At 40.3% G+C, this 72,089-nt stretch overlaps 2 protein-coding genes across 3 annotated transcripts in view; one reads left to right on the top strand and one right to left on the bottom strand.

The window, feature by feature from the left end:
* Positions 1 to 16,129, top strand: part of LOC111147712 (solute carrier family 35 member A5) — a 21,017-nt gene extending 4,888 nt beyond the window's left edge. For both annotated transcript variants that reach the window (XM_022503944.1, XM_022503941.1), the window contains exons 3-7: positions 837 to 935; positions 2,262 to 2,392; positions 4,965 to 5,032; positions 12,556 to 13,336; positions 14,633 to 16,129. In XM_022503944.1, the coding sequence (XP_022359652.1) occupies positions 837 to 935; positions 2,262 to 2,392; positions 4,965 to 5,032; positions 12,556 to 13,336; positions 14,633 to 14,701 (1,148 nt within the window). In that variant the 3' untranslated portion in view covers positions 14,702 to 16,129. The remainder of the gene's footprint in view (positions 1 to 836; positions 936 to 2,261; positions 2,393 to 4,964; positions 5,033 to 12,555; positions 13,337 to 14,632) is intronic.
* Positions 16,130 to 27,398: 11,269 nt separating this feature from the next.
* Positions 27,399 to 60,357, bottom strand: LOC111148359 (coiled-coil domain containing 80). Its single transcript, XM_022504859.1, has 8 exons — positions 59,775 to 60,357; positions 57,441 to 59,347; positions 49,782 to 49,938; positions 40,119 to 40,255; positions 38,327 to 38,475; positions 31,483 to 31,586; positions 28,919 to 28,999; positions 27,399 to 27,902 (listed from the first exon to the last, which is right to left on the bottom strand). The coding sequence occupies exons 2-8, from the start codon at positions 59,334 to 59,336 to the stop codon at positions 27,556 to 27,558; spliced, it is 2,871 nt and encodes a 956-aa protein (XP_022360567.1). The 5' UTR covers positions 59,337 to 59,347; positions 59,775 to 60,357; the 3' UTR covers positions 27,399 to 27,555.
* Between the last annotated feature and the right edge of the window lie 11,732 nt (positions 60,358 to 72,089).

Below are 72,089 nucleotides of genomic sequence, written 5' to 3'. Positions count from 1 at the left end.
GGGGGGAAAATTCAGTCCTTAAAATAGGACCTAATAAGGTTTATGTTTTTCCTTGGCAAAATTGTACAGCAAGTTGTTTGTCAGCATTTGGAATAGACAGAGGTAACAGCTAAGACCAAGGCATACTGACCTAACCTCATTTCCTAATTAAATTGACTTAGAAGTTAAGATACATCTTCCCAACTCATCAGTGGGTTTGGATTATGTCAGATATTTCCTTCCAGCCCTAGAGGTAGCCAGAGCCCTGGGCAGTTGCCTCTTGGCTCTAATAGCTTCCTTCTTTTACCCCAATGTACTGTTTATCCCAGAGTGCCAAACAAATACTGTTTTCTGTACGTGCCATGATGCGAAACAGAGGGGAATGCTGTAAGGGATTATGACAGACAGTGTACCTTGATTCTAGCAGACAACTTACACAAGAGGAACCATTGCTGGGTCCTAATTCAGCCAGATCAATCTATAGCTTTTGATGAGTCAAGCCCTGAGTGCTAATTAGCGGTCAGTTTAGAAGCCCATCTTTAATGCCGTATCCTGAAGCCACCTTTGCCGATAGCTTTAACGTCCTCCACATATTTATCAGCAACTTGGATGAAAACATCAGAAGGCTGTTTATCAGACTCAAGAATAATAAAACACTGAGTGCAGTAGGGATAGCTAATAACATTAGGTGAACGGATTGAAAAATCCAAGAGAGAACAAAGCCAACTGGATGAAGTTTAATACAACCAGTATTAAAATCCAACTTTTAAGTTTAAAAATAGCTGTAAATTATTAACTGTATATAACCATTATGTAGAACAAAATTTGTAGTTAAAAAAATGTCCGTTACATTTCAGAAAACAAGTATGATTATCTTCCAACTACCGTGAACGTGTGCTCAGAGTTGGTGAAGCTAGTTTTCTGCGTGCTTGTGTCATTCTGGGTTGTAAAGAAAGGTGAGTCTTGAAGTGGTACTCTATACTTGTTAAAAATCACAGAATCAAAACACTTCAGAACCAGAAGGAACATTTGATGTCATTTAGTCTAGCCCACTAATTTTATATATGAGGACACTAATACACAAACTTAAGTATGATTACCCATGTTTTGCAAGTGAAGAAACAGGCCCAAGGAGAAAATGTTATGCGTGGTAGGTAGGAGGGGGCAGGGCCAGGACTCCAGCCCATGTTTGCCTTGTGTCTTGGCCATCACTCTGCCTTGTTACTTGTTCCTTTGTTGGGTCACACAGTGAGTTAGTTTTTATTCAAATTCAGGGTTTTCTAAATCACTGCTGTCTGATTTGGTACATAGTGTATTGCCAAAACAGTCCCCATTTTCTACAGGGGAGGTGGTATAGTGGATTGAGTCAGAGAAACTATATTCTGGGTCAGATTATTTTAACTTCTCTGACTTCCAGTTTCATCAATTATGGAGCAGAGATACTCATCCCTTCCTCACATCTGAAGCAACTGGCCTTTTGTGGCTCTTTGTATGTATTAGGTGTTAATTCTCCACCTTAGTTCCCCAGTTCTTGAGCCTTATGACTCTGTTCTTTGATCTGCCATGACATGTGAGGTAAACATAGAATTTAAAGTATTAAAGGTCTTTTCCAGGAAGATTTCTTTTTATTCTTAAAAGTTTCAATTTGTGCAGAGTTTCTAGTTGTTGGAATACATTTCTTAATCTCATGAAATTTATGCGTTATTTACAGGGCTTATACTTAAATTGTTTTCTATTTTTGCATGCTATTTTACAGTCTCTTGTTATGATACCTTCCTAAGTTTTTGGAGATCTGGCGATGGGATCATTACTCATATGAGGATTAGTAAAATTTAATTTTCTGTACTCCCCTATTATAAGTTTTCACCTAGTATCTTTTTTTTCTGATCCCACCCTGGGGGGAAAATAATCCCAGCATAAATGCTAGATTTTTTTTTCTCTGTATTCTCACATCTTGCTCTCTCTCGACTTTAGGTCTCATAATAGTAAGAGAAACTTTAAGTATCCTGAGATGTTTCAAGTTAACAGGAATTAGGTATTCCTAAGGGTGTTGCTGATTGTCAATGATGAGGCATGGTGGTTGGTGGGTTGAAGAAAGAGAGACAATGCTGAAATCCTATATTGCCTTTCATTTCTTAAGGCTAATAGTCACTGATGAAAGCAAGTTCATAAAGCCTCTTTCAAAGAATTGTATCAGTAATCAAATACAACTTACTTTGTCTAAAAATATAGGCATTCTCATCAAAATCCTTTGTTTATTACTGTCTTTCTTTCTTTTGAAGACCATCAAAGTAGAAACTTGAGATGTGCTCCCTGGAAGGAATTCTCTAATTTCATGAAGTGGTCCATTCCTGCCTTTCTTTATTTCCTGGATAATTTGATCGTCTTCTATGTCATTTCCTACCTTCAGCCTGTAAGTAAATATGATAGAAAATAGCGTTGGAAAAATACAGAGAAATGAATCCCAGAACTAATATTTTTTATCATTTTCATTGTCAGTGTTAGTTTCTCTTTGCCCCCAGTGGTTTTCCTGAGATTGGACCCGAATCATCTGAATATGGAATTACCAGTCTGCCTGCCACATTCTCTCACTCTTAAAGATTGCTGTAGAAAGCTGTGCTGACTAGCAGGAGTTGCTCCCTGGCCAGTGAATGTGGAGCCATCTCTCTGTATGTAACCTTGGTCTGCCTGTTTGCTGAGCCATCCTGTGGTCACCAACCTCTGTTAACTTCAGCATTCACTATCTCCAAACAGATTTCCATTACTGACTCAGAAAATCGTATACTCAGAGCCCTATTCTTTCCTATACCTGCTTTAATGTACTATATGCATTGTTTGTATGATCTTTTTTTTTTTTTTCCATATTAGTCCTATCATTTAACCAACAAGTTCTTTAAGGGTAGAAAATACATTCTCCCAGCTATAAATGCTATCTACAACTAATCATACTAGGGATGTTTCTCATCTCTCTTGGCATCCTCCTTCCCAACTGAGAAATCCATTTGTAATTGGGATTAAAATTTGGTCTTCTGCTTTTACTTTTACAAACTAAGTTTGGGGCATGTGTATATTTTCCCATAATATCTTATAAAATGAAGATTTCTATTGCCATTGTTGCCAAAATGTGTTTTAAGTTTCTTTAAATAAAATATTCAGGCATTTTGATGATAAATAGGATTTTTATTGGCACTGGTTCTCTATGTAAAGCCTCTTAAATATAGCCAAATCAGTTTGAGAGTGGGACAAGGAAAGCACTAAGTAGAAAACAGGAATTTGATTCTTTTGCACAATTTAGAAGCTGTTTAGTTAGGCACCCCCCAACTACTGTGTCAGTTGCCCATCTGTGAAATAGAGTAATGTTACCATACTAACTCTTAAGGTTGGCAGGAACCTGGGCCAGGTGATCCCCTGAAATTCCTTCCAGCTGCATCATCCGTGTCATTAGCAAGTGTTTTGAATGCTAGAATGTGTTCTGTCTTACATTCTTCCAGTTTGTTTTTCAGATCTAAGAATTCTCATACCCAGCAACATAATTATTTGCATCAATGAGTACATAGTATTGTATTTTATTGAGCTTAGCTTCAAACTTACATCCCTTTTCTCTGTCCTCAATATGAAAGCAAGATTGCAGCTTCCTTGTTCTTCTAGTTTATTGCTTTGCTCTTCCTTCCTGATTGTACACAACCACAAATATTACAAAATCAGTCACATGGCATATTCTGTATATTGCTGTGCCCCAAGTCTAGTTGGAAAGAATTAAATAGAGATGCATGGAAGTTTTGGGTCAAAGAGCTCTGGTGTTTTGTTTATTCTGTGCTCTTGCATGGAAAGCAGTTTCAGAATTCATCAGGGCAGCCAGGTGCTTGGTTAGGGATCTGCACCATAACTGTAATTAATCAGACACTGCCTATTCCCTCTTACCAGCCACTTACTTTCCTCAGCAGCTCTTATTCTTCTCCTACCAGGGGTTCATAAACATTCATCTCCAGAGGACACTGAGAAATCCTTAAAACAGCGCTTCCCATAAAGAATTCAGTAGAAAAATAACAATATTGTATTTTTGCATTTGTTTTATTAGGTTTTTTAAATTAATTTTTTATTGGTTTTTATTGCATTTATTCTTATTTCTTTAATTCACCTACATGTTAGCTGTGTTTGCTGGTTATATAAGACTACTGAAAAATACTCCTTGGAGTTCAGTCTTCCTAAACTGACAGCAAGGAAAAAAGCAGAGTGAAGTAAATAAGTAAGATTTGTTTTTAAAATTCGTTAATATTGTGAGATCCAGTCATGGGGAGCAATGATGAAATTTCATACTTTCTGAGCCAAAATGTATACATGTTCAGATTAATATTCTTGTCTGTAAATATGACTGAATTCATGAGAAGAGACTTTTATGAAATCTGGCTAACACATTTCTAAGTGTTGAGAACAATGTGAATAAATGAAAGGACTGTCAAATACGAGTTTGGTATTGAATCACTGGTCCTGAGTCACTGCAGTTCAGCCGGGTGAACTGATTGAATTCTTAGAATAGTAAAGATGCTTAAAAACCTATACTTCAATTTTTTTTTACTGTATAAAAAACAGTACATGCCTTCCCTCCACCCCTGGAAATAGTGTGAAAAGTCTCTAAAGCATTTGAAGAGCTTGAAAAAGTATGCTTCGTAGGCAAGGTAGCTGTTATTTCTAGACCTGAACATTTAGAGTTTCTAAGCATTTCCAGATCTGCATATGCGGATTGTTTACAGAGGCATTTGCTGAATTTAAGCATGTTTTCAAAGCCCATACAATAATTTGGTCATATCTGCATACATTTAACAACCAATAAAAATGGAATTTAATCCTCTAGTGAAATAGCTGCCCTAATAACCCCTCAGGTTTTTGACCAAAAAGCTTTTTTTGTCAGGTGAACCAGCGAGCTGGGAGATTTCTGAGGTCACTACTTTGTTTGGATTGTAACTCTATCTTCTCCTTCTTTCTAGGCCATGGCTGTTATCTTCTCAAATTTTAGCATTATAACAACAGCTCTTCTATTCAGGATAGTGCTGAAGTAAGTAACTTGCTCTGAAAGCATATATCATACTTTAAAATGGCACAGCCTTATTTCAGATGATATACCCAGAGCACTGAGCCCTCTGAATCCCAGGGCCGGGATTTTATTCCTAACTGGCTTTGTGTTTTGGACAAATTGTTTAACCCATCCAAAAAGCAGCTCCAGTACTGCTGGCCCATCTAAATCTTTGCAACTAGATATATGAAAAGTTTTTTCTTAGCATCTCAAAAAAAAAAAAAAAAAAAAAAAGAAAAATTAACATCTTTTTTTTATTTTTAGTGCCAAAAAAAAAAATTCATGATCTTCCCCCCCCCCCCCAGAATCTCTGTACTTTACTAGGGAACCAAGAAGTTCCTAAATATTGTTAATGCATTTGTTATTTGTAGTTTCGAGAGGATGAAGAGTGGCAAATTCCTTATTAAACTGCTTGAAACGAGTACATGATTTAAGCTCTGATTGGCAGAGGATTTGCATGTGGAATCTAGTCAAAATTACAATTAATAAGAATGATAGATTTTTAAATTTTGAAAAATGCTGTCACCAGTGTTTCCTTTCTCCAGGAAGATCTTTGAATAAAATAAACATTTGTAAGTAAACAGGCTCTGCCACCAAGCAAAGGCCAGACTGTTCTAAGGTGTAATGGGATCTGGGTATTAACTCCAGTTTGTTACTTGATGATGATAAAAATAAAATTAACTTCTTGTTATATTTGTTGTGATTTTCTTTTTTATTTTGCATTCACTTCCCCTTTTAATTTCTTATTTCTCAATGTGCCATGTCATAGTATGTGCTTTCATAATTTACGTGTACAACAGGGTGAGTGGCTTAGTACATAGGCACTCAGTAAGTATTTGTTGAATCCATGGTGGGTTCAGTACATTAATCCTATGGAGTTCTTGAAAGACTTTCTATTACCCTGAGGAGAGCATTCAATTTAACAGTTCATGTGAGAGATGAGGAAAAAGAACATGAACATTACATTTCGTCCAGGTTAAAAGTTAGAGTGCACTGAAATTTGCTTTTGCATCAGGTTCTTCATTTTGTTTATGAATTGTGACAATAATTTAACTAGCAAGTTAAAGAATACTAATTCCAAAAATGTTTTGAAGTCTTTAAAATCAACATAAAAGTTACTTTATAGGATAAAAAATTGACTTCTGAGAAATTATATATAAACAGTAATCTTTATATTGATTTCTGGGTAAAATTGGAGGTGCATGTCCACAGAGGAATAAAATTGTCCCTGCCACATAATAAAAGGTTCATTATTTGATAAGGGAGTCTCACAAAGGGTCTCAAAAACACGTTTTTTATTTAAGTAAAAAATTTTTTTCCTGTGAAATGACATTTATGGGTACACATGGTATTATACTTACATAATACAATACATAGGTATTGTGTCAAAATTACATCAAGTTAAAATTGAATTTGCCAATGCAAAAATGTATAAAATATATATTGCCAGGCTTGGAATTGGCCCATAGCTCTAGTTGTGCCCTTAACTGTGTATAGTATTTTTTTTATTTTTGTTTGTTCATCTGTTTTAATTTATTCCAAAGCATGAGCTGTGGTGCAGAGGTCGAGCTGAGGGACCACTCAGAAAGGCCATATCCAGGGCTGGCCTGACGGGTTTGTAGGTGACAGGGCAAGTAGGCTTTCAGCTGGACAGTGAGAAGATAACCCAGTAAGGACTCCTTAGGGCCAAGGGCTTGTCCAAGGGCCAAGCTGAGGGCCTTTCCCCTATCTAGGCTTACCCCCACAACAACCCCAGGAGGCAGGAGTTACTGTCCCTCTTCATCAGTAGAGTCATCCCAAGCTGAGTCTCAGCCCACAGCAGAGAGCTACCAGGCATTTTACAGCATTTAGGTGGCTTTGACCAGAGGGGAGGGAGCATGTGGGGCAGCAGGGTTAGAGGCAGAGAGACCAACCCAGGGTGAACTGCCCGTGTCAGGGGTGGAGAGAGAGCTAGCATGTGGGCAGAGATGGCCCTCTTAAAAGTTTTAAGCACTTAACTATTTGTATTAAGAAAGTTAGCTCTTAGTATAACCAAATCTAATCCTAATTACACTGTAAACATAAAATGTTTGCTTTTAATACTACTAATTATAACATTATGCTGTTGCTAGTTTTAATAATAACTAATGTTATGAACTAAAGTTCCAAAAAACTTTTTCACTAATTTTACCTCTTAATATTCAGAGCAGTAATATTCTTAGACATGTATTTGCTTTGTTGTTAGTATCCCTCTGTTTTGAATTCTTCAAGGTTAATTAAGCAGACAATGAAATCACTGTGTTTGTATTACCTTTGTAGGCACTAACTTAGCTCCTGGAGGGGGTTTTAATTTGACTGATTCACAAATCAGCACTGAAGCTACTCTTAATATTGCTAAAAGAATACATCTACTACTGTCTTTATGAGAATGTCTTCCAAGCACTGTATTATTTATTACATTTTTCTTTTTTTAAATTGTGTATTATTTATTACATTTTAAGTCAATTTTGTTCTATTTTGATCTTTTTGTCATTGGTGGCATATGTTGTTTCGTTTTCCGTATTCAGTCTACTCTTTGTGTACCATTTAATGTCCTTTTGCCGTTCGTTAGTAATAAAATTTTGACCCAGGAGTAGCAGCTTGAGTCTTACTACATATTCTTAATGTGTTTGCCATAAATAACTCATTTTACATTTAGAATTTTTAAAATTTAAATTCAGTTAATTAACATATAGTGCATTATTAGTTTCAGAGGTAGAGTTCAAGTTGTATATAACACCCAGTGCTCATTATATCATGTACTCTCCTTAATGTCCATTACCCTGTTAGGCCATCCCCCCAACCCCCTACATTTAGAATATTAAAACTGTTGTCTTATACTTGACTCTAGCAGAGCCATCAAATACCTTTCTCATACAGATAAAGAGTATAAAGCTACACAGGTAGGAAAAAAAGTCCAGTGACTAATGCAAGAATTAGTTGGAAGTATTTGAAAGTGGTAAAAAGAAAAATAGCACCAATCAAATGCCTTAATGGATGTTCTAGAGAAACCCTATGTGACTGTGTACATTGGTTTTTCGAAGTGTAGCCACTGGTCCACAGTGGAAACTGGTGGCAGACGTTATGCCTCAGAGCCTTACTGGTTTGCTCTTAAGGCTTGGCAAATTTGTATTGTCTTGTTTAATTAGATTTTAGGAAATAGTAGTCTCAACCTAAACATAGAGATCTGGGGGCAAAAGATAACCAAACAAGCACTTTTATCTAAAAAATGTATATAAATTTCTCTGATATCTTCAAAAGGAAGCTGTTGAGAAAAAAACAATCAGTGAAAAACATTTTTGACACATGAGGGAGTCTTAGAAGAAAAAAAGTGCCCCCTCACTGGTACAAGCATTTATTCAAAATCATTCACTTGATAATTCTTTTTTATAATTTCCTGTTATAAATATGCCACTGGTCACTTTCTGTGTAGCTAAGAAATGTTTTATGTACAATTTTTTTTAAAGTCCTGTGAGTCTTTCCACTTAATTTTATTTTCATGTTCTGCTCTGTTTTACTACCACAAAGTATGGTAGAGATCCTCTTACCTGACGCAATTTGGACTTCATTTTTACTAGGAAAACTCAAAGTGGTGAATCATTTAAAAAAAAAAAAAACAACCCATACTTTAAACAGCTTAAGATGTGTAAATGTCCATTCACCAGTGTTTTGAAGAGCTCAGCCTTTCCTTTGAAATGTGTGGGATTTGCTGATAACTTTTTTTTGGCTTTGTTCTTGAAGCTACATTCATTATACATCATGCTTGCTTTCTGATTTTAGTTTCTTAAAGTAGAGTTCTTAAAAATACTTTTAAAGTAGATTATTATAGATTTTTGTTATTTATTTCCTAATCTTGTAATTAGCTCCTCTGTACCCAGTTTGAGTAATTTGCCTTTAATTAATCTTCCAGAGCTTTCAACTTTTCATAAAAAAGCAACCCTTTTCTTTTGCTCATAATTTGTCATTTATGTAATCATTAAATATCTAATTACAATAATGAAGTCACCTGGCAAAAACACAGTTAGGAACAGAGATTCTTTGTGAGCAAGAGTTCATTTGGAAACAGAAGCCCTCAGGTAGAGTGTCCTTCTAGCGGTAAGCATTCAGCTCTGATCAGCAATCCGAATGATTTGTTTACTGGGGCAGTGGAGAGATCAGTTAGGTGAGTTTCGGCTGTTGTATCCATGAAACTGTGAGAAGCAAACTCATGCATAGTCATTTATAAAAGCACCTATCCTCAGCTGACTTTATGGGATAATTTATTTAGCTTTATTTTCTTTGCTGAAAATCTACCATTTTCAGCCTAACCCCTTAATAACATTTACCTTCTAGAACATTACCTTGAATGAGCAATATTTTCAGTGGTACCGATTAACTTGTTTAAGGGTTTGTTTAATTAGGCTCTTTTTTTCTCAATGTCAGTGGAAAATCTATAGCTGTTGGAATTGAAAACTTCTAAAGGAATTATAGATTATATTATATAGAATTAAAATATATATTTCCCTTGATGTCCAATAATCGGTTATATAATGATTTTTATAAATTGGCATATACTTTTCATCTGTCTTTTCTGAGTCCAATCAATTTACTTTCTACCACATACTGTGTACCATCTACACCTTTAGAAATTTATGAGATTAGTACACAGTTTCTGACTTTGTGGTTTAGGGCTATGCTAGAGTCATAACTAAGTGCTAGATCTGGATATTTAAAAGTACATACATGAGAAGACATGATAGTGTGCACATGTGTGCTGCTATCTAGGCTGGTCTGTGCACATATTAGTTTCAATTAATGAAGCTCTATGGAAGCATTGGTGAAATCAGACACCTCTTCCTATATATGCACCTTGGGAATTCATTATACTTGAACATTGTACTTAAGAGGCGCATAGGTCCAAAAGGAAGACATTCAAACCATGGCTCAGATCCCTTCCTCTCCCTTCTCCTTTCCTTTCCTTCTCCTTTCTTTCCCTCCCCTCCCCTCCCCTCCCTCCCTCCCCTTCCTTCCTCTTTCTTTCTTTTTCTTTCTTTCTTTCTTTCTTTCTTTCTTTCTTTCTTTCTTTCTTTCTTTCTAAGATTTTATTTATTTGAGAGAGAGAGAAAGGGAGAGCACAGAGTGAGAGGGAGAAACAGACTCCTGCTGCACAGAGAGCCAGATGCAGGACCAGATCCCAGGGTCCCAGGACCAGATCACAACCTGAGCCTAAGGCAGCCATTTAACCGACTGAGTCACATGGGCTCTCCACCTTCCTTGCTCTTTCATAAATATGTGACCTTAGGGAAGTCTATTAACCTCTCAGAGCACTGTTTCCTTCCTTATAAGAGAAACTGACCCATAGTAGGTGTCCAGTAAATGCTCCAAAGTTCTTGTAAATTCCATTTCTTACCTGTTGCTTTACACTTGTTTGTTTATATGTCTGTATGTGTGTGTGTGTGTGTGTGTGTGCATGTGTGTTCCCTCTTCATCTAACTAATTGATCTTTAAACTTGAAGATTTTGTTCCCCTTCAGATCTCCGTATCTACCTCAACCTGAATCAGCTGCCCCTCGCCTTAGTCAACATTGTACATTCTTATTGCCTTTGTATAGTCTCCTCACTCTCCCTGGATATATTGGCAAATGCCATTTCACATGGCAAATGTCAGTTTATTTTTCATCTTTCACCTCGAGTGTTATTTTTTCTTTGAAACAATATCTGACTCCACTTACAGACTCAAGGTTTCCTTCCTTACTGTGCCCCAGTTGTTCTGTGTATCACTTGTCACACATTATGTTTTGCATTGTTTAGTTTCAAGGCTCTTCCCTTATTAAAGTGTAAATTCCTTGGAGATGGAGATCAAGTCTTATCTCCCAGGCTCATAGTAGCCTGGCACACAGTAGCTGCATATTTAAATGTCTGTTGAACTGAAAGAATCCACAAAATAGATTGACAATAAAGCATGTCTTCTTTTCTTTTTAATGTTATCTCTCTTTTTTTTATTAACATGTAATGTATTATTTGTTTCAGGGGTACACGTTTGTGATTTCAGTCTTAATTCACAGTGCTCACCATAGTACATACCCTTCCCAATGTCCATCACCCAGCCATCCCATCCCCTCACCCCCCTCCACTCCAGCAACCCTCAGTTTATTTCCTGAGTTGAGGAATCTCTTATGGTTTGTCTCCTTCTCTGGTTTCATCTAGTTTCATTTTTCCTTCCCTTCCCCTATGATTCCTCTATCTTGTTTCTCAAATTCCTCGTGTCAGTGAGATCATGTGATATTGTCTTTCTCTGATTGACTTACTTCACTTGGCATAATACCCTCTAGTTCCATCCACATCATTGCAAATGGGAAGATTCTGTGGTTTTTGATGACTGCATAGTATTCCATTGTGTGTGTGTGTGTGTGTGTGTGTGTGTGTGTGTGTGTGTACCTACATACACACCACATCTTCTTTATCCATTCATCTGTTGATGGACATCTGGGCTCTTTCCATAGTTTGGCTATTGTGGACATTGCTGCTATAAACATTGGGGAACACGTGCCCCTTCAGATCACTACATTTGTATTTTTGGGGTAAATACCCTCTAGTGCAATTGCCGGGTCATAGAGCAGCTCTATTTTTATACAAGTTTGTGGTTAGGCAAAATAAGTAAAGAAATAATTGTTAAGACTTTGTAAACTGAGACTACTAATTTTTTTTTTCCTTACTGTCCCAAATAGTAGTTTACTATAAAATTTTTTATGATTAGACCACACATCTAGGAGCAGGCTCCCTCCTTAAATCTTTTTTGGGTCATGAACACCTTTGAAATTTGACAGCTTTGAAGGGTCTTGTGTAATTGGTGTGGGCAGGGCCGAGAATTCACCTATATAGAAGATTCCTACTGCAAGGATTCACAGATTTCTAAAGCTCCAGATTGAGGAAATCAGGTTGAGGAAATCAGGTTGAGACTCTCTGCCATACTTAGTTCATAGCAAAGTAAAAAAATCATTGTTGGGGCGCCTAGGTGGCTCAGTGGGTTAAGCCTCTGCCTTCGGCTCAGGTCAGGATCTCAGGGTCCTGGGATCGAGCCCCACATCAGCCTTTCTACTCGGCGGGGAGCCTGCTTCCCTTCCTCTCTCTCTGCCTGCCTCTCTACCTACTTGTGATCTCTGTCTGACAAATAAATAAAATCTTTAAAAAAAAAAAATCATTGTTACAAAGGTCTGATCAGTTCTGGAGGTAAAAAGATTTAGTTAAATCTAAAGTTAAAAGGAAACTTAACAATGAGAAATGACTGGTATTAAGGGACAATCTATTACAAAGGTGAATAAAAATATCACACTTGAGATGCAGAGACACCAACAGGTTTCCTTTGAACTTGAATTGGGAATGCTTGCAAAAACTGGGCATAGTTTATTCTACCAAGTACTTAAGTATCTGCGTTTTCAGTAGAAACAGTCGCTGTGGGAAAGGAGTTGGGGGGGAGCAGTAGTAAAATCTCGTTTTTCCTCTGAACAGGAGGCATCTAAACTGGATACAATGGGCTTCCCTCCTGATTCTGTTCTTGTCTATTGTGTCCCTCACTGCTGGGACTGAAACTTCACAGCGTAACCTGTCAGGACATGGATTTCATCACGATGCCTTCTTCAGCCCATCCAATGCCTGCCTCCTTTTCAGAAGCGAGTGCCCCAGCACAGGCAACTGCACAGCAAAGGCATGGACTTTCCCTGAAGCTAAGTGGAACACCACAGCTATGGTTTTCAGTCACATCCATCTCGGCTTGGGCCATGTGCTTATTATAGTCCAGTGTTTTATTTCTTCAATGGCCAATATCTATAATGAAAAGATACTGAAGGAAGGGAACCAGCTGTCTGAAAGCATCTTCATACAGAACAGCAAACTCTATTTCTTTGGCATTCTTTTTAACGGACTGACGCTGGGCCTTCAGAGCAGTAACCGTGATCAGATTAAGAACTGCGGGGTCTTCTATGGCCACAATGTGTTTTCAGTTGCTCTTATTTTTGTGACTGCATTCCAGGGTCTCTCGGTGGCTTTTATTCTCAAGTTCCTGGATAACATGTTCCACGTCTTAATGGCCCAGGTCACCACTGTCATCATCACAACAGTGTCTGTCCTGGTCTTTGACTTCAGGCCCTCCCTGCAGTTTTTCTTAGAAGCACCCTCAGTTCTTCTCTCCATATTTATTTACAAAGCCAGCAAGCCTCCAGGTCTGGAGTACACACCTAGGCAAGAAAGAGTCCGGGATCTAAGCGGCAGTCTCTGGGAGCGCTCCAGTGGGGTAAGTTTGTCAGGATGCTGCCTTTTGCTTGTTCTTCCCAAATTCAGCACACGGTTATACAAGAAAAGAAATTGGTCACTTGCTCATTTTTCAAGGGATGTTTTGGATTTCTGTGACTTTTAAAAAACGTTCACTGGACTTAGGTGGGTGTGCAAGGGCTTGTGAGAATGCTGAAAGGGTCAAGAAAAAGCATAAATCACAGTCTTGAGGACTTTATGTGTTAGTTGTATCTTAGAATGTTCTAGTGCCACAGAGCTGGGACATGTGCCACAGGTTATCTTCTCCAGTCTTTCTAGGTTGGCAGATGAATAAACAGACTCAGACTAAGTGGATTATAGATAGTACCTAAAAAAACTATACTAAACCCATGAGGCCTGACTCCTAGTCCATAAGAAAAGTTGGTCTTTGACATTAGTTGCATCTTGTTAAATCTAAGTGGAACTCCTGGCTCCTTGATTTTCCCTGCATTACTCATGAACCTCAGTGTGCCAGAAGAGCAGGCCTTATCTTGTTAGGGTGATTTTCAAAAGGATCTTCATAAGTAAGAGAAAAATATCTTCTAGTATTCTTCCAGTTGCTTATAATTCTTCTAGGAAGATCTGTCAGTCATGGTATTAGCAGATTAATTGTCTTTTGGAGATTCAAGTGAGTAGTTAAGTATATGTTTAAAGGATGAAATAAACTCCTCTAACTAGCTTTAAATTTACAGTTTTTATGAACACACAAAATATTAAGTACTTCACAAAATGAACATTTTACTCTCTAGGAAAATAATCTCTTGCCTATTAGTTCGTGGTGGAGCTTTCATCAGTATAATGTCTCTGAAGTAGTGATATAACAGACTCTTAAGATATAACAGACTCTTAAGATGAAAAGATTAGAAGGGTGGGTCCCAAATGCCCTGACCTCAGCCAGAGTACAGTTTCAAAAGGCCTGTATTCTTTTCCAATGGTCCGATAACCCTGCTTGCCTTACTTTTTAGGTAAAATTTACCGATTTTAGGTAAGGGCCTAGTTCATACTTATTTCTCCAACCACTAGTTATTTCCCTTCAAGACCAGCAGAGGGTGCTCCATACTAGATTCCGGTTGTTTTGAAATTCAAGTACTGAGATGCAGGTAGATTTTTTGTGATCTCATTATGTGTCTAAAATTAGCTTTCCAAGAACATAAGTATTTATCTAATTTCATTTGACTAGATTATAGTCATAGTTTAATGAAATAAACTTCTTAGTAATCATTACAAATGCTACATTCCTAGTATTTTAAGTAATTACTGATTTCATATTTCCTTTTAGGATGGAGAAGAACTGGAAAGACTTACCAAACCAAAAAGTGATATTGAGTCAGATGAAGATACTTTCTAATTGCTATCCAAATGACTGGCAGCTCTCAAAAATCTTATTTTTGCATTTTCAGCATGTGTCATATTTATCTTTTCACTTTGATAAACAAGAACATTACTAAAGCATAATACTCTTTGCATATATCTAACCACTCCCTAAACAGTTCCATCCAAGGCTTAGAGTACCCAAAGGCTAAAATGTTCTAAGGAACTGACATGGGAGTAATAGTATGGAGACTGCATTAATGGTACTTGGTAAGTCGACAAGACACATTCCCAAGTTATTTTCCTTGTCTTCCAAGGTTCCAAAAAACTTGCAATAATCACGTTGGCTGTACCCTATAAATACACAAATAGTGATCAGTTTGCCATATATTAATAATTACGTAATTCCATTCTGCATGCTAAAGTCTTCCTGTATGTATTATTATAAATATCACCTAGGTTGTCCCTTGAATTTTGAAGCCCCGGAAATACTCACTTTGCAGTTAAAAAGCAATGTGACTCTTTCTAAAAAGTTTGGTGGAAGGACCTTACCATCTGGACCAACACTGATTTGAGAGCAGTGTAGTTTGTACCAAATGTTTTTCCAAAAAAGCAATTTTTCAGAAACAAAATGTTAGAATTTTTATTTTTAGAAATTTGTAGGAAATTTGAAGTTAGTGATTATCTTTTGATGTTTTTCTACACAAAAAAGCTTCAGTTTACATAAAAGTTGGTTCCCAATTACCACAATTCTCACTTGGATTTTAAATCACTTTAAAGAAGCCATGGTGGATTTTTTTCCTCCTTGGTTTGGCCTCATTACTCTTGGATTATTAGATTTTAGAGAACCAATGAACCATTTCATTATATTAGTTATTAATTATAACTTATATAACTTGTCATATTTAATACTGTCATACCCTATACCTAGGAATTGAGACATTGGCTTCAGAATCATAACAGACTATCAGTAAAACTGATCCCTGAGAGTTCCTTTTAAAAGGGTCACTTTGCAAACAAATGACTTTCACTGAAATGTGAATGGTATTACTCTGAAACAAGGAAACATCTTAATAAATAAAGTACACTACAGTAATAATATTGACAGTAAAAGTGCATGATATTTTTTGAGGTATTTTTGCATGCAGCTAATTAAATGTGAGGTAGATGAGTCAGGTGATAGATAATTTAAAAGTGAGAAAACAGAAGTGACTTGCCCAAGGTCATGCAGCTGGATGGTGATAAGACAAGCCTAGCTCATAGGCCCACATGTTTACAGAGCACTACACTGTAGATGTGAACTTTAAGGTGTCATTTTCATGCAGTCTGTACATCTCTTCTTTCTCCTAATTTTCATGCAATGAACATGTGATAATACTGTGAATAATCCATCTGTGATATCTGGAATAATATGGCAGGCAAGAATTGGTGGAAATGTATAAATAAAATAATTATTAAACCTGAACCTTGAGTTTTCACTGTCATATGAGGTGGGACATGGAGTTCTTTTCATTTTCATCTCAAAAAATGGAGTGAGGCAAGAAATCCAAACAACTTGTAAAACTTTTTTTTTCCATAGATCTTGACTTCTGAGAATAGCAAAACTGAGAATTCACCTTATCATAGGTATACCTCTCCATGTTGTGAACAAGGGAGATTATGTCATTATGGCTATTCATTTTAAAGGTAAGGAAATCAGGTATAGAAAGACCTCACTTTGGGGGATCTGGGTGGCTCAGTGGGTTAAGCCTCTGCATTTGACTCAGGTCATGATCTCAGGGTCCTGGGATCGAGCCCCGCATCAGGCTCTCTGCGCAGTGGGGAGTCTGCTTCCCCCCTCCGCCTGCCTCTCTGTCTACTTGTGATCTCTCTCTCTCTCTCTCTCTCTCTCCCTGTCAAATAAATAAATAAAATCTTAGAAAAAATAAAGACCTGACTTTTAGAAAATACATAAATATACCTACCTTGTGGAATAGAAAAATTACAATATCATTGACAAAGGTATTGCCTACATTAAATACATTACATTAAATAGGAGATTTTACCAGTTCACGGAGCTTGATTTTCTTTCTTACAACAACTTTATTTGTAATTACAGCTTTACTTGCATTAACAGACTGATTAATAGGATAAAGAAATGTGGAACTAAGATGTGAAGTTCCGGTATGGATGCACTGTAGTACTTTGTGGGCACTAATGGTTTAAAAGGAGAATCACGGGCGCCTGGGTGGCTCAGTGGGTTAAGCCTCTGCCTTCAGCTCAGGTCATGATCTCAGGGTCCTGGGATCGAGGCCCTCATCGGGCTCTCTGCTCAGCAGGGAGCCTGCTTCCTCCTCTCTCTCTGCCTGCCTCTCTGCCTACTTGTGATCTCTCTCTCTCTCTCTCTCTGTCAAATAAATAAAAAAAATCTTAAAAAAAAAAAAAAAAAACTTTAAAAGGAGAATCACTGGAAGGCGAGAGGTCCAGAAACCATCGTCCCAAGTGCTCTTGGCGTCAAATGTATAACTTGGGGAGAAGAGTAATTGTCACGTGGAAAAAGTAGTCTTTCCTACTCTAAAGAACCAAATTAAAGTGAAAGTAATAGGGTGACGGTTATTCTTTCCTTATAAGCAAGATGCTCCTAACAAATGATCCTTTTCAACAGTAGAAAATGTCCTGAAGAGTGGTGGGGAATAGTAGTGAGTTCTCGATTACTGAAGTTTTCAGGGAGAGATTGTACCATCAAGATGTTTTAGAAGATGTTCTTTCATTGGTATAGAAGCTGACCTAAATGATTTCTGAAGTCCCTTCCTGTTTTTCAATGCTCTTCTAAGCAGTTATGACCTACAACTGATGTGCTGAATCTGCTAGCTTCATAATTTCTGAATAGCCTTTGGTTGGACCACAAGTGTGGCCTCCAGTGACCTGGTTCCAGCTCTGTCACTGTCCCCAGGACCAAACTTAGGTCCCGCAGTGTGCCTAATCCTGAGGGGTAGCAGGACGTGGATGCTGCCTGTAGAGGGAAAGATGGCCTAGACCCAAGATCCCAAATCCTTGGCCAACTGTCCTGCTGCCATAGGTTTTCATGGTCCACAAGCAGAGGAGACTCCCAGCCAGATTCCTTTGTTTACAGCTCTAAGGCTCGCCTCTCTATCCCCATGTGGAAGTTCTGTTGCATGTTAGTCCCATTGCAGTCTAATCTAGCTGGACTTGACTGTGGAGCTGCAGGGAATTCCTGCACTTTTGCGAACAGCCCAACAGGCTTGACATGACACAATCCAGGTCCTCCTTGGCTCCTTTCCCTTTCGTGTAAGTCCTGATTTTTCCCACCAACTCTTACCACTCCACTGTGGAGAAGAGACAGAGAAAGCCAAACTCAAAGGAAAGACAGTGGCTTTCCTTCTCTAACACTTAAAGCTGACTTTACGAAACGGAATAATATATATTCCTCTTTTAAGAGGAAAAAAAAGTGTTTTTCTCACAGGTCTCAGTGCTGGCCTTTTTCTCCTTCACTGTTATTTAAACTCATCAAACATAATATGAAGTATAAGCTTCCTTGCTTATAGTTTTATATGAAAACCAAAACACATTTGCAAATTAGAATAGAAATACAGCTATAAAAGCAATTAACTTCTGATTAATTGAATATGAATTCAATTATGATTAATTCAAATATGAATATAGTGAGCATGTGTTGTTTTGCTCAAATAAAATCACAATAAATCCCTTAATAGACCTGCAGAACATTTGCCCTCACTTGCTAGTTTATGTGCTTTAAGCACCATCCTGTCTCTGCCAAGATAACTGAAACTTGCTGACATTGCTAGTAATGCATTTAATCCTGCTGGGATTTATCAGCCCATGTCCCTGACGATCCCATAAGGATGTGGTGTGGGTCAAGCTGCCAACTCCCATTGGCTTTGGTGCCCTGGAAAGATTTTTAAAACATCAGCTTTATGTGTTCCCTAAAGGCTTGGTACTTTTTGAGTCCCCTTTTCCCCCTAGAACATTCTCTACTTATTCCTCATCCTCCTCTGGGTCCTCTCTGTCACTTCTATTTTGCTAAAAAATCATTCAGATATTCAAATTTATTTGCACAGGAATTTTTGAATCATTCTCAAAGTTCTTTTAATTTCTTCTGTTACTATAATTCTATTTTCTTAATGCTGTGTATGAACGGTTTCTCTATTGTTCTTTTTAAAATAAGTTAAGCAGTTTCTGATTTTTATTTTATTGGCCTTTTGTGTTCCATTTTTCTAAGATTTGTCTTATGTTCTTTTTCCATCTTATGTACTTGAAATACATTTGTTTTCTTTCTTGTTTGTTAATGAACATATTTGTAACCAGTAGAAATGTTTCCTGGAGTCAAGCCAATCCCCAAAGACTTTAAAATATGATGGTATCATTATTTTCTAACTAATCTGTTTTGAGTCAAGGACTGTGATATTGAGGCTTTTATTCATACTTTTGTTAATTTCTGCTTTTCATACACCTGATTAGAAAATGAGATCTTATTCTTTCTGTTGTTTGCATATTTTTACTGCATAATTTGTTGTTTGGCTGGTCCTTTAATATGCAATAACTTTTTTGAGAAAATTGATACTGGTTTGATATTTTGAACCAGTCTGAAAGTCCCTTGTGATATTTGACACTTATTCTACTTAACTTTCTAATCTGTTTCATCACCAGTAATTACTTTTACATTTAAAAAAGCAAATTTAGAACATTATTTATAAATTTATCAATTTGAAAAATTAAAATACAGTCATTGACTCCTTTCACCCAGTTTTTCCTAATAAACTTGAGAATTTTATCCCAGTCTGCTATATGGTATTTTGTCTACTCTAAGACTCCTTTATGTTTTCACATTACCATCTCTGTAACTGGAATGCCTTAAGCAATGGCAGGTTAAAATAGTTACTGTCTTGTGGCCTAATGATGAAGTTGTCTTTGCTTGCATGTGCAGGCGTTTGGTGTGACTGGACAAAATTTCAGTCAACAAGTCACTTTAAAACCATTTGAAGAGAGGGGTGCCTGGGTGGCTCGGTCGGTTTAGTATCAACACTTGATTTTGACTAAGGTCATGGTCTCAGTGTTGTGAGAGCAAGCCTGGTGTAGGGCTCTGTGCTGGGTGTGGAGCTCATTAAGATTCTCTCTCTCCCTCTGCACCTCCCCCCCCCCCAAAAAAAAGCCAAACCATTTGAGGAGAGGATAAGAGTCCTGGTTGTTGTCTGAAAAATCTTCCAATGAGACCTCCTGGTAAGATCAGGAACATGCCAGGATTACGTTTTACAAAATCGGTGTCAATAGCTTGAAAGTTTTTGAAAACCCTGGAGACAGAGAAACTGAAGAAATCCTACGTCATCATCAGTTCTCTCAAGGGCCCAGAGAACTCTGGAAAACCTCAAACATCTGTAGCTCTCCGTCAGAAAGTGACTTAAAAGATTTTAAGCTCAAAATGGGAAGATGTTTTAGAAATAGCTTAATTAATTTATTTAAGTTACAGTTTCCCTTTTTATGTAACCAGAAAATGGTACATATGTTTTTAAGAGCTCTTTAAAGAAATGTAAAGTAAAAATTCTAAGTCATGAAAAGTAATATGTTTCATTGACAGTGTGTTCTCTTGTGGGGCATAAAATAGTGATTGATTCCTTTTGAAATTAAGATCATAGGCATGGTGAAATTTGGAAGTTCATTCAATTTGTTGTTTTGTACCTTTTGTTTCAACAATTAATAGTATTCCCAATTATCACAGCTAATTAAGCTTAATTTGTTCATGATTTAATTTCCTCATTCATAACTTTTTAATGCTAAGTTATCTCTCAGCTGGAAGCTGCCACGAAATAGATTTTTCTCTTCTGAAAGGCCTTTTGACTGATACACTCCCTGAGATTTTGGGTTATTTCTTTTAGCATCTAGCAATTATTTACTAACAGCACTTTTTCCAGTCACATTGCTCAAATAGGTATTACATTTTTTTATTACTTTCTATACTCATTTAACATAAATAGCATCTTGTCTGGAAAATATTTTAGTCACCCTTTTTTACTATCAGAAATCTCTTTTTTATCATTTAGTGTTGCAAGAAGTTAATGTTTCCCTGCTATTTTTATTGTGTGTGGATGTGTGTTTGTGTATTTTTTCTTCCTTTTATAGGTGAGCTCTTTTCTAAGCCTAGGTGATTGGATGCCTGTTGTATGGGTCCTTTCTTTAAGGTTTCTGTGTACTCATTTTTCAACAAAGTTTAACACTCTGAGTCAAATATTTGCCACAAAATGGCATAGTTAGAATCTCTTTTACCTGATTGCTCTTTACTGGACTCTAGGAAGCCGGGACTGTAGAAAATTACAATCAGGGAATTTTGTAGATGATACTTTCCTTCTATATTGGTTGAAACTTTTGCTTTTAGGGCTAGTTCCACAAATATGGGAGCAAAAAGTCTCCTGTCTGTGAGAAGGGGGTGTCATTTGAGTTCTGGCTTATTCCTCTGTCATAGGTGGTACATCCTACTTTGGTTAAGAAGTCAGGTTAAGCAAAGTGCCTTGAAAGTAGCACATAAATTTTCCCTACAGGTGTGAAATTTACTGCTAGAATTTTTATATCATATACTTATATATCATATAATATTTTATATATTATATTTAATACCCTTTGTACATCTAATATGCTATATAAAATGCTATATTTTGTAAATTTTTATATATACACATATATGTATACAAACCCATGCTTAAATATCTATAGACACGTGCATACATACATATACACTACACACACCACCCTGCAAAGATTTCCCAAGTTCCTTTATTTGAAAGGACTCACCAGACTCCACAGAGTACACTCACTTTTATTTAAAGGCCAAGGATAGAGTGTAGCAAGAAAAGGAGAGCGTAGACATTGGTGGTCCAAGAGAGAGCTCATGACTACGCTCTGCAGGGTTCTCATCTGTTCATACAGCCAACTCTGTCTCCACTGTCTCCTGCCTGAACTGCCAGGATCTGTGTGAGGAATCTTGACTTTGGGAAGCTCAAAGCAGGATTTTCCAGGATTTTTATGCCTCGCTGGCCATGTAATCAGCTGGATTTACTCAATCCTTAGGCCAGTTGGAAACCATCATTAAAGAAACTGACCCTAGGGATTACCAGAGTAGTTCCAGACTTTAAACAGCACATCATAAATCCCACTCCTGTAATCTTGGCCGCGGGTCAAAAACCAGACATCCTTATCTCCCCAGAGATAAAGATGAAGCATTTCTAAGCCTCTGTGTAAACCAGCTCTGTTCTCCATTTATACACCCTCACCTCCAAACCTCCTTCCTCCAATTAGGAAGCTAGGTGAGTCAGAAGGGGCACATTAGGGGCACCTGGGTGGCTCAGTGGGTTAAAGCCTCTGCTTTCAGCTCAGGTCATGATCTCAGGGTCCTGGGATCGAGCCCCGCGTCGGGCTCTCTGCTCAGCAGGGAGCCTGCCTTCCCCCTCTCTCTCTGCCTGACTCTCTGCCTACTTGTGATTTCTGTCAAATAAATTTAAAAAAAAAAAATTAAAAAAAAAAAAAAAGAAGGGGCACATTAGGAGGACACAGCCATGTCGCCTATCTTTGGCCTCTCAGACAGCTAGCTGACCCTTGCATGGGCAATGGACTACAAGTGTATTCCTTATCTTTCCTCCTGCCATGTTTCCCCAAGTTGGGTATAATAAATAGGTATGCATAACTCAAAGTTCATGCTGTAAGAGTAAAGCCATTCTCTAGTTTCAGTTTTGATGACGTTTTCTCCTATAAATTTACTACTTTTATTCATTTTGGTTATCTCGGGGAATGTGTGATGTTTACAAATGAATTAATGCTGCCATCTTCCCATGGATATCTAGAAAACTTATAAAATGCGGGAGAGGGAAGAAGTACGCAGGAGAAGCAGTGCTTGCACTATGAGTATCCAAAGCCCTTGACCATGGTGACACAGAGTCAATATAAGGCACTTGCCCACATCATGTGGAGCTTGAGAAGAAGAACAATGTATAAATTTAGGCTCCAAAAGACTGAAGAACTATCACCACTCATCTCTCCTTGGTACACTCTGCACCCCTTACCCCCCCACATGTGGACCCAATATTGGTTATTCATGCACAGTATTTTGGAATGGGGCATATGACTGTTCTCTACTAGTCTGTGAGCTTCTGTGCAGGGAAAAAAAAATTTTTTTTTTTTTTTGTTTTATAGTCCTGGTTTCTAGCAGACTACACAGAAAATAGTATAAATACAATGAATGTTTGAGTCATTATATAACTTGAGTCTAATCTACAAGCTAGTGTCTTGGATTAAGAACCAGAATGACAAGATGGTTCTTTGTATACATCAAGACTTTCGGCTGTTGGGGATCAGGTCTTGCCAAATTTGGGAGTATGCCAGCCTCTGCCTACCCTACACTACTTTGGCTCTCTAAAGAGTGCTCATCACAAAGAAGCTAAAGACAAAAAAGAGGACTGAAGGAGACAAATGGCATGACAGTGAGGTCTGCAGAGGAATTTATTCTTTCTCTAACATTTTTGAAAAGTGAGGCTTCTTCTAGGGATTGGCAATCTTCCAGAAGTGGTTTGTTCCCTGCCTCTCTCCTTCAAGGATTTCCCTTTGCATTGTAGATATTCTTGGAAAGCGCGGCACCTTTAGCCAATCAGTTATGCCTAATCAATTGTAGCCATCTCTGAGCCAGAATAGGTCATGAGAAAGTGGCTGGAAAAGGGAAAAGGGCCAGAAGAAAGGAAAAGGTTCTTATGGAAGAGATGGAAAGCCAAAGAAAATTTTGTGCAGGGTCAGTTTTAGCTACTTAAAATCACCCTATCCCTTCACCCAGCATCTTTGTCACATGTATCAACCCATAGATTAGAGGAATGGGGAGTCACTCTTTCGCTTTCTAGAAGGAACGTGCTATCATTTAAGATCTCTTCAGTCTGATCAGGGACGGCCCAGTTTGTCCAAACTTCAGGATATCAGAGAGGTGATGCCTATGGTTGCCACATTAGGAAATTGTGTTAGAGAGCAAGGTTTTGCCTTGTTGGAGAGACTCCATCAGTCTTTGCCAGCCTGAATGTCCTTGGAAGCTCCAGTCTAGCTCTATGGAGATAATGAGGGTTTCTGTGTTAGAGGTGATGAGCCCATTGGGTCCAGCTGCAGCAGAGCACCATGCTGGAAAGAAGTTATTCAATACATTTCCCCATTCCCATAGAAACCTGGAACTGGAGTCTGAACTATGATGTTGCGGAAAATTTGAAGTGACCGAGGAATCTCAAGCGGCACACGGAAATCAGGGAAAACGCAGCTTTATTATCTATCGCCGCCGGCAGGCTCAGCGGGATCCTTTCCCAAAGGCTGAGCACCCGACTGGGTTAGGGGTGAGTTTTTATGGTTACGGTGATGGGGGATGGGAACGGGATGTTTTTGCGGTCTCTCAAGGCCGAATGGCCCCTTCATGTGGAAGTATAATCGATGTGGAGAAAAAAAATAAAAAAAAATAAAAAAATTTAAAAATCTATGCAGAGGCGTCTCAGGAGAGTGGTAAATCATCCCGGGGGGCTGTTTCTTTTCTTTTCTTAATCAAACAGGACAGGCATCTGGTCTTTTTCTTCCACCTCAGCAGGAGCAATGGGGAGCAGTGGACGGGAAGGGAGGGAAGGGGCTGGGGCCCAGGAGTCTCTATCCACCTTACTGAAGTCTGGGTTCTCTATGAATTTAACATTAGTTCAATTAGAGGAAACCTCTGAGTTTAGCATCCTGCTCCCTACAGGCCAAGAAAGAGTCATAAATACCATAGAGTTAGATGATAACTTAGATATCTATTCCTACTCTCTCATTTTGTGGATGAGGAACTGAGTCCCAAAGGTAGAATGACTCACCTCAGGTCATACAGGTCAGTCTGTGGCAGAGTGAGGGCCAGCTATTTTCCCAAGTCCGGTGGCCATTTTATGACTTCCTTGAATTCCATGACAACTGACCCTTTGCCTCTCACTGTCCTAACCTTGGTTCCTGAGTTCTTAAGAACATGTCCAAAACCAAGAGAAAGTTTGGCATTGGGAGATTTGCACCAACTTTGAGAGAACTGAAGAGAAGTAGCATTTAACTGTGCTTCACTTTGTCATGACATTAAGAGTACTCATCAGGCACACCCCACTATCTGCACCCCTCAAATCACTAAGTACAGGGCCCCCAAGGTGGAAAAAGGAGGCAAGGAAAGCAATCCTGCAGGGAAAGGGGACTTAGTGGTGGCAGAAAAACAGACAGGGGTTCTTTTCAAGAGGCTTCTCTTCTTCTGAAATTTCCATACATTATTGAACACTGAGATCATCCATCAGTGCTCATTGAGCCATTATTGCCTCTGGTCTTGAGCTGTTTTTATCACCAAGGCTCTAGAAGTTGAGACGGTGTGAACTTCAATGTTAACTCTACTCCAGAAAATGAGACCAACTGGGCTCTACCGATTCCACTGTCTGGACTGCCTGCTTCTGTCTCCGCCTCTGTGGAAGAATCTCTCTGCCCTGTGATTTCTCCAGTGAAAAACAATTCCTGGAAATTCATGGAAGTGAATTGCGACAACCAGCAACTTTGGCCTCCTCAGAGTCTTCCAGATTTCCCTCACTCTCCTGGGTGTTTTCTTTCTACATACTGTAATTCCATAATAATTCTCAAAAACTATGTCTTCTTTGTTGCTGTTGTTTGGAAGGAACATTAAAAAACAAACAACGAGCAAAAAATACCCAGATTACAAATGACCTGATCTGGACCCCCGGAAGACAGAGATTCAGGTGATCTCATTCTCTAATCCTCCTGTTTAATTTTTCATTCTTTAATCCCCCCGTTTGTACTTTGTGTTATTCCAGATTACAGGATTTGAGGACATTTACCAATACCATTTTCCTCTGCATGGGTCTCAGTCCCTTTGCTGAGCTATGGCTTATCTACTGCAAGGCAAATGATGATCTGTGGCTTCTTGGCCCTACTCACAGGAGGAAAGAGAGTTCAGACACATTGCTAATTATTATTGCAGTGCCAGTGAAAATTCATCTTGGGTTATGAAAAAGTGTTGTCTTTCTTTGGTTGCGGAAGCTAGAACCTTATTCATATTATTCTATAAGTAAATTTTCTATTATCTGTTTGGTTTCCTTGGAAGATGAAACTCCCTCATTATTATATTTCCTGAACTTGAGATTCTTTGGGCCTCTTACTTAGAAATTGTCCCTATATAATTTCAGAAGCAATGGTAATGAAATCCATTTTTTTTTTTTTTTATTGGTGATTTTAAGCTATCCATCACCTTGGTATTCTAAGAGCAATTACATCATCCTGGTTCTCCCACCAGCACTCTTTGAGCAGCTGGTATAGACTGTTCTAAAAGGTGAGATGGAGAAATCTTCTCATGATGGAAGGGGGTGAAGATGGGAGCATAATTTACCCAATAAGGGAACTGTGTTCTAAAATCACTTGAACTGTCTGGACCTCAGTTGTCTATGAAACAGGTAAGAATGAATGGTCTTCATGGAGAATGAAGGGCAAAATAAGGAATTTCTCAAGTTTATTGAGCTACAAATTCCACTTTTACAAAATAATTATGTATAACAAAGTCCAGAGGACATAAAGACAAATTTGTGCAAATAGGCACAGATAAGAGCTAATGTTCACATGCGGCTTGAATGCAGTTATTAATATCTATGCTTGTTAGAGTTAATAACCAATACGAAGATGATTTGGAGAATTAATTATTAATAAGAGGAGCAAAAAAATAAGCAGCCCCATTATCGATAGAGGCTGCCACCATTAGGATGCTAAAGGCCTGGGAATCAGACTGACTGCCCAGGGCAAGTTCACAGATATTTGTTGGTAGTATTACTTGGTGTTTGTTTGTTTGTTTGTTGAAAAAAAGAAAAGTAGGAAAGAAAGAAGGGAAAGAGCGAGGGAGGAAGGGAGCATATTTTAGTTTGAATTGCCATATCCTCTTTTTCAGGGATAAAGATTGTATTTTCCTCTCCAGCTACACTTCCGTCCATTGTAACTCAGTAACATTTACCTCTGAAAACAAGAACCCTTGGATATAATCTCCTTCTTTGTAATTTTCTTTTATAAGATGCCAGTATGGTAATAGTTCTATTAATGAGTAAGTAGAGAGGTGCTAGATGTGAAGGGTCACGTTTTTCCGTGCCAGCAATTCCATGGCACCTGCCAAAATTCCGAAAGTATCATCTCCAGCTGCAGTGCCAGATTCTGGTGATGATGTAGTGATTCCTTTTCCTGGCTCTCTGATCTATCTCTGAAAGGACAATAAGATAAGAGAAACAGGGCAGGAAATGGTCATGATAGCAAAGCTGGGCGTGGTGCTTTTTCTGGCTTTGGTGGCCAATACCACTGGATTCCTATGGTATCAAGCTTTGTGAAAGAAACTCACAATATAAAACAGAGCCATCTCAATCATTTCTAGACTGACATTTCCAAAAGTGTTAAGAAGCTGTTTCCTCTGTTATATGTGTTCAGATGTTTCCTGAAAACATCTGCGCTGTGATCTTTAATTTTCTATATCAGTTTTACTTACCAATGAATACTTTTAAAAAAATAAATGAGAGGTGTAAATACTTTTATATAGAATTTCGTATTCCAAATAGTATCTATCATATAAGAGGGAATTATCCATTCAGCACCAGATCCCCTCCAGTCAGAGAACTGGAGCATTCTTTTAAACATCTTTATGATTTAAGGTTTTAATAACAACTCAGGAGTAGGCAAAAGTTTGCTATTTATTTAATTTTGAAAGAACACAGAAAGAAAAAGGCAGGGAATGTAGGCAGTGTGGAAAAATTCCTTCACATAGCTGGCCACTTGTGGCTTTAACAACTGCGGGGGAAAGTGGCTGGGGCTAAGGTTACACATTTCTGTTCAGTAAGGGTATCCATGGTGGTAACTCTCATGATGACGGTAGTCATCCTGGTAACCATCCTGGTATCCTTGGTGGTAGCTATGATAACCGTAGCCTGCGTACTCATCTTCTGGGCAGCGCATTCCCAGTGACTGCTGAATGGCCATTTCCTGTCTCCGGAGTTGCATGGAATCAATTAAATCATACACAATCACCATGGACCACATTGGGGAAGGATACCAGGATTTGACATTTCCATCTTTTCCAACAAGAAGCATGGAGAAGTACTCTGGGCTCACTTGAAAATAGTTCCGGATGTCTTTCACCAAATGGGCTGGTATGTCTTCTCGCTCCACAACAGAACTCCCTAGAACAGGGTTAGAAAAGTTGTTAGTGGATTGAACAGTCAGCCCTCAAGCAAAGATCAAAATGAGAAGAAATCACTATGAGAATAGAGAGAGGACCCATGAGTCCTTTGGTTCAGAATCCAATTAAAGAAGGTTGCTGAACTTTTTCCACTAGAAATTAAATGTCTCTGATCTACAATATTATTAGTGTCAAACTTTGGGACATGTGATGTCTTTTTTATAGGAATGTTGCAAAATATAAAACCAGTCCTTTAATTTAATTCTGGCAAGATCAACTTCTTTCAAGTGTATCACGAACAAAGATTATATTGTTGATATTTCTAAGCTTATTTCCAATTAGCTTAGTTACTTCTTTGCAAATATGGCTTTCCTTTTGATGCTTTTTTTAGAACAAAAATCTTATAACAAAAAAAATTTCTCAAAGGGGAAAATACCAATTACCTAAGATGTGGATACATGTATTTAAACTATTATGGTCAGTGAAAAGGGGGAGGGGGAGGAGGAGGTACTGAAGCTTTCCGTGCCAAGGGGTTTATGCCACTATCTCTGGTGAAGATCTTGATCTTGCAAGGAAGAACTGATTTGCTTTCTGAAAACTTGAGTCACTAGTCATCTACTTTCAGCTTCTCTGAGCCTTTCTGTACTGAGTCCATGTATTAAAAGGGGATTAGTAAGATACAATCCATGAGCTTCATAAAATTATTGTGGGAATTAAATGAGGTGGCATAGATAAAAATGCTTTGTAAATCATACAGTCCTATGCAGACAAACAGCATTATTCTAGCTAAGAAAATGGATACTTTTACTGCCACTTATGATTTTCTATTAAAAACAATATTAATGATTGCACCTTATTTCCCATTTGTGTGCACATGCACTCGTGCGCACACACGAAGTGGATGAATTCAGTGAACTGCATTCACCTTAATGGTCCCTCACTGCTTGCATACCATTTAACATAATTCAATTTAACTTAACCATAGTTCATAATGTTTTTAAAAGAACAACACTTTACCATTAATTGGGAACAGTTCTAAAACTCCCCCAACTTCCTCTCCAACCCCTAAAAGTTTCAGAATGGTTATGTGGCGCAGACCTGGAAAGAGAAAGAAAACCATAACGTTGGTAAATCATCTTTTACCTTCAAAGGCCAATAGCTGATAATTAGGAATCTCTACATTAAAAAGAACATAACTTGATTAGGCAAAATACTCCATTTTTTTCTATAAAAAGAGTCATTAAATACCTTTAAAACCTCGAGAAAGACCTAATTTCAGATTTAGGATTAATAACAGGGTCAGATGTGCTTTTTGTTTTGTTTTGTTCTGTTTGTAGATGGAAATAGAAGAATTTGCTCTTAAACTGTGGTTCTATTAAATAACAAACACAAGTGAAGCCGTGGGAACATTTAAATATCTGGGATGATCTGAGCTGATTTGAGTGCTGAAAAAAGTCATGCCTGAGGTTATAACAATTTAGGTGGATGATGTTTGCTGGGCTAATTCAACTGTCTCTTGGAGAAAAAAGCAGAACCTACCCAGTGTGATTGTTAAAGGAATATTTCCAGCTTTCTTGCACAAAAGTTTGTCAGTGTAAAGGCAGGTTCTTACCGCTTACTTAGAGGATTCAGAGAAGCACTTAAGTAAGCACAGCGTGCTTCCCACCCACAGCTAAAGTCTCAGGAAAGGAGAGAGGTCATGCCTTGGTAGCTTGTTGGAATTCTTTTGAGGATGAAGTGCACACCAAGGGATTCAGGAGAAAAAACACTGGAGGACAAGGGGGCTGTCAGTTCATCATATCAAGATTTCGTGGTGTTAGACAAAATGCCAATCTATTCGGGGTCATAACTTGGGACTAATAATACGAATATCAATGGAGTTTATTGTTCAGAGGAGAAAACTGACAGTAGCCGTGGCTTGAGGCTGTTTTAAGGAGGGGCTAAAATCCTAGCAAACGGCTATCCAAAAAAAAAAAAAAAAAAAGTTTGTGGTCTTTGCTCTTCTCCCAGAGAAGTGAAGCATTCTGTTCTCCATGTCCTTGAGTCATGTTTTCAAAAGGGAAGATCATGAATTTAATTATTCCTGGAAAATAGGACTTGTTTACATTTCCTGTATATTGCAAAAGGGTTTGCTTGCACTAATGTGATTTAGGTTCTGTATGCAGAGATTAAATGAAACATCACCTAATAACTGTTCCAAAACTGTTTTTAGACAGCTGAAGTAAGCCATGATTTTATTTACATTCTTATTGTGAAGGGCTATTAACCGCTCTAAACTTCTGCCTTACCTAGCAACATTGGTTGCTACAAATAGTTTAAAATATACTTAAAATACAAAAAAACCCCCAACCTTATATATTGATATAAAGTCGTTATTTGTTAACTTTGATAGTAGGACTATACATAAAATACTCATGAATCTTCTAGTTGTTTTTACTGTTATGAGCTTGTTGTCTGCCTCTTTTGAGTTATTATTTTATATCTTAAAACTAAAATGTATTTAAATTTACAGATACTGAGTCATAGTAAAGACCCAGGCTCTGTTAACGCTTTACAAAACTTATACCCCCATTTCTTAAAATAAATTAAGCACAGTTTTATAACTAATAAATGATTCTTCTTCCTAGTAGAAGTATCAAAATAATGCTGATTCATCTGTAATCCAGTTAGGAATGGAATTTTTAAAATCTGTGGCTTCTAGATATTCCACCCCCCCACCAATGACTGTCAAAATTCTTCCTCTGTAGAAGTACATTTTAAATGAGATTTCAGTTGTAAATTCCAGTTTTGAAACTGCCCTTAGCTCCTTGCTTCACCACTGATCTTAGTAGTAAGTTCTATGTACTATGCATTTTCCTTTGTATGCATTCCTATTCAAAATGATACTTTAGGTCACTAGGATAATAATTTTGGTAAAGAAAGCAAATGTTAGTTTTTAAAACACTGAGTAGTTCACTACAAAAAAAAAAAAAAATAATAAACTATGTTTCTCTTTGACCTACTTGTCCTAAAATAAGATTCTGTTTGACAGATCTTGCTGTATTTTCTGTCCAATTATAGATCAAAATCCTTTTTAAGGGAGTAGCAATGTAGTACAGTATGCTTCCATTAATATATTAATTCTCAAAGCCATTCCTGTTTTACAAAAGACATTTAACCTACGGAGAAGGACCCAGTGTTTGTAGCTAAGTATTACCTAAGTAAATGATGATACCTGAGTTTTATGATGTTGAAACAAGTTTAAAAGAAATAAAATAAAATAAAATAAAATAAACCACAGGGCACATAATACAGATCACTGAAAGTAAAACAGTAGGTTTTTTCAAACACTTCAGTGAAGAACCCCAGAGAGGAGAATATTGAGGAAACACAAAGCAAAACAAAAACCCAAAAAAACCCTGCATTTGATGAAGGCTCCAGTCTGAAAGCAACTTTATGCTCAATACAACTGAGTAAGTGTCTGGGAATCTCCAGTCTGGACTGAGGAATATTTGGATGATCTAAGCTTCTATGTTCCATTTTAGAATTGACCAGGAAGAGAGTGGTATGGGAAAACAGTGATGACGAGGCTTCCCACTCACCAAAATTGCAGGCCTGGCCACTGAGGGCCGAGAGCTGCTGTGAATAGGCCCAGTCTTCATCATTAGGGGCAGAGATCACCAGCAACCGCCTCCTCCATCGGAACCTGGATAAAAAAGGAGGCCGTGATTACTGCTTCAAACAATAGAGGCTAATGTAAGAAAGCAGTCACTTTGGCTGTCGGGTTTGCTTATGCCCAGAATAAAAAACACTGGCCCTTAGAAATATCTCATAGTTCCGCAAAGCCATTAAACTTCATTTCCACATTTCTTGCGTTTTTCTGTCATAACTTCATGGTCTGCCTACTGTGGCATTTGCATGAAGCATCAGGCATGAGTCTGGCCACCACACCCAGTAGGGTCACTTGGGGATACATGAGGTCCTCAGATGCCATGAAGACTGGCCAAAATGGTATGTTATATAGTAACCACAGAAAGAGGGAATCAGAAGAACTGAAGAAAACTCAAGTTCTAATAGAGTTCGCTAGTGCTTGGAGGGGGTCAAGAATCAAAGGTAGGGACAGAAATAGAGTAGAAAAAGAGAACTAAATTTAAAGTAGATGACAGTGACAGGGTGACAGTGACAGGAAGAAGGAAAATGGGGAAGTGGTTCAAAGAGTCAGGGAGGATTCCTGGAAAAACAAAGCCCTAGGTATCTTTTTCGGTAGCCAGTGGTTCATCCTTCGGCAAATGCAAGTTCTAAAAGGTAGCCTACCAACTAGAAAACCAACCTCATAGAGCCCTCCTGCAAAGTGGGATGGGGCTACACCTTGAGCCTAGGATTTCAGCATATAATACAGTAAACCTGTTTCTGCTCTGACACTGTAGGGTAGTAGAAAACTTTTGTCTTATAACCTGAGTTCATGTTTTGTCACTGCTAACTTTTTGGGTTCCCTGAGCGTGTCACTGAGTTCATCCAAGCCTCAGTTTTTCCTTATCTCTGAACCAAAAATAGCATCTACTTCAAAGAATTCATAACACCTAAGAATTAAATTAAAACCCATCAGTGTAAGTTGTCTACACGAGGGCATGGATATAGGTAGTGGCTTGATCTGTGGCCTTCTAGATGGAGGATGTTGTCTATGAAGAGACCTCAGACATTTAACTACCAAATGCCATATGATAAGTGATTTAATCCTTTGTGTATCCTTTCATAGCTCACGTTCATCTACACAGAAATCATTAGAGGTCAGTGAAGACACAGCCTATTGTCTTCATTTGATGGATGACAAAATGGGGCTTAGAGAAGTAATTGCCAAACTGGTAAATTAAACAGTGGGTAATGATGGTTTCTCTAGTCGATCACCCTCAGAGATCCTGGCGCTTGGCTGACGCAGTCAGGGTCCCTCACAGGAGATAGGAAGGAGAGGGTATGCATCCAAGGGCTAACAGTATGGAGTTGTCTCCAATTCCCCTTTCACTGGAGGGGAGGAGTTTTGCGTTCTGCCTTCTGTGCAGACAACCAGGGGATGTTAGTACCCTCACTGAGCTGGAAGCCAGTTGATTATATTCACGACTTCTCTCCCTGTGCCCATTCTAGCCTCACAGTGAACACAAGAGTTTTCAACCCCAAAGAAAATGGCCTCTTGGGGGAATAGTGGTTTGGGTGAATGAGAGAAAATGATAGTCTGATGAAACACAACCTCTCAATGGATGCCTGTATCAAGGCTTGCCAAAAACTGCTTGCTGTGACATTACATTTGCTTCCTCTGATTGTTTCTCTTCAAAGGGAAAGAAAAACTAAAATGTCCACTGAGAATAGGGAGATGAATGTATTTAGCATGGAGGAGGGGAGAGGAATGTCTGAAACTGTCCAAGACCTCCTGGGAAAGGGAACAGTGACTGCTGTCAGATCACAAACTTGGGTATCCTGTACCCTCCCTGCTTCCTTAGGAGGCATGCCAGCCCAGCACTGCCCTGCCCCCACCCAGCCCCCAGCCAGCATCCAAACCGGGCCAGCCTTCCTGGCCTCACACAGAGCTGTAGGGTATCCTCGAAGGAGCTATTTTGGGTGAGGTATATTTTGGCTTGTTTACTGGTGTGCACCACTGGATGCTGTCCTGATTAGACAGGGACAGGATCTGAGACTCCCTGTCGCAGACACAACCAGGCAAAGGTCATTTCCCCTAAGGAATGATTCTTTCTCCCACGGACCTTCACGTTAAGATATGAGGCTCCAACTTGCAACACTGAAGGAAATAACTTCCACAGGGTGTAACAAGAAATGTCAATGTGGCCCAGATCCTTATTTCGGACAAATTGTTCTCCTGTCACTTTAACGTATCAGTAAATAAAAATTCTATGAGCTGTGTGTGTGTTTGCTTCTCTTAACTGGCACTCCTAAATTAGTGTGCATTTGCCCACTCTTTGGGGCTTCTGTCTCAGAGGAACGTAATTATAGCCTGAACCAGATGAGTGTCACTGAAGACCAGACCGGCTTCAGAGTCTGGTCAGCTGAAACCAGGCTGTGTAGACTCACCAACAACTCAGCAAATGTGAAGGAAAATTCCGATTGGATATTCATTTATTTATAGAACTTCTATTTAAAAAAAAAAATTTTTTTTCCGTTCTCTCTGCCTGGTTTCAATCCTGAGGTGTTTACTAAATCTCCTCCGACCTCTCCCTTCGTGACAAAGTTTTCTAACTAGGAGCTGAATAACTGGTCCTAACACTACCAATAGCCAGCATTCGTTGATTACTCACTTTGCACTAACTTGTGGTCCATCATTACTTTTATTTTTTGTTTGTCTTATTTTTTAAAACGATTTTATTTATTCATTTGACAGATAGAAAGAGCCAGAGAGCAGAAATGGGGGAAATGGCAGAGGGACATGTAGAAGCAGGCTCCCCACGATCAGGGCATCAGATGTGGGGCTCCATCCCAGGACCCCGGGATCATGACCTGAACTAAAGCAGGTGCTTAATGGACTGAACCATCCAGATGTCCCATCCCCCATCATTACCTCTAGTATTGAATTTACCTTTCACAACAATCTTAGGAATAGGTACACTTATTATTCACATTTTGCAAATGAAAAACTAAAACCTGGAGAAGTTAGGTCATCAGCCCAAGGTCACACAGCTAATACATGGAGATACCAGGAATCTAACTCAGGAATCTACTCATGCCTCTAGGTAATAATACACAATTCTGCTTTGACTTTTAAGATCAATGATAATTATCAGCACAATGATTGCATGAGTTGCGACCACAAATCATGCACAGTTATAGGACATCCAAATTAGAATTGCATCCATTCTGAGTATCTGCAGAGGATGCCTTTTCCTGACATAGTACTGAATACATATAAGGGCTCTGACATTCGAAGGAAAATACATTTACATATCATAGTGTCCTGGTCAGTACAAAAGGTTTTAGATGAAAAATGTGCATACAAGTCTTAAAAATCAAAGATAGGCCAGATTTGGATGTGTGATCAGCCAGAATGAATGCTGCAAGATTTGTGTGTGATTGAAATTGAGATAATGTCAACCTTTCCTGTCAAGGTTTGAAACCCATGACACAGTAATTATAAAAAGACAGCCTGCCTGGAGATGGTAGGAAAAATCTCTCAGAATGTCTGTAGCTGCAGGTCTCCCGGCTGGCCCAAATCCTTGGCTATAAATAACAATAATGAACTGGGTGGTAACTGTCTGCTGTTGAGGACAGGTGACCTGAGTTTACAGGGTTGGTTCAGCAGGTAAGCATCTTTTAGTCCTGGAAAATTTAGAACTAAGAAGAGAAGGTTTTCAAAGAATCATAGTGATAATCTATATTTCTAAGAAGGATCTTGGTCTTTATACACATAATTTATGTTATTATGAAATTTTAGAGAATTTGGTTTAATAAAATGACAACCCTAAGACTATGATTAGAATGTGTAATTGAGTGATTGGCTTAGATGTGTGGTTTTTTTTTTTTTTAAGATTTTATTTATTTATTTGTCAGAGAGAGAGAGGGAGAGAGAGCAAGCACAGGCAGACAGAATGGCAGGCAGAGGCAGAGGGAGAAGCAGGCTCCCTGATGAGCAAGGAGCCCGATGTGGGACTCGATCCCAGGACGCTGGGATCATGACCTGAGCCGAAGGCAGCTGCTTAACCAACTGAGCCACCCAGGCGTCCCTAGATGTGTGGTTTTAAGTCACGTGCAGTTACTGGAATATCTGAGAAAACGTTGGATTCACTGTATTTACAAGATTACTGGATCATTTAAGTATTCAGCAAGGTTTTGTTTGTTTATGTCAAACAATTCAAAAATACATATTAAATGTAAAAATGGCTGTTTGAAATAATAAAATTGTTTAATTATGGCGTTTGTAAGCAAGATCAAACATTATTCAAAGCCCCTTAAAACTGATAGCTAAAGTTTGCTAGGTTATAAATAGAATAATACGATTTAAAAGCCTAACTTAAAAGTTTAAGAGAGAACTGTGGTCTTAAATTTATTACTTGGATATATTTGACTCTAATTGTGAAAATCAAAAGTGAACTTCTAAGAATCTTGTCTGCCAAAAGAAAGGTGGAAGGAAGGAAGGAAGGAAGGAAGGAAGGAAAGAAGCAAGGAAGGAAGGAAGGGAGGGAGGTAGGGAGGGAGGGAGGGAACAGAGAGCGGGAGGGAAGGAAGAAAGGTGGGAGGGGTGGGGGGGAAGGAAGGGGAGTGCAGGGCAAGGAAGGAAAAGGAAGAAAAACACCTCAAGGGTAACAGAAAGGTTTTCTCATCAATCCTGTAAGTCAGTGCCATCGAGCGGGATGACCCTGGACCAGAAGCTGATGTTTCAGTGCCCCCAAGACTAGACAAAGCGCCATCTGCCCAGTGGAGTGTTAGAGCCCTTTATTAGCCAAGAGACTGGCCTGAAGACTGAGTTGAACCTTAAGTCCTTATAAAGGCACGCCCCTTCCATCTTCAGTCCAGATGCTTGCACTGCCCTGAAAATTTGAATGAAGGAAGAACCTCAAGTTCCTTTCAGTTCTGAAATTCTGTGGTTTTAGGGATGTCTCCCTTTGCTTCAAACTCTGGGCTTCTGGCTCCAAGACTAAAAATAATTCACATTATATTTTCAAAAGGAGTATCAGATAAGAATGTGAACTTTAGCAGCCAGATTCTCCTGGGGCCACTGAGTCCTAGAGCTGGCACTAGCTCAATGTTGACAGAAAGTTAGTTACTTAATCTCCATTAGCCTCAGTTGTCCCATCTGCACCACAGCAATAGTTACAGTATTCAGATCCTAGGGTTGTTTATAAAGATTAACGTTGGAAAGGAAGATGAAGTGCTGGGCACATAGGTGAGCATACAAAAAGTGGTCGCTTGGGGCACCTGGATGGCTCAGTTAGGTGTCCAACTGTTGATTTTGGCTCAGGTCATAATCTCAGGGTCATAAGATGGAGCCCCCTATTGGGTTTTCGGCTGGGTGTGAAGCCTGCTTAAGATTTTCTCTCTCCCTTTCCCTCTGCCCCTCCCCCGGCTACAGTACATGCACTCTCTCAAAGAAAAAAAAAAAGTGATCCCAGCAACTCTGGGATGTAGTCTGTAGTCAGATCTACTTGCTAATATTCTCCTTTATGGGTGAAAAAAAAATTTTTTTTAACATTAAGTCTTAAATTTTTTTTTTTAAGATTTTATCCATTCAACAGAGAGAGAGAGATCACAAGTAGGCGGAGAGGCAGGCAGAGAGAGAGAGAGAGAGGAGGAAGCAGGCTCCCCACTGAGCAGAGAGCCCGATACGTGGCTCCATCCCAGGACTCCGGGACCACGACCCGAGCTGAAGGCAGAGGCCCTAACCCACTGAGCCACCCAGGTGCCCCTATGGGTGAAAATTTTAAGGCAGGTTAATTGAGAAGCATAGAGAAATCAACATAGCTAGTAAATTGCAGGCCCCAAACTTGGATGAACAAGAAGTCCTATGCCCTTTACACATCATGAGGTTCTCTTTTAAGAGACCCAAGCTTCCTGAATCTAGAGGAATTCAGATGATCTATCCACTTATTAGTCATAGCATTCTTGATTTTCCAACTCATGAATGGGGAATATGCAGGAAGTTAACAGTTTCCAAGTTAATGAGTTTCCAAGTAAGTTCTTGCTCCATTTCTGGAGTCTTGGCCACACAGTATAACTAGGTGTGGGAGGTGAGGAGAGGAGATGTTACACTGAGATTTCTGTGCCTTTATTTGTTGTGGGAGGAATTTCTGCAGTTTTCACCTTCTAGATCCCCAAAAGCCCTGTAGAATTTTTATCCAACATGAGGGAAGTGATGGAGAAGGAAGAAAGTAGAGCAATTTTCTAAAACAATCTTCTCCATGTATTTATTGAAATTTTCATATAATGGTTTTCAATAAACCCTACTCCTCAGGGAATCAGGGAGCTGGGTCAAGAGGATTTCTTCTTTTGAGGTCCTAGAGGGGGGTTTTGTTGTTTTCTGAAGAGTTAGAAAGAAGCAGAAAATCAAGGATAGTGTTCCAAATCCTGTTTGGAACCAGAGTGACCTAATAAATAAACATGTAAAATAAAAACGCTGTATACAAAGCCCTCTAAATTCACTGGTGGAATAAATGAAACCTCCCAGGTCAGAATTCTCTACTCTGTGTCCCAAGAGGAGCAGAAAGAGAGAAAAGACCTATCCAAAGCCACCAAATCAATAATCAAGCTTGGAGCTGACCCCAGTCAACATTATGACCAGAGCCCTTTCAATAGGAAAAGACTAAGCCCTGTGGCCAGGGGCTACGAAGCAAACAAGACATTTCACCAGGGAGGGTCTGCACACAGGTCTACTTCATGTTTCCTTGACCTTTTTATTAGCTCACCCAGAACACCTTCCCACCTGCCTCCTCAGGATCTCCAAAGGTGGGATACCTGGATAGGAAGTTCTCCAATGACTGCTTCTTGTCTTCCTTGCAAGCAATGCCCTCCTTCTTCTGCTTTTCCATGTCTTTGATACGGGACTGGAATGTATCAATCAAATCGAACACAGACTTCATTGATATAGGCACTTCATAGTATTGCTGTTTCAGAAAGAATAGAAAGCATATAGTGTATAAGGGTGTTTCTTCCCTCTGTTTGAAGGATAGAGAGCCTGGGAGAACTCAGGAGAGCACTGGAGAAATCAGAGCCTGGAGGGTACATTGATTAATAAACTAAACTCTCTTCTTCAAAAGTACCTCTGCTGATGCTTTGAGGTTCAGAATCCATGAAACAACTGTCCCTTACCTTTTATGAGAATTTCTTAATTGCATACGTTTGTTGGAAAGGGTCCATGCCTTCCTCATTACATGTATCTTAGGTTTGCTTCCCTATCTCTGGGACTAAACTGATTCCTATTCACTGCACAACTGGAGAGAAGGTAAGAAATACTGTAACCAACACGGGAATGGAATAACCTTGTAGAGCATCTGACGTGAACTATAATGGTAATTTTGCACTATGAGGAGGACTGTTCTTTGGCCATCAGGAATCTACATACACTCTTTGTGATTCCCAGAGACTGTTTTATTGAGCAAGCGTCACTTAAAATTAGGTCATGTTCGTATATATATTCTTAGAAAAAAGTTGGAATCCAACTTCAAGATAATGCCATTCAGTTTCTTGGATCCTAGCTGTCTGGACTTACAACAGCAACCTAAGATGGATTTGAGGGCTGGCTGAGCAGAGGCAACGTAAACTAGAGAGAAGTCTGGACCTGGCTTGGAGCTATGCCTCCAGTGGGAATTGAGTAAACTACAATATGAAAGCTGTCAGAGACCTTTGGACCCATCTAGCCCAGCCTTAGAGGTGGGGCAACACAAGTGAGGAATGGATTAATAAATGGACCGCTCTCCAGATCCAGAAGAATACTGCAGGATGGATCAGCTATTCTGGTAGCCCTGGTGACCTTTTCCCTGATGATTTTCACGTAAGCATGGTACGCTATTGGTGTACAAGAATAGTTCAGAGATGAGCTCTGGAGCTCACCTGTATGGGTAGGAAGTGCAATGCTAACTGGGTGAACTTGGGCAAGTTACTTAACCACTCTGGGCCTCTCTTTTTTTTCTGGGAAATAAAAGTAATACTTGTTATTAATCTCAGAAGTTTGGGATAGGGATTGTAAAGGGTTGAGGTGAGTGCCTGTCATGGAAAACACTTAATAAAGTTAGATATTTTTGCTACTATTTTATAATTATTATTAGTGTCACTACATGGCACAGTTTTTCATGGCTCAGAACTTCTGTTCCTAAGCATAGGAAGAAAGTAGGTATAAAACCCTGCTGTCTTGTCCATGTTGAATCAGAAGGTAAACTTCCAGGCCCTTCTAGAGTAGGTCATGTTCAATCTGGCTTTTCTGAAGGAAGAAGCCAAATACTCTTCACCTTTTATCCCTTGCGCCTGGCAAATCATAGCTATTCAACCAGTGTCTGATGAATGCTTGACACTGAATTTGGTCTGAGTCAAACTGCTGGGCCACAGGAGGCCATCCAACCAAGCTCTTTCCGTAGACCGCATTTCTAGGCACAAATTCTATAAGGTAATGTGGAATATCTGAACCATTCCCAAACCTTACCACTTATAAAATAATTTGTGCTTATTCATATGTCTAATAGATTCACTGGCAAAAAAATCCGAGTTGTATTCAAAGGAATATAACTGTATCACCTAAAACAGAAACCCATACCTTGACTCTCAGGTCCACATCTGTGAGCACCATGAAGAAGTCATTATAGGTCATTCCGTACTCCTTCCTCAGCTCACCGATGAGATGCTGGTCTACCAAGTCCTCATCATCCACCACTCGCATGGGTTTTTCATTATCTTAAGGCAAATGAAATGTGAATAAATATAGGTGTGACAAGACAGAAATAAGTGGGAAGCGAATGGGTGATGGCTCCGGGTCTCCATCCTGAGTTAATTAGAACAGCTTTCATTAGTTGCACATATTCAACTAACATTCTGTTTGAACAAAAGTTTCCCAAGTGGATAAGTAAATACAGAAATAAATGAATAAACTAATTTTGAAAGTCAGTCTTCTACAGATGATCAAGCCCCACCTCTGCCTACCTTGGTCGTGGTAAATCAGAAGGCACAAAGTGAGAGTGAAGGCAGCTGAGTCATCCCTGGAAGATGACTGCCAATTCTACTCTAGGAATGAGTCATCACCCCCACCTCACCAAGGAGTTTTTAAATTTATTTTAGTTTTATTTACTTAGGTGAGTCTAAAATCTGTGTCTTTTCTTCACTTTCATTAGAGAATCACTTTGGGACTCAGTGTACTATGTTGTTGCTATAGAGAAAAATAACCCTATGTTCAAACCTGGCCACAGGTTCATTTTAACTCCAGAAATGTAGGGCTTTTCATAATACAAATGTTGTAAGTAAATACCATTTCCAGCCAAGTGTTACTAAATGTATGATAGTTTTTAACCATTATGTATTTTTTTAACATTGAATCCTAAAAATAAATTATTATAATTTGAAATGGTTCTTGAAGATGTCACTAGGTTGATGAGAAGTATGAACATGGCAACTCCTACATCTCTGGAAATGATTTTCACATTTCTGAGATGAAAATGCTGCTTCCTTCCCTTACACATCCCAGTGTTTTCCTCAACCCTATAAAAAAATTTCCTCTCCAAAATAATCCCCTGTCCTTAAAAAAATGTGAAAAAAATTAAAGTTAGCAAATATGTGATAATAGATCTATTAGTGAAAAGACTCTACCAGTTACTATCCACATTACTACCCAATGAGTAATATCATAGTAGAAACAACCACAGCTTTGCAGATACAGAGCTTATAGAGCTTGAGTACCATAGACCATTACTCTTCTATGGATAAAAAGGGAATGATTACAAGTTAACTGTTACTTTGATTTATTTGATGAAGATCACTAAGAGTATACCAACAAGGAACTTGATTTCCCCCAAAGAAGATCAAAACACAAAGAGAAAGAATCAATTTTCCTCCCTGAGATTGGGACAGTTCTTTATGGAGGGGGTTCAAAGGCATGGGAGCTGATAGCTTATATGAGGACCAAGCACTGTCTGCAAACTGAAAAATGACACGCTTCATGCATATAAACTATTTTTAAATGCACATTTTTACTGCCATTAATTAATTACAAAGTGATGAAAAAGAATTGCCAGATTCATGTTGTTTTTTTTTTTAATATGTCTCATTGGGCAAAAAAACAAAAAAACAAGTTGCTGAAGAAAATGCATAGTGGATGTTATTCTTGGTTAAAAGGAAATAATACAAAAGAAAACACATCTGCACAGGAATAGACACCAGAGAATGTCCAGAAGGACAACTGGCTGGTAATGACGGCTGCCTCTAGGAAATGGAAAAGGTGAGGTGGAAACGTTCACTGTTTATTGCACACATGGCTATAGTAGTTAAAATTTAACAAGGAACATAGTTTAAACTTAATAATAATAATAAGGTAAATCATTAAAAACTGATTTCAAAAATGTTTTTAACAACTGATTATTCTAAAACTTGACAAACCAAGTTTTATCTAGAACTTAGGGATCACCATTTTTAACTCCCAACATACAGTCATTTTTGCTTTTGTTCATTCAACAAAATATTTGTTGTCAGTGCCCTGAGCTAAGTCTATGCTGGGCCCTGGATTCAGATATAAGTAACTTGGTTGGAGTTCAAGTTCCTAATTAGAATAAAAATTAGACCATTATATCTACCTAAAAGAGGAAGCTACAAAAATCACTGAATGGATAATGAGATGGAAGGAAGTTGGAGGTTGTAGCAGATTTCAAAGATGGCCCCTATTCACCACCCCTCTCCATATTTAGACTCTTGGCTCAGTAACTGTAGCTCCTCATTAAAGTGAATGAGTTAAACTGTCCTGCCTCCTGATTCTCAGGTCATCTATACAACTTGTTTTGGCCAATGCTAGCTGATGTCAGCACGCATGACCCAGAGAATAGAACTGGGCCTGTACATTTGGGATTGCTCTTGCCTCTACCAGGGCCATGAGAACAACATGCACACTAGCCTTCTGAAGGATAAGGTACACCAACTTACCCTGGCCTCAGCCCAGAGAGGGCCACTCCCGATCAGCCAACACCAGTTGGCCTGTAAAGTGATCAAGTCCAACTAAAATCAGCAGGACTGCAAGTACATGGACCAGTCTCCCTGAGGCCCACCGAGCCCCGCCCAGATGAGCAGAACCTTACAGATGTGTGACTCAATATTTAATAATTACATGCCACTGAAGTATGCAGGTCTTCATTACAAAACCTTATTGTGGCAATAGAGAAGTGGTGCAAATGTTATCTGGCACAATCCAGTCACATTATTGAGAAAAAATAATATTGGGAACATATGAAACAGGAACTGAAGCAGACCCTGTGGTTTGCAGTCCAGATCCCACCTTCAGAAGCAAGGTCACCGTGGAGAGAGCTGACTCCCTCTCTGGAAATCACTCTCCTTAGATTTGAAAAGAGCTGCCTTTGCCCCAAGTCACACTCTGACTAGGGGGCAGCCCACATTCAGATCTAAAAGATGTCCCCCTTGCCTCGAAGAGGACCACTCCAAAGAGTCAACGGCAGTACAATTAAAATTCCCTCTCTGTTCTCTTGTATCCCTCACCTCTCATAAGCATCATTCCTGAAAATATGCCCCATTCACCCTGTGCATGTAAATCTCAGAGTCTCAAGTCTTTTTACCAGAGGATAAACCTATCACAGAGCCCATGAGGGGAGCAACTTGCTCAAGTTCACATCACTAGTTAGTAACAGAGTGAAGGTTAAGCCTCAGGTAATATGACCTCACTCTTCTCCAGCGTTCCCTCTAGTTGACCAAAATATGTCCCACTCAAGGATAGATTGGACCTACAACCAAAATTTAAGCCAAACTTCGCTCTAACTGGGATATAGCAAGAAACCAATTTCACGGTCTGGTTTTTCTTTTCAACTGAAATATTTTCTGAAACCGTTTTGATGCGACATCAAACATAAAACACTTTACATTTCCAGACTACAGAATATCTAACATCCCAAATGAATGTTTGTGTCAAGGAAGAGCATCTGCACCCCCCCACCCCCGCAAAACAATAAAAGCACCAATCAACGGTGGCTGCAAGGATGGGCGCAACTCTCTGCCAGAGCTCCCCTCTGGCCCAATTCTGAGCAAGGTACAGGCGAGGACAACTCCCAGCTCCAGCTGCTTCCCCTGCCCCACGTCTCTGTTATGCTCTGCATTCATTCTCAGTCAGGGCTGAGACGGAACTGGGTGAGCACAAGGCTCTCTTTGGGCTGGAAATGCAGCATAAATCTGCCAGCTTCTTGTTATATTTATCCAAGTTTTGCCAAAGCTCTCCAGTCCTCATTCACAGGGCTTAGAAGCAAACATTCTTTAGGACACATCCTATAAACAGTCCACATGGTCTTGATCCCACTAAACAGATTCCCAGATCCAGATCCATTTGGTGGGATTTGTCTATCCCAAACAGATTGTCCCTGACCCAAGGTGACTGAAGAGGGACAGAAGGGGGCATGAACTCTGTTACATGCTGGTGGGGACCTGTCCTGCAAGGGGGGCATTAGCCTGGCTTTCCATCCTTGAAGGACCTCAATTCCAAAAGTCAGTGGCCAATTTCAGGTAGTGGTAGATTCCTTCACGTCTTTGTTCTTCCATGTCTGACTATAGACAGTAATGACCCCACAGAAAAATTCAGCTCCAGCCACAACTTATTAATCACCAAATGTGTACCAGGCATTATGTTCGAAGCTTCCATCCATGATGGCTTCTCCTCTGTTGGTATTCATGGTATATCTCCTCCTCCCACCTGTCCTACCCAAGTTTAGGCATTCGCCCAATGTCCCTGGACAGCATCCGCCTCTCTGCTGCTCCAGGAGTTTACCTCCTCCAGCAGTTTTTCAAAGCATGATCCACTGTCTACTTTCATCACAATCACCTGGGGCACCAGTTAACATTACAATCCTTGGATCCAGACCAATTGGATCCGAGTGGCAAGTGGTGAGGTCCAGGAATCTGCATTTCTTTTAAAGATTTATTTATTAATTTATTTGAGAGAGAGCATGAGCAGGAGGGGCAGTGGGAAAGGGAAAGAAAATCTCAAGCAGACTTTTACGCTGAGCCTGGAGCCTGACTCAGAGCTCGATCTCACGAAACTGAGATCATGACCCCAGTGGACAACGAGAGTCGGACACTGTGTCACCCAGGCATCCCAGAAATCTGCATTTTAACACGTATTCTGGGTGATTATTATGCAGTCTAAGGACAGAGAACAAGGACAGGATAAAATCCAAATCCTAGACTTAGCAACCAAGGCCATTTCTGCTAGACTCAGCCGATCTTAGCTAGCTGATCTCTTAACTCTTCCAAATATTATGCTCCAGCCTCTATTTTCGGTTTCTAGAAATATGCCTTCTCTTTCTGGAATGCTATTCCTATCCTTGTCCACATGGGAACTAATTACCTGTCGACTTGTCTCTACCTCATCTGTACACTCACAACACTTTGTTACACGTTTCTGCAATCATGCCTATCACCTTGCATCGCAATCAGTGATTATGCATCTGCTTTCCCACTAGATATGAGCAATTCATCAATAGGGACTGACTTTGACCACCTTCTAAATCCTGTAGCCTGGCACACGTAAACACTAGGTACAGATTTGATAATCATGAAATCTCTCCCCTAAGAAGGATGTCACATTAAAAAAAAAAAAAGTAGTGAAGGGTAGAGTAAAGAAGGTGAGCAATTCTGAGTCTCTATAGAGAACCCACCATCAAACCCTTGCACTTCCTTTATCTTGTGAGCCTGTAACACAGCCAGTCTAAGTGTAATATGAGAAAACTCACCATATAGATTTATTTTCTAAATTTGGGTTTTCATGTATGAGGTCTCATAATGGCATTAATCATATTTTTTATTTTCTATATATTATGATCTTTTGACATCTTAAGAACCCTTTCTGACTGGGGAGAGACTGCTCCTCCCAAGGCTAGCCAATTCTTAGAGACAACAACAACAAAAATAATAAACAAAAATTAAAAATTTCTTCTGCCATTGGAAGAGCTTAACCCTCCATCACATTCTTCAAGCACTTGTTTCGTATGGTTGACTTATCAAGTGCTTTTCGCCCTTTGATCATCAGGGCTTGATCTTGACACTGATACACTTGAGAGGCAGGAGGGCAGTGAAATGGGATGACTGAACAAGGTGGGAGCACACTTGCCAGCTTCCAAGGCACACAGTGATTGATAATCAGAGACTGAATAAACAGAGAGGGACACCCAGCCAGGATCTGGAAATCTGATCACTCACGCAGCCTGGCCTCCTAGCACAAGGTGGCAGAGTCTAGAGAAGGCAACTTCCAGACTTTGTCACCATGATGAAAGGAAGAGTTGGGGCAAAGGGTCAAATTTTCAGGTGCTCCCCAGGGAAAGTGACATTTCTGCATTGTTACGGCTCGTCCATAAGAAACAATTCTCTTCAACAGAATCAGAGACAGAAAGAGAATATTTAGGCTGAGATGGAGTCTGTTGTTCTCACCTACAAAAGGTATTTTAGAAATTCACCCATGACTTCCTTACTCATATAACTATGGAATCACTTTCTATCCTGTTGTTACATTCCAGCCCCATCCCCATCAACTTTCCACCCCCTTTTTCATCAAATACCCTCAAACTCTTCCTCTTTCACAGGAAGTTTTCAAAGAACTTCCTTTGTCCATAAAAATGTCCTATATGTTCTAGCCCTTAAAAGCTGGTGATTGGATATCAGTGTCAAATATTTTTTTTTATCCCTGTATCTTTCTAAGAGAGGAACACACTTCCTGTGTTTTCCCCATATTTCTCTTTCCATTCTGCAGTAAAGTGCTTTTATTATTAATTTTTAAAATTTCTTTGAGAGAGAGGGAGCATGAGAGAGAGAGTGAGAGCATCAGCAAAGCTGAGAGGCAGAGGGGGAAGGAGAAGGAGAAGCAGACTCCCTGCTGATGCCAGGCTCAATCCCAGGACCCTGGGATCATGACCGGAGCTGAAGGCAGATGCTTAACCGACTAAACCATGCAGGTACTCCAGCAAAGTACCTTTAGCCAGCTACTTCTTTCTCTCTGGCACTCTTTGTCTATAATCCATTCTCTTCATATGTACACCAATTTTTCTGTCCAATTGATATTTTAAGTACCAATAACAACTGAGAATGCTTTTGTGTGTTGTATCTTTCTAAACTCTCCTGTATAATATTATTTTGAATGGCAAAACCACAGGGGCTTAAACTGCGTTGTAATTTGCTCAGGCATTAGTGACATTCATTAGGCTAATGATTGAAATCTTAAGGTAAATTTCCAGGTATTTGTAGGTCCATCACCTATAGTCCAAATACATTTAGCAAAATGGACCAGCTGGTGAGTACAGCCCACAGTGTAGTTGGATGTGGGTCTCTCTTTTTAGGGCCCAGTAAAAGTCTGGAAGAGTAGAGAGTGCTTGATTTATTTTTAAAGAAAGTAAGGCCATCTGATAGATTTCCAGCTGAAAATTGGTCAAGGCTAGAGTTTGGTTCACTGAGTCCATGGTGCACGCCAATTCCTGTTTTCCCATGGCTGGCTCCCAGTCTTGGCTGAAAATTCTACATCCTTTCCCATAAGGAGGGTAAGCTGGGACATAACACAAGGAGAGAAAGGCTTTTCAGGAATTAAATGAGGATCAAAAATGAAGCCCCCCACCCCGATGATGTCCAAGCTAACATTCAGTGAGAGGCAAACACCCAACGCACAACACCTGACTTCCAATAGGGCAGGAAAAAAACCCCTCAGTGCCTCTACAGCCCATATTCAATCCAGATGTCTAAAAAAACAGCAGGATTAATGCTAAAAATTTGCCAAGGCAGCACCAGATGCTTTTAACAGTTGGGACCACATAGAGGCTGAAGTAGAACATATAATGATTTTTCCAAACTTCTCTGAAATGAGGAATGAGGATTCTTTGTGTAAGGGTTGGTGGCAACACAGTTGACACTGGGAACACCTGGTAGGGGAGGTCTTTCATCACCAGCCAGCACCGGTTTATGCACTGGACTGAATACCTCTTTCCTCTCTAGACATCTGGACTGTAATTAAGCTCACTGGCTCTTGCTACTATTTGAAAAATCCAGAAGTAAATGGCTGAATCTCAGTTAAACACGAAATAGGTGGCTTTGCAGTCTTAATCTTCTGGGCTTTGGTTTTGTTACCAGGGATCATAAGGCACCTTGTGACCTGGAAGGTCAGTTGTGAGGGTTCCCTGTCAACATTCTGTCATTAGCAGAAAGCAGGTCCAAGTTCTTTTTAATTATAGGTGCTCTAGTCCTTGTGACAGCTCACTGATCTCCAGATCATATAATAGTATTTATTATATGACAGCTACTTATAGGCGCTATCTTACTAAATCCTCACCATAGCCTTTGAAATAGATTTCATTATTTTCTAGGGAGAGGTTTAGGAACCAACTTGCCCAAAGTCACACAACAGATAAGTTAGGACTGTGGATTTGAACTGGTCTGACTCTAGAACTTCTTTTGTGTCTTCTGTTTTTATGATTATTGTTGTGGTGGTTAAGGGCTTTGTTGTTGTACTCCCTCCCAAACACAGATGCAGCATAGGGATTGATGTCCACAAACCCATCACGTATCCACAGTGTTTTATGATGGGACATTGGAAAGGATGGTATTTATTTTCCTTTGGAGCTAACTCAGGGAAAGGTGAGCTAATAAAAATAGAGAAAGTATAACTGAAACTTCATATTTGAATAAGTTCTAGAGATCTGTATACAATATTGTGCCTATAGTTACCAATACTGTATTGTACACTTAAAAATTAGTTAAGAAGATAGGGCTCAGAGCATGTGGGTGGCTCAGTTGGTTAGGCATCCTACTCTTGATTTTAGCTCAGGTCATGATCTCAGAGTTGTGAGATCAAACTCAGTGTCAGGTTTTGTGCTGGGCATGGAGCCTGCTTAGGGTTCTCTGTCCCTCTCCCTCTGCCTCTCCACATTTCTGTCTCTCTCCCTCTTTAAAAAAAAAAATTCGGGATCACATGTTTTAACTGCAAACTTATCTTTTTTTTCTTTTCTTTTCTTTCCTCTTCTTTTCTTCTCTCTCTCTCTCTCTTTTTCTTAATAGGCTCCACACCCAGTGTGGAGCCCAACACGAGGCCTGAACTCATGACCCTGAGAACAAGACCTGATCTGGGACCAAGACCTTAACCATCTGAGCCATCCAAGTGCCTCTTTACCACAATTTTTAAAAATATGAATTAGAAGCTAGACAATATCCAAACCAAATTGGCATTATATGACATAATTTTGACTGCTATGTGTTCTATTACATCAAGATCACATGACAGAAAAATCTGTGAGATAATGTGTTATATGTATTGAAGTTTAATGTTAACTAATGGGGAAAATATGTTTTATATTCTTTCTGTGTAAATGTATTTTATGAAAAATATGCAGGATCTGCAAATGTGAAATATGAAGGACTTCTGTTGTAGTTAAAATTAAAAAAATTTAAAAGTAGAGAATGCATGAAGGGAAAAGGGTTTTTTTTTTTTTTTTTTTTTTTTTAACATAAAGCCCCAGAGATGTAATAATTATAGAAGAAACTGGGTGGATCAGATCTGGGGCTTCTGACTCTGTGACCAAACCACTCACAGTAAGTCTTGCAACATTCCCATGAGATGTGCAAGGAGTTAGGCAGCTGCCCAGAGCTGAGCTGTATGCCTCATGGGCCTCACACGCACCATGAATATGAAAAATTGTGAAAACTCTACAGTCAGCCAAATTCTTCAGCTCTCCAAAAGGACCTGGGTGCAGTTCAGTCCATATTTTCAGTGACTTTTCATTTCGCTGAACAGCCTTTCTCTCTGCCCTCCCCAGGCTTGCTAGACTAGAGTCAAGGGCTTCCAAAGGTCTGGCAGGTCCCCATCTGTGAGTGAGTCACCTGCAGCGTGAAAGCAGCAGGAAGATCAGATGGTATCATTCACAGGCTAGATGACTCCGAAGCCAGAGGAGACTGTCTACATACATTTCTGGCTCTCCCACCACTGTATTTCTTCTCTCATTTTTCTCTGCCTTATTGACTTTGAACCCACAGAATGCTTGCATATTTTTTCATTGTAACGTGCCAAAAACTTACACCAGAACCATCCGGAATAGTTACGTAAATAGGCTGGTAAACTGACCTTTGTCACCACAGGAAAGAGCGCTCTGAATAACTGAATGACCCTCTTAATGCCCCACTGACCTCTTCCATAAAGTTTGTCCCACCTTAGGTATGAGAAAAACAATAATGCAATTAAAATGTTGAAGAGAACCTAGCTGGAAGTGGTCGATTTTCATGGTACTGTTGTTGACAGGGCCAAAGATGGTGATCACGGAGATTTTCCTGGTGGCCATCTTACAGAAACTTTCCAGATACTCATCTCGCTGCTGCACGTACATGTTGTTCTCAGCCTTTGGAGCCGTGATCAGCTAGAGATGGGAGGAGGCAAGCAAATATTAATTCACAGTGATAGTTGTACACAGAGGCAAAGTCCAAAGGGATAATTTAAAATAGAGGGCCGGTAGTGACTGACACTAAAGTCAACTAGAGTGTTCTATTGGACAGTTGCCGTAATTAGGGCCAAAACAAGCCATTTGGAAAGCCCCTCCCCCCCTTTTTAAAATGGCTCCAGATACCTTAGAGTTTTCTATTCTCACCAGTTATCTTTAGTACTAGTCTTCATGTGTCCTAGCTTTCTCATTTGTGAACTCTGCACAGGAATACTTCTTTTGCAAGGCTGTTACATGAATACTGGACGTGCAATCATTGTTAGCAACTGCTATCCCCCTTCCTTCCTTCTGAGCTTTATTATCCTAATGGACTGCTCTCATGAATTCAGTGGTTACCACTCTTTTGTTTCATGTCCCACAGGGTTGAGAGAGCTTCATACTCTTTGTAACTTCAAATCCATACATAGATTCTGTTTCATTCTTAATCATACTTTAATAGGCAATCTTGCAGAAAGTTTTTAGGATGGCCTTTTGGCCTATGATTTGTCACACAGAATATATTCATTGTCACACTGGGCCTGTACAGGGTTTGTGGCAGACCTCTTTGACAGTGGAGAACCCCCCGACAGGGTGGATTTTGCTCTTTCAGTTCTATAATTCAGGCTTGGCATTTTTCAACAAGCTCCTGTGTGTCTTTGAAGCTCACTGCCAACCCCTGGCTTCTGGGGAAAAAGAGGAAAAGACAGAGCAAAAGAAAGAGAGGTGATAGTCACCAGAGCCATCTGGGAAGGCAGATTTTATAATTTTGGATAAAAGGAGGATACCTTTCATTTTTAGGGCTCCTGTTGAATGCTCTAAGAATGTCTCGATGTTTCCATCTAACTGGATATAAAAGCTTTTCTACTTCCTTGATTCTTTTTGTAGGCTTTTCCTGAGCCTTCTCCAATTTTACCAGGTTTTCCATGAGCAGAACTACATACCACACCCCACGAGTGGGTGGGCATGGTGCTGTTCACCCTGGAGGTGGAAGGACGTGGAATTTCATTCTGATGATGAGCAGGTCTTTGTTGAGCTCTCTGACCCTAAAGAGCTCCTTAGACTGTTGTCTGCACGACCCTTTGCGAACACATAATTTGGCTTAGAGCCCAGCCTCTATACCCTTTTTCAAACCTGACAATATTCAAATTTGTCAGCCACTTTTCTATTTACCCATCTAACCTTATAAAAGATTTCTGAAGTTTGGGGCTATTAGCTTGGCATTTTTCAGAAGGCAAGTTGCCATGTTGTTAATCCCTTCCAAACACTTAATCAAAACGGTTAATAAATCTGCTCCCAGCTTGAAACTGCTGTTTATCCTTCTCTGTCAGAGATGTGTTTATTGGTGCCTGCAGGCTTTCTCTTTTAAAAATTCCCTGCGCTAGACAAAATACTATCCCTCATGGAAATCAAAATGTGTTCGATAACTTTTGAGCGGGACATTAACAAAGATTTTTCTGGGATGTAGCTTTTTCCCCCTCTCAGGTTGTTATTTATATTTATTTAAGTGGTCATGATTTTGTGTATTTTTGATTTTGTGTTTATATGCCTGTTCAGGTGTACAGGGTGGGTAGACCATGGTTATTTTAGAAATGTAATTCCCCAAGAGGAAAAATAATATTTTCCCAAATTTATTCTTTGATTCATACTTAGCCTTAAAAAAGATTTAGGGTGGCTATAAAAGGATTCGGTGATGGTATTTTTGCTTTGTTTGTTAGTTTTCAATTGGTTTTATGACATTTGAACGTATTTCTTCAGGTTTTAATGGTGGCCCATACCTTGGAGCTTTATTTTCAGTTGGTATATTTAAGGTTTTTTTCCAGGCCATTCTTTGCTCACAAACACACTACTTTGAAATAAATGAATGTTCAAGTGAAAACACAAAACAGCCAGGAACAAAGGTAAGCTTTACTGGTAATGACTTTGGATTCCCTTTTCTAAATGAAGGATGTGCCCGTATTTAGAATGTACTTAGAGGAGTCTCTAGAGCACAGCTGTCCACATGCTAGATGACTGATAATTACCTGCTTTTGTAACTTCAAATCCATACATAGATTCCATTTCATTCTTATCATACTTGGCCATGGACCTTTACAGCCCATGGACACCATGATAGGACAGGATTTCAAGAGTCCTCACAGCTTCCTCTGGTCTGTTTCTCCCTCCTATGAATAACTGGGACTTCAGACAACATAGAATCATTCAGAAGCTCATCCTCCCCGGCCTGGCAGCTTCTCTCATTACCTCTGAACACAGTAGCCCTAGGCCATTGGATACCCAGTGGGAATCAACATAAATAAATAAAGAACCCCTATGTTTATTTTCACCTCAGGACCTGTGCCCAGGGATGCCTTAACCTACCCCTGAGGTGACATTTATTTTGCATGACTCACTTCCTCCCTCCTGCAACCTGGCCCCAGGCTCTCTCTTGCTAACCTTTCCTCCTATTCCTCCCTTACATGACCTCTTCACCCTGTAGCTAGACTGGTCTCTGTTATGAAATGAAAGGAATTTGGGCAGAGTGGCACAGAGAAAGGGTGAGTGTAGTTAAAGTGGGAGGGACTGCATTTGTTCTTAGTTCAACACTGGCTATCTCAACAAGGCCACTTAACTTTCTGAACCTTGGCTTTTGCATCTTTATAATGGAACAACTTCCCTGACAATAGGAGTAAGAATCAAGGGGGGAAAAATTTTATATATATGTGTGTGTGTGTGTGTGTGTGTGTGTGTGTGTGTAGGCTGTGTGCACATAAGCACCATATGGGTATGTTGCCTCTGAAGAGTTGACTCTCATTCCTTCCTCTGCCTTGGCCCCTATTACCCTTTCCACCCAAAAAGCTCTCCCCTCCCCTCCACCTTAACTACAGGTAAGAAGTCTTCAAATGCAGCATCTTCCTTAACATCTTTCCTAGCCCTCAATGGTCACATTCTCCTTTCAATTGTTGTTCAAATGTTGGCCCATGTTCCTTAGTTTCCATAGATCACTCCAGCCAGAGGTGAGGAGGAGTGTCCCCCTGCTTAAGAATGTCTAGATGACCCCTGAGAACCAGCTGCTAAAGACCCTTTTCCCCCTTGCATTTAATCTGCTGCTCGAGCTAGCTTCGGGGACAGTAGTAGAGGCTGATCATATGAACATATTTCAGCCACTCTTTCCCTGTGTGCTGACATCTCCTTCCCGTTCGCTGTTAAGTTTGACATTGCTTCAAACGGTGTTTAAAATGGTAACCATGTCCACGGTGTTTAAAATGGTAACCATGTCCAATTCTCTCTTCCTAAAAAGAGCATCTTAGAACTTCTCAATAAACATTATTGTCTGACACTTGGCCTCTTTCCAGTTTGGTGGTGATAAATCAGGGCATGTAACATGGGTTCAGAATTGTGTTGTGGTTCTATTTTATGTTTCTGTTCCAACTGGTGTGTTGGCACAAGGAGCCTCAGAATATAATGAAGCCAGTTTGCGTAAGTGAAGGGAACAAACAAGAATGAGAAGATGCTAAAGGGAAGATATTTTAAGTCTCAGCTTATTTTAAGCACTGTGTTAAGCTCAAAACATTAGATTTTTACAAGTTTCTGAAAAGTAACATTCAAGCTAGTAGTATGCTTTAGTAAAGCAGAGCTTTATATACTTTTCTAAAATTAAACCAAATAAGTAGATTGTTGTTTCAATATCCAAATTTCTGAGGTAGTGTTAAAAGTAAGAACATACTTGAATAATAGGAGATTGTCTCTAGAGTGCTTAACTTGATCTTAAGTCTATGTAATTCCACAGTGTGAGGCCTCTTGCTAGGTGACAAGTAGGTACACCTCAGGGCACAAAATGATGGCTTTTCAGCTCTACACCACATAGTCCAACGTTTTAATGATAAACAGTGTTTCTATATTCTTACTGTTGTCAACTCTAAGCTGACACCAACCAGTCTGAGGGGTTAGGTTAACTGGGAGTCAATCTATTATTCCCGACTGACCCCCAGGCAAGCCAGAGGGCTCAGGTGCAGAGAACCAGCTGGGCAATAAGTCGGAAACTCTACACTGTTGCTTAGCACAAAATATTGACAATTGTTAGACCTTACCATTTACCTGAGTAATTTAAGGTTAAAAGTGAATTTTAAAACATGTGAATTGATTAACTAACAGGATGATTTCTCAGTTTCTCCTTCAGTTTATGGCACATGTCCACTGAAGGCTCACACTCATAGGATGCAGAATGGCGGGAGTGGCTGGAGTATGAATTTTGAAAATCAAAGGGACTTGAGTTCTAATTCTGACATGGCCATGTATTAGCTAAGCACCTTAGGAAATTTCTCAAACTCTCTAAGCTTCTTTCCTTGACTATACAGTGGAGTTAATGAGTCCTTCCTCGTGGGGTTGTTATGACAGTTAAACCACACAGCTTTGGCAAAGCACCTTGCAAGATGTGCTCTTGAAGGACTGACCTCTGGCCTCAGTATAGGACACCTGGTTCTACCTGCAGCTCCTTGGAAGGTCGCTCAGATGCTGTTCACCATGGTGACCCTTGTTTCTCTAAAAAAATGGGTTAAGGAGGAGCTACATGATGTTTTCACATCCAAAGAACGAAATAAATACATGTAAAGCCCTAGAGGTTTATGATACATTGTAGCTGTTTACTGAGAAATGGAAAGAGGAGCTAAAAGTCCGGCGTGACTTCTTAGAATGTAACCTCCCTTCAGTTTGCTCACACTGGGTTCGGTTGAGACCAGTTGGAGGTGTATCTCGTCAGACCTCCTTTTATAACTCAGAGGCTGAGAAGCCTCAATGAATAGTAATTGAATCCCTGCACTTCCTGAATAACATCAGCATGTATAATAGGAAAAATAAGTGGAAAAAAGATAAATGGCACCAACCAGCTCTTTTACCCAGAAACCCAAGTCTCCCCTCTGCCTGGTGAAACAGATTCCTTTTCTCTCCATCTTTTGATATTATATCACATTTATTTCAACTTGTCTTTTCTAATCAGTGCCTATTTTAGATATTAGCTCTTCTAAAAACACATTTCTGGTATGATCATCAGCTGGGCACACGTGGGATGGTGAGATGGAACTGCCTCCTGTTGGTACTTTCTTCCTAATAACAAACCTGGTTCTCTCACCAGCCCCAAAGAGCAATGCTGCCATGAGCCACCCCAGTTGGTTTCTGGTTTGCCTCACATGACATCAGCAGAGGCTGTCATTTGAATTTCATTTGCTAGAAATTTATGATCAGGGATACTGTTTAAAGCAGAAAATACCCAGCTGGGCTTTCAAATCCCTGACTAAGGGAGTAGAACGAAAGGGGAGAAATGAAAGGCATGACTAATATCAGGGATAGAGTATGAAAACCTCTTTCTTTGGACTCACAAACCAGGAGCAATGGAAGTATTTGCCAGACGGGTGCACAATTACAATCCCGACATTTTACCCATGATTATTTTCCCCCTGCAAAAAACCTTCCCATGAGGAGAACTTTGCCTGCCCTGTTGGCTAAACAACCAGGGTTGGGTGATGTGCTCTAGCAGGCTGGACAAAGTCCTGGGTCCTCGGGAGGAGCACACTGTGCAGACTTGCCCACACCTCAGAGAAAGCAGTTGGCTCCCTTATGTTCTGTAACAGACATTTAAGTCCCAGGTAGAATTCTCCTCTGAAATGAATGACTCTTTTGGCTCTGACTAAAATATTCTCCTTTAGATTTATGTACTCTGAAAATAACCAAGTAGCTGTTAAACTACTCTAGCAGACAGCCTCTCCTCTGCTAATTTGTATACTTTAAGGCTCTGGTTAAGAATGAGTGAAATATACAAAAAATGCATAACAACACACACACATAGACACACACAAACCTGTAGAATCACTGAAAACTTACATTTTGTTCTAATGCATAGATGCACCATTGTGAAACAGCTGAGAGAATTTGGGGACACGCCCCACCCACAATAAACACCATTAGGAACTCTGCTCTGAGTAACATTTCAAATGTGTATTTAAACTTTTTGAAACCACTAAAGATAAATGGACACCAGAGCCTCTCTGCTCAGATCAGTAGTCCAAATTTAGACCAGATTGGAAAAATTAAAAGCCCCAAGATGCCTTGAGAGAAAAGTGCCTATCTCTTGGCGGGGGCGGTGGCGGTGGTGGTAATAATGCAGGGTGCAGTCACCCTGTGCCTTTAGTAGGACAAATGCTGTCCTCAGTGGCATGAAGTGTCTCCTTCCCACCCACATACCGGAAAAAAATCTTTCTTGACCCACAATGCCTGACATTAATTTACTGATCCTTTTCTCTGAAGTGATTGTGCTGTACCTTCTCCTTGACAGCCTAGAGTAAAATGACATTAAGATGGGGTAGAAATCTTGGAAGGGCCCTAAAAGAGGGCACAAGGAGACATGGAGAGGGAAAGAAGCCATTCTTATATGGCTGATGAGAACTGCCCTTACATTTAGGATGGGATTTATTTCTGTCCAAAGGTTTCCTTTGGCTTGACTAGATTCTTTAGTTATGCTTTGGATGGAGGCTAGTAATGGCCAAAAGAGAGAGCTCCTGAGATGAATCTATGACTTGCTCTGTATCAGTGGCTTCAGAAACACAGGCGAAGTGGGAGCAAGGTTTGTTTGTCTCCTTTCACACATACACACACACACGCACGCACACACACAGAGGGACACTTTTGACAGAGGCTCGGGAGAAATTGACATCTGTCCCTTGCACTTTGGAAATTGGAACAATTAACCCACTTCCCCATGTTGTCTTTTTGGCCTCTTACTGGAAGTTGGGCAGTGATGGGGGAGGCAGTCGTTAAGGAAAGATTTCAACCACCTGGTTTTAAAGCATTGGTGAGGGTCACGCCAACAAGGACACTTCCCCATGCCCAGTCATATCCACTCTCCACCCAGGCTGCCTTCCTTTCCTCTTTCAGGCTTCCACTCTGATATAGACCTAATTAGGAGAAAAAGGAGAAATTTTACCATTTCCCCATACACATAGTTCTAGTTCCTAAGCTCATGAAGAGATATGTCCTTTTCCTAAGTCATGACAAGAGTCAAAGCATGCCATTTTAGGAAGTCCTTTGATCTTCTTTTATTCTTTGAACTTGGTAAAAGGGAGCTCTACCCAGAACTATCTGTTGGAAGAGAGCTAAGGATGGGGGCTGGATACTGACAGGTTTGGAAGAAGCTGAGCATATGGGCTTCCCTGGGTTTATGTCTAAGAGCTCCCGGCCATTGAGTCTGGACCTTAGGGTCACAAACCTGTGTGGACTGAGGTTCATAGAGCACTAAACCAAAAGAAGCACCTGGCCTGGCTCCCCTTCTGGACAAACCTCCTGATCTCCCTTACATGGCACGGAATCAGCCACAGTCTGCCATCCAGCAACAGGATTTTAAGAACAGTAACAAAGCAAACTTTAGCATGCCCTGCCTCAGCCCACAGAACAACGCTGGGGAGAAGATTACTTACAAGCAGCCTTCGTTTGCCTTCAAAGGACCCCAGCAGATCGGTCACAGACTTCCTGGGACTCTGAGCGAAGTGTTTGGTGGTGGGTTTCAGGTAGCCCTCCTGCTCTGCTTTACCTGCTTTTTTCTTCTTGCTCTTCTCTTTCTCCTGCCTGCTCTTTTTCTCAGCCTTCTCCTTCTTCACCTGCTTTTCACTCTTGAGTAACTTGTCTGCTTTCTCGTTTTTCACCTTTTTTTTCTTCTCCTTCTCAGGTTTCTCAAGCTTTTCGTGCTTTTTCGATTCTTTTGCTTTTGGGGGGGGAACATTCCCCACCTGCAACTCCTCCTCCAGCTGAGAGGCAGTAGGCCTGCTGAGGTCATACTTACTCTCATACTCATTGCTAAGAATTTTGTCCTGGGCTTTCTTTTTTGGAGGTTTCCCCTTGGCTGGCTTGAGAGGACCTGGCACCACATTTGGGTCCTGGTGGCCATGCTCCCGTCTGTCTGTGCGGTTGTCCCGGAAACGTCCGGGGCCTGCCCTTGTGCTGTGCTCTGAGACGGTGGTGGGAGGGGCAGCCGTGAAGCTCTCGAAGCTGGTGGCCTTGCTGGGCCTCCTGGTGGCCTGCAGCCTCTCCCTGTGCTGATCCTTCCTGGGCTGAGGGTAGAGATTTTCTGAGGCCACCGGCTCCCTGGCAGGGGCCACCTCCACCGTCGCTGGGGGCCTGTGGGCATCTGAGGAGGGGTGCACCCTGGGAGTCCAGGGCCTCTGGGTGGTGGGAAAGGCCGTGGTGGTGGTCAGTCTTGCAGCTGCAGTTACCACCCGAGAGGTGGCCCGGGTCACTGTTGGGACTGCAGCAGGAGGCAAGGTGGTGGCCCTTGGGGTTGGAGGAGGCGGGGGAGGGGCAGCCGTGGTAGTGGCCGGTTTTCTCTGCACCTTCACCCGAGTGTCTCTGGTTGGTGGGACTTGGGCTCTCCTCTGGTCCTCCTTTCTCTTCTCACTGCTCACCACCAGCTTTCCTGCCCCTCCGCCATTGTTCCCCTCCTCCACCACCTGGCCCTCGACCCCGGAGGCCTTGCATTTTTGTACAAAACCCTTCTGCCTGATTTTCTCAATCCTGCGGATGGGGCCTTGGTCGATGATCTCATACAGGGCCTCCAGCCTGACGGGATAAGGGTAGCGCTCCTCAACCTGCAGCGTCTTCTTCAATAGCACCATGCCGAACTTCCCCTTCTCCAGCTTCAGGAAGCTCATCAGCTTTGGGATGAGGCTGGGGTCCAGGGGCTGCTCCAGGACCCGGCCCTCGCTGGTGATCCTCCGCACTTTGCCTCCTTCCTCGCCTGCCTGGTGGAACAGCACGATCTGCTGGATGTGCCTTTCCGCCAGCTCACAGTACACGTCATCCTTCAGGAGGCTCATCATGAGGCGGTAGTAGCCCTCTGAGGAGTGAGGGGCTGAGATGACCCACACCCTATTCTTCCCCGCAAAGCTGGCGAGGATGTTAGGAGAACTGGACCCAGAGGGGAAACGCAACAGTCTTGAGCGAGCGGAGGACCCCTCATCTCGGATCATGTCACGGGGAGAGCTCGGGGCTACTGGTCTCTGCTTAGGTCTCACTGGGGCCCCAGTGATGCGCTGGGGGGCCAGCGGCGCTGTTGTCGCGGGAGCTACTCTCAACACCGGCACACTCCTCCTTCTTTGGAGAGGCGGAAGGTTTGGTTCTTCTAGAGTGGTTCTCTCAATTCCCTGAGACCTCCCTGTGTGCCTCAGAAGCCGAGCTGGCCTTCTGTTGGCTGGGGAAACCAGAGGTGCTTTCCGCCCTCCGGGGCTCCCCCTATTCATGGCATGGAGGTGGGGTTCTGATCCACACACCAGCCACATTGCCAACAGCATGGTAAAACTGAGTCCCATTCTCCATGTCATTGTGCAATCCACTTTGAAAGGCAGCAGGGTCAAAAGACAGAAAGGGACAGGGGGGAGTGGGGGAAAAAAAGAAGAAGAAGAAGAAGAAAATCATTTAATTGCAAACAGAACTGGGCATTTTCTCTTTCTCTATCTTGGCCAAGGGGTGGGGGAAAGGGTGGTGAGAGAAGCAGCAAGGAGGTCAGGGAATGGAAAAAAGGATGAGATCCTGTTGCTTTTAAACCCCTGTAATTTGTTAGTGCTTAACAGAGACAGTTACATTAAGTTGGAAACCCAGCTCCGCTCCCCATTCAGCATGCTTGCCCTGTTTCCACCGGGCTCTCTGATGCTCCAGAGAAAAGGCACACTGAGCATATTAATTGTGACAACATTCCTATTTCATTTCTTCAAAGGAGCAACAAAGAAACACACCAAAGACAGAAAGGATTACACACTTACATTGTGGCTCATGGAGATGGAATGCAGAGGGTTTAAAAGGCAATCTGAAGTGTGGTCCCAGGACAGTTTCCTAGATGAAATACTTTTCCTCCCAAGCCTCTTTCTCCTTCGCCCGGCTGAGCAGTACAAAGGGGGGTGTGCTGCAGCTCCAGCTCCCAAAGGCGCCACGGACCCACAGCCTGTCCTGACCTGAGGGCCGAGCTGCTTTCTTCTTTCCTCTGGCTGTCTTTTCACCTTCTTGACAAGTAGGATGAGGGGAAAGGAGCTGTCCTTGTGAGTCTTTGCCTCTCCATTTGTAGTTTCTGCTCGCGTGCGTGTGTCTGTGTGTGGCAGTCCCCTATGCCGACAACACACGGTGCCCCTGAAAGTGAAGTCCCAGCTATTCCTGAATCTTGCTCTTTCTCTCTTTAGAGTTCCAGGATCCTTCTTATCACCCTTTCCCCCACAGTCTGGCTGAGTCCCTTTGTTTCCGAGCGTGAAAGCTCTGGGATTAATATGTTTTCCAGGCTGAGGCAAAACACAGGAATGTGATGTTGAAAAAGGACTTTCTTCTTTTCCTGAGCTTCTCCCCTCCTTTATTTCTCCCCACTTTTTTTTCTCCTCTTTTCCTTCTCCTTCTTTTTCTTCTTCCTCTTGCCTGGACCCAGTCCCAGAAATGCCAGGACAACCTCAGTTTTGATCCAAACCGAACTCAAACAACAGCAGCCGCTGGAAATCAAGGAAACTTCACTAAGAATTTAACAGATCAGCAAAACACCACCTCCTTCCCACTTCGGCACATTGAGAGTGGCCTCAGTGGGGAAGGGGAGGGCTGTTCTTTGGGGTGGGGGAAAGTTTTGAAACACTACACATCATCATAAATCTCTTTAGAATAGGATGGCTGAGGACTTAACCCCTTCCATACCAAGAAACCAGGATACTTTCCCTTCCTGTCTGGACTCACATTGCACACTGAGAAGGGAAAATTCTCAGATTTCTGTATCTGGCTGCTTGGTTTTCCTAGAGACAGATACTCATTTGGGTCAGGGTGCTTGGCTGTACATCCACGGACGGTATATATATTTATAGTTCTGTGCGTATATTTTTATCTCTTTCTCTCTGTTTTATGTGTTCAGTTTGAGGTTGGAAAAGCCTATGGAAAACATGACTGGGTTGTTTTTATTTTATGCTAATTGGGGATCATATTACTGAGTTCTTGTTCATAGTTTTTTCCTTGGCATGGAAGGAAGCTGGGGAAAGGTCAGAGATGGCAGGTGATGGCTGCTGTTCCCCTGAGACTGTAGTTGGTCATTACATCTGGGAAAGAGAATTACAATCTCCAGCCCTGGGCTCTGGCTAGAGACAGTAAGCTAGAAGTTTCCTCAGAGGACATGGATGTATGAGGGAGTATGGGGAAACAGTGCAGGATTGTGCTCTCCAGAGATTGCAGGAGTCTGGAGTGTTTTAGGCAATCCTTAGAAGTCACAAGATCAGGTTCCAAAGGAGAGATTGAGGCAACTCTGTGTATCCACCTCCTGGATCTGCCATGGGCATCAGCTTTTGGTGGTGACAGTAGGTGACTCAGGATATACAGATATTTCTTCCAGTGTCTGAAGAGCATCATTCAGTCAGTATTAATTGTTACAGACAATGGTGAACCAGGATTTTCAGAAGGCTCCTTCGAGCTAGGCCATGACAGTGGCTACCCTCACCTGGTTCCTAATTGCTACCCATTGACCAGCCCCATCTCTGACTGGTCACATTTACCTTTCCTTCACATAAGACCCCAGCACGGAATTAAAGGCCTTTAGGGGGTTGAGCGTAGGCTTTTCAACCCACAGCTTGGAGACCAAGGAGTGCCAAGAGGAAGGGCACTCCTATGGAGCTCTTTCTGACACTTGCGAGTACAGTAACAAAGGTGGACTTCAGACAGAGAACTTCTGTCTGCTAGAGTTGGAGAAGACATCCCCTCTCATGGGATTCACCTGCTCAGTTGACCAAATAAATGCCTTTGGCTAAGTTGGACAGTCCTAGATGTTATTTCCCTTCTCACATCATAGTGTGTTCTGTACTACCTTTTACTGAGCTTACTTCTTTCCTCCCCTTTTCCTTTTGTCTTTTCCCCAATAATAACACTACCACTTGTTGAGCATTTTCCCATGCATCTCTGGGCTTGGTGTTTTCATATATTTCTTTCTCTATACTTCACAGCATCTTTACGAGATAGGTGGAATGATACCCATTTTATAGATGAACATATTGAAGCTTAGTAAGTTTAAATAAATTGCCTACCATCACACAAATCATAAACTCTGAAATTTGAGCCCAGGTTTAAAACTACCTAGAAAGCATTATGCTATCCTCTCCCCTTCTTTCATTTTCTTCCCATGCTTTCTCTTTTTTCTCTTCTTTCAACTCCTTTTTTGTGTTTCTAGTATTCATAGAGAAGTATTATTTGTTTGTTCAACAGGAGCACTTATAATTTTAGAGTCCCACTTTCTGGAATAATTGTATAACAGTACTTTTTCCCTTTCTTAAGAGGTCCTTAAAGTCTTTTATCCTTTTCCTCAAATATCCCATGGCTTCCACCAACTTGCTGACCATGTGCACAACATTTGTCACCTGTGCACTGGTAGAGTTGAAAACAGTCAGTTTTGCCATGGCAATTTGACCCAGAGGGGAAGCCAGCCCAACCTTGAGCTGTTTGTGTCTTCCTGGAACCCTCAGACTTTCTTCCCTTCTGTGAGCCTCACTAGATGGCGCGCTAAACACATAGGCGGGAGAGAGCGGACTGCAACACATCCAGGTCTCTTCAGCATTCCCCATTCCCCGCTCAGACAGACTAGCAAAGTGGGGTTTCTCTGCCTGTTCAGAATTTTTCCAGCCTCAATGCCTAAAGCCTTCCCTGAAACCTCAGAAGTCCATAAAGCATTTACTTAATAAGAGCAATTAAGAAGCATGAGTTTGTCAGAAAATCCTATAAATCATTATCATGGTTTGTAAAGATTCTCAATTTCTAGTCCAAGATTTACGAGTTCTGTATTAAAAAATCTCCCTCTTAGATCTTTCCATTTTTTTCCCTTGTAACTTAAAAAGGAGACATTAACCCATTAGCGGAGAAGAGAGATTTGGAAGAGATGGATGTTGAGTCAGAGAAAGGTAAAAGGAATAACATTTGAAAGTAGAATTTAGAAATGCTAGCTTGGGAATTCACTGTGTTGAAACTGTCTAACACTGGCTGCACAGTGATTTGGAGGAAGGAAAGGAAATGAATGCACAAAACAGAATGACACAGGCATTAGAGACACAGGGATGGGAGTAGCCATTTGATGGAAGTTGGAGTAAATGGAAGGAGGCATCCAGAAGGAGGTGTGCTAACTGGTCAGACCCACATGACCCAAGGCTTCAGCAACTTGGGACTAAACCTCCAGGAAAAAAGCAGAGCCATTTTATCACACCTTTGTGGCAGAGATACGGAATTATACATTGAAGATTGCTATGTGCTTTTCCTTTTCACTTGCAGACCTTAATCAAAGATTCTGTCTTAAGGATGAAGACCACATTACGTCCTTCAGCATGAAAAAGAATTCTACTTTTTCTCACTGTTCACGGGGCAGAACAATGACAGAAATAAACAACAGGGACCAGGGGAAAGCCAGCGGTGTGCTAATTCAGGAGGCTGCCAGCCCAGAGAGGCTCTGAGAAAGAGTAATCCCCAAAAAGAAACACTCTGAAATTGTTCCTGGAATGTTAACAGGGTCACATGTTTAATCCAAAATTGATAAATGTGTGTATTTAAAAAGATAAATAAAAATAAGAAATATTTGACTGGATAATGGCCCAAACTCTTGGGGAACAGTTATAAATATTCTTTTTTTATTTGTTTATTTTTAATTACTTTAGAATTTGCTGGGGAGGAGGGCATAAAGACACTTTTTGTCCCTCAAGTGGAAGCTTACTTAGTTAAGAGAACGTTGAACTCCTAATTAGAACAAATTGAAAGATGTTGTCCTAGCAGAGATTAAGGAACTATGTAAATAACCTAATGGCTCATTTTAAATCTTTAATGTTAAAGATTTGAAATTTAGATCTATATTGATTGCCATTCCATCTGTGCAAGATGTTAAATTTGTGGGCTTATCAGTTTGCTGCGTGGGGGTTAGTTCTAGGTTGGCCAGGGATAGACAGTACCGTGTCCAAAGTCTTAGCCATTGGCCATTCAATGCATGCAAAAGATTCCTATCAATCAGGTTTAAAGAGGCAAATTCTAATTATGCTGCTCTGCACACCTGTGGGTATAGCCAAAAAGAGACCGATGGTCCATTTTTTTCTCCCTTCTTTCAGCCATTCTCTCAAATGTTTGCCAAGAGTTCAGACTTTGTATCAGGAATGATACCGAACCAGGAAGTCTCTTCCCCTTAGAAGTTCACAGACCACTGGAGAAGCCAAACAATTGTCAATTGTATTTCCACAGCCAACTTTCTCATGTAAAAATTCAGTGCTGACATGGCTGCAGCCAATATGCATGGAGTCCACTCCTGTTGGAGACTCTGCTCCTTTTATCCCTGGAGCAGGCTTTTCCCCAGAAAGAGGCTTCCCATGGCAGCTACTGCATGGCACTGGAAAATCCTGTTTGGTATGTTTCATTGGCCCTAGAATCCACTAAAGTCTACAAGAGTCCAAGATAATCTGGGTGGCAGGAGGTGTTTGATTACCTGACAGTCCTTCATCCTCATTTTCCCAGTCCCCATCTTGGTTCTGTCTGCTGCACTTTCTCTGCTGGAATTGCCCCATCTTTCACTTGTCATTTCTCTGCATTGAGCCTGCCCTCTGGGTTTTGATCACATTTCTAGAATACTACCTTACATAGACAGGGGTTAACCAACAAGATGGCAATTCATTCACTCAACAGATATTTATTCAGTGCCAGACATCGCTCTAGTCACAAGGGATATAGCAATGAACAAACACTCCCTGACCTCATGGAAACTATATTCCAGTGGTAGGAAACAGACAATAAGAATATAAAAAAATAAATACATCTGTACCCAGATAAGTGCTTGGAAGAGATTGTTTTTAAAAAGAAGGGAGTAGGGGCGCCTGGGTGGCTCAGTGGGTTAATAAGCCTCTGCCTTCGGCTCAGGTCATGATCTCAGGGTCCTGGGATCGAGTCCCACATCGGACTCTCTGCTTGGCAGGGAGCCTGCTTTCTCCTCTCTCTCTCTCTCTCTGTCTGCCTCTCTGCCTACTTGTGATCTCTCTCTGTCAAATAAATAAATAAAATATTTAAAAAAAAAGAAAAAAAAAGAAGGGAGTAAAAAGTGATGGAGGGAGGATGGCTATTTTAGACAGATGTCAAGGATAATGGTCTTAAGTGAAGCTGGGAGAGCTAGACACCCAAGTACTGGGGGAGGGGAAGAACATTCTACGTGGAGGGAATAGCAGGTACAAGGCACTGAAGCAGACTCTGTTATACAAGCGTGTCATGGAAGAGCAACGTTTAAAGGATTTTAAACAAGGAGGTGGCCAGAACTGATACATAATTTGAAGCAATCACTATGAGTACTATGGGTACTACATGGTGAATGGACAATGGCAGCAGGAAGACCAGTTAGGAAGACATTGCTCTAGAGCAAGCGAACCGTGTGGTAGCTTACATTAGGTTGCTAGTGGGAGTATGGGTGTGGAAATGCCATCCTCTTTGGTATATACTTTAAAGACATAGATGATACTAATAGTTCAGGAAACAGACAAATGTCTTGCTTGAAAATTGTGTTAGACACTCTGGTACAGAGGTCAAGCTGGCATTTGGTACGTGAGTCTGGAGTCAGGGAGGACTGAGGCCAGAATTATAAATCTGGGAGGCTGTTTCATGCATGAGGCTGGAAGAAACCACTTAAGGAGTACACATGGAGAGGAAGAGTCCTGTGGCCTGAAACACAATATTCAAAAGATGAGAAGAGGAGTCCTGGTTGTGGAGGAGGAGAAGCTGATGTGGTAGGAGGAAGGCGAGAGGACGTGCTGTTTTCCACTGCTCCACAGCTTGAATCACATATTGCCTCTGACCCTTTCTCTACAGGTCCAAACCACATGTGCCCACATTCAGTTCATTTCTCAATGTCCATGCTCTGTACCATCTCTTCCACAGTGTTTTCTGAGAAGTCCCCACACAAACTGTTCTCCTTTCTCTGAGAAGGTATTCTGCAGAACATCACTCTTCTAATTGTTTTGTACTTCAAATACTGGCTCTTGTCCTTCCAAGCACATCTTTAAGCTTTTGAAAACATGCAGTAATCCTACACTTATTTTGCATTCTTAGCACCCTGCATGCAGTTATGGTACAAAAAATGGGACATTTGTACTGATCTAATATAGTTAAAAGGAGAGACAGCAAAGTTTCAGAAAACAACCCAACTATGAGTAGGAAAGCACAGAAGAAAAGAATCTACACTGCTAATGAACCAAACAATCACTTTATCTCCATTTATTGAATAATAATAGTAAGAGAGCACATGGCACTGTAAGTCATCAAAATGAAACCTGATGCTTCCCTGAATTATGGAATTGTGAAATTGAAGCAAAACATTTGTGTCAAGTAATGTAAATCCTCGTTTTATTCATTCCTTCAATCCCATGGTAGATGGAGCACATTTTGTGTGTTGAGCCTTATTCCGGTGTCAGAAATATGGCAATAGACAAAAGTCTCTGCCCTCATGAGACTCACATTCTCTCAGTGAGAGATAAGCACTATAGAGAAAAACAACATAGGGAAAAGTAATAGCAAATGAAGGAAGAAAGGTACTATTTAAGATGGAGTGATCAGATATTACCAAGTGCCAGCCTTACCAGAGTAGCTGTATGCTATATGTAAAGGAATCTTAGCATATCCTCCACTTTGTCACTTCTTCAACCTCTGAAGTTGGAGTTGGGTTTTAGTCATAGCCTGAAGTCTCTAGAAGACAAGTCAACTGAATAAAGTAGATGAAAAAATTGTATATTTCTGGCTGTGGTCAAAATAATAGATGACTATAAAGACATAAGTTTTCTGGGGACCTGGGTGGCTCAGTCGGTTAAGCATCTGCTTTCAGCTCAAGTCATGATCTCTAGGTCCTCAGACTGAGTCCCACAGCAGGCTCCCTGCTCAGTGGAGAGTCTGCTTCTCCCACTCCCTCTGTGTTCTCCCTCTTGTTTTCTCTCAAGTAAATACATACATAAGCTTTCTGTATCGTTCATTAACTGGCTTTGGAAGAAATATAAAAAAGGAATTTCAAAAATTCTTGAGCACCCGACATAGAATAAGTACTTCTTATGTGTTTCAGTGAATGGATAATTGAAATATCGCTATATACAGTTTCCCAAGATGTTTGCTTTGATGTCAATGATATGAATTTGGATTCTACTGTTTTCTAAGAAGTCACATTAGTTTGTAATCACACCCCAGAAATCTCTGTTTAAAAACTATATTGTTATAACTTAAATATTTTTAACCAAAATCTGTTGCAAGAATTCCAGAATAAAGATCAAATACAATGTGGTCTTTAAAGTGAGCTTAAAAATTCAAAGCAAAATTCATTCTGCATATGTTAACAGGTAACATTCCAAAGCTTTAAATGTTATTTTTATTTAAAAGTTAAACATGGAAAATAAAAGCATGTGGTCCCCTTTACAAATAATTTGAGATGATGGATTTTGGCAGGAGTCTTGGCGTTAACTATCAGGAAATTCAGTCATTACAAATAAATGTTGGTAAGTAACGGCATCGAAAACAAGAGAAAGGGCTTAGATTTAAAAAAAAAAAAAAAAATTCCTGTTTCTGGTTGGGGAGCAGTTCCCAGCTCCCGTATTTGGAGGTTCCATATATTCATCAGCACAAAATTTTCAGCTGAACAAGCCTTAGATTGGAATCTGAGGTTTGTGCTCACTAATGGTGTGACTTGGGCAAGCTGTCAACCTCCCTGAACCTCTCAGTTTCTTCATCTCCAAAAATGAGAATGGTTATTTTTTATATAAAAGGGTCAATTTTTCTCTAACAATGATTTTATTAGAGTGCTTCATGGTTCAACTTACAGGTAATCCATAGCTAACTGCTGTAAAACAACAGGGAATTTGTTAACTCACACAAATAAAGTATCTTGAAGTAGAGCAAGATTCTGGATTGATTTGCCCCAGAAGTTCTTATTCTTTTGTTTCTTTGTTCATTGTGGCAAAATATAGACAGCATAACATTTACATTTTAATAATTTTTTTCATTTTAACAATATTTAAGCGTCCAGTTGAGCAGCACAAGTGCATCCCCATTGCCGTGCAGCCAGCACCACCATCCATCTCCAGAACTTTTTCATCTTCCCAAACTGCAACTCTACCTATTAAAAGATTTCTCTCTGTGGCCTTCCTTTCCTCAGTCCCTGGAAACCACTATTTGACCCATCTCTATGGATTGGACTGTAAATGGCTATTTTTTATGTATGCGATGTGCTTACCTCATAGATAATCAGGACAGAGGGGAACAGTGACTGCACAAGAACATCCAGCCTAAGGCGACAGCCTACTGGAACGATGTGGGAAGGAACTAAAAGATCAGACAGAAGTGCTAAGCGCCAAACACAAAGAGAAATGGTTAAACACTAGAAGAGGATTCACCTATTAAGTATTTGGGGGCAATCTGTCATGAAATCAGAAGCCAGAGTAGTATTTACACGTTGTGTCTTCTGTTGGCTTTTACCTCTACAGCGGCAAATGTCTTCCAATTGGTCTTCTGGCCACCAGACTCATCCTTCTAATCTATCCCCTAAATGGTTGTCACTATAATTTTCCTCAAACATCAATGTTTTATTCCTGCTGCAAGTTCCTCAACTGTGAGCAAAGAACTTTAGAGAGAAAACTCAAGGCTCCCTTGGTCTAGAAGTGGGCTGAAAAACTGGTACTGATTCTAGCAGTAACCTTGGAAACCTGCTGATGGGCACTGATTTTAGTAGTAATGGTGGAAACCTGCTGATGGTGTGAAGTCGGATCAAGCTGCAAGCGGTCACGAGACAGTAGGCCCTCAGTACAATACCTGAGTGGAGCTTGGGACCCCTGGGATTTCCTCCTGCAAAGAAGGTTTTGAACTTTAACCAACAGATGAGTATGAAGGTACCCTAGAGGAGCAAGAGAAATGCATGACCTTCAGGTCCACAGTCTTTAGAAGAAGACGGTTTGAATGTGAGCTGCACAAAATGCAGGGAACTATGAAACTCCCCAGTCACATCTTATGGGGTCCACTGAATGGTGAGCATCTCCATGTAGGAAGGGAAAGCAGAGCCCCAGAGCTTCTGTCTTCAATTAAAGAGCAGTGCAGTTGCATTGGAAATTAGGCAGTGATTCCATTGATTAAGGGTTTTAACAACGTAATTATAAAAGTTTTCCTGACTGTAAACTTGGATTAAGATGGAAATCATTTCTTTTTGCCATGTTGGACCTAAATTAACCTGGCTATAACTTAAAACTTAAGAAAAGAAAAAAAGCAGGAAAGAAAATTATGCCTTTAACTTTATTTTTAGAAATAAAATAATTTCTGTAGTGTCATTTGCAAATATCTTCTCCCATTCCGTGGTTGCCTCTTTGTTTTGTTGACGTTTCCTTTGCTGTGCAGAAACTTTTGATCTTGATAAAGTCCCAAAAGTTCATTTTTGCTTTTATTTCCTTTGCATTTGGAGACATGTCTTGAAAGAATTTGCTGTGGCCAGTGTCGAAGAGGTTACTGCCTATGTTCTCCTCTAGGATTTTGATAGATTCCTGCCTCATGGTGAGGTCTTTTATCCAATTCAAGTTTATCTTTGTGTGTTGTGTAAGAGAATAGTCGAGTTTCATTCTTCTGTACATAGCTGTCCAATTTTCCCAGCACCATTTATTGAAGAGAATTTTTTCCACTGTATATTTTTTCCTGCTTTGTCGAAGATTATTTGACCATAGAGTTGAAGGTCCATATCTGGGCTCTCTACTCTGTTCCACTGGTCTACGTGTCTGTTTTTGTGCCAGTACCATGCATCTGGTAATCATAACTTTGTAGTAAAGCTTGAAATCAGGCAATGTGATACCCCCAGTCTTGTTTTTCTTTTTCAACATTTCCTTAGCAAAAAAAAAATAGAATAAAGTTTAAAAGAAGACATAAAATAATGCCTTTGATTTTTAAAATATGGTAGTTTTAAATTATTTTAATTTAAGTATTGTCTCAAAATAGGCAATAAAACAAGACACATGTACACCTGTTCGTGGTGAGCTAGTATGTCTAAATTATCAACATTTCTGACTCAGTAGGTAATATAGTTGGACATAGAGGGGAAAAACAGGATTTTAAACCCACGGGTTATTTTTTAGAGTTTTTTCTTTTGAAAAACAAATATTTCATTATGTTTAAATGTTTAATATTTACGCAGTTTATTGAAAAGACACAAGTACTTAAAGACAGATTTCAAACTATTTTTTCTATAGATATTCAGAGCACGAAAATCTGACAGATGCTTAAAAGAACAATTTCTTTTCTGTGTTTTCAAATGCAGTAAAGCCAGTTAAATGTTCACCCAACTATTCAAACTCAATTTGCCTCCATGGCAAAAATAACCCTATTGATCTTTTTCCTCCCTTTTCCCCACTGTGTTTTTTCCAGCATCCTGACAGCTGTACTCTCATATGCCCAAATATTAGATAAGATTTCAGCTTACTATAAGGAAAATGTTATAAACACCAGAGCTGTGCAAATGCGAAGCTAGGTGCCTGGGGAGACAGTAAGCATCCTGTTGGAGAAAGTGTTAAAATAGAGGTTCCCTCACAGAAAATTCAAACATTTGGAGAGTGGCTACTCCAGGTGAATAGTTTGCCTTGAGTCTGGAGTCTATGGTTACTATAATTACTGTGTATGACTTGAAGTAATTTCCCTGGCTCGTTTTTATTTTTTTAAAGATTTTATTTATTTATTTGACAGACAGAGATCACAAGTAGGCAGAGAGGCAGGCAGAGAGAGAGGAGGAAGCAGGCTCCCCGCTGAGCAGAGAGCCTGATGTGGGGCTCGATCCTAGGACCCTGAGATCATGACCTGAGCCGAAGGCAAAGGCTTTAACCCACTGAGCCACCCAGGCGCCCCCCTGGCTCGCTTTTGAGGAAAAAAAAATATTTGAATGAAATACCTGTCATCAGAATTGTTATCTAAGGAAAAAGGTAGAAAAGAAGCAAGTGTCATAAAAACACAAAAATAGTGGACTGTCTTACAAAGTTAGTTCTCAAAAGTTCTTCTCCGTGTAACAACTGTGCCCATCAATTAGCATCTTTATCTAACAAGAAATAGTGAAGAACTGCTAAAGTTACATGCAATGGATCTGGCAGGAGACAAAATCACCAAGGGCAAAAAGAATGTTTGGCACCGTGCATGAAAATTATTTGGAAATAGATCTTTCAGAAATCAGTTAAGCCATTGAAAAGCCATTGAATAAGCTTAAAAATGTGATCCTCATTGGGACTGTGCTATATAAGTCCACTGTGAAGTGATGGATGCTGGGTCACGTTATAGATTTGGTTGGGAAAATTGTGCTCAATCCCAAGGCAAGGGCTGAGTCATTTTTTTATCATCCTAAGAACGTAGCCCACATTTGCAATTGCAACTCAATATGTTACACCTAAAATAAAGTAAACTTTATATTTTTCTCTCAGATTTCAAGATAAGGTTGCAAAGAAATTTTGAACTATTTGCTATGGCATTTAGTACTTGTTGAGATGGATTAATTTTGGTGGTCTTCTCTCAAAATGACATTTTTGTTGAGAAGTAAGGACTTCGTGTATTTTCCAAGGGAGCTCCTTAAAGCAACCTGAAAACAAACATATACCATGAGAGGCACTGTATTAACAAATTTTAAGAAATTATTTAAACTTTCCCACCCTACACAAGTCCACAGTAGAAATAGCAGATGTTATGTCAATTTAAAAGGAAAAATTCCATGCCTGTTGTGTCAGAAGCTTCTTTAGGAATCTGAGATAATTCCACTAATCAATTATACCCAAAACAATTAACACAAGGCAGGAAGCATGCCCTGGGATCTCAGTCACTGAATGCAGTTATGGGTGACAATGGGTGATATTTTTTGGTGATTCAGCATACCGAGATTCAGGTGTTTACCCGGACCTGTGTCTGTCCCAACTCTGCCTGTGATCTCTAATCCATGAAACCTATCTTGGTCTCCTGACCTACCTCTAGTGCTTTGGGATCTAGCACATCAGTTTGAGTACCTATTGGAATCCATTTCTACTCTCACAATCCTGACAGGTATCATTTGGTTGCTTAAAGTAAATTTAACTCTACCCCCAAGT

This window comes from Enhydra lutris, unplaced genomic scaffold, assembly GCF_002288905.1.
Source record: "Enhydra lutris kenyoni isolate GAN:26980312 unplaced genomic scaffold, ASM228890v2 scaffoldscaffold2, whole genome shotgun sequence".
NCBI lineage: Eukaryota > Metazoa > Chordata > Mammalia > Carnivora > Mustelidae > Enhydra > Enhydra lutris.
Note: the sequence above shows the minus strand (reverse complement) of the source record. Positions and strands in the feature narration are given on the sequence as shown.

Excerpts from the sequence above, each read along its gene's own strand:
- LOC111148359 (XM_022504859.1), bottom strand. The coding sequence starts at position 59,336 with ATGACATGGAGAATGGGACTCAGTTTTACCATGCTGTTGGCAATGTGG. Across the intron at positions 49,939-57,440 it reads AAGGCAAACGAAGGCTGCTT|CTGATCACGGCTCCAAAGGC; the intron begins GTAAGTAATCTT and ends TCCCATCTCTAG. Across the intron at positions 31,587-38,326 it reads TTGGAGAACTTCCTATCCAG|GTTCCGATGGAGGAGGCGGT; the intron begins GTATCCCACCTT and ends TTTTTTATCCAG.